Here is a 72,089-nt window from a genome sequence, read left to right on the forward strand (position 1 = left end):
GTTTGTTATAAATTAAATTACCAAACGGTTTTTGCAAGTGCAGCTGCAACAGTTACTTGCTTAATCAGTCGATTCACAGAGAATTAATTGCCAACTATTTTCATAAACATTTTAGACTTTTTTAATTTGAGTTTTGGGGATTTTTTTTTTTTTTTTTTTAGTTTTGTTTATCATTTTGGAGTTTTGGATGTTTTTTTCTTTCTTTCTAGGTAGTGTTTTAACAATGTATTTTTTTTTTAGCATTTAGATCTTTTTTTTTATTATTTTTTTAAATAGAAATTTAAATTTTGACAGCGATCTTTCTATTCTTTAATGATTTGGGTTTTTTGGGGGGTGTGTTCCTTTTTTTAAATAGATTTTTCTGTATAGGGATCTTTTACTTTTAATGGCCTACTTGAAGTAGCTACATTTTCCTGATTATTTACTTTTACTTCAGTACCATTATTAATGTAGGACTTTTAATATACTAACAGAGTATTTTCACAGAGTGGTTATTATTTGTAAGTACTTGTCTGAATACTTCCTTTACCACTGATTTTAATTAAATGATATAATGATATGGTTTTTTTTTTACAAATGCAAAAAAAAAAAATCTCTTATAATCTTTTCATTTCATCCACAGTGTCCTTTATCTCTGATATACATTACATTACATTTTCTGCACTAACAAGCAGAGTGTTTTGGTGTTTGTGGCACCTGACGGAGGGTGACACTGCAGAACACGAAAAAAGCCGAAGTGCAGCTGTAGTGTTTCCGAACGTGACGTCACTCTCCTGCCGAATACTGCTTTCAGTTTGAGCCGTTATCTTCAACCAGACATATTTCATTGCAGATTTTTATTTTCTGATTGATTTTTTGTTTGTTTTGAGGATTTTTTCTTTTGCATGTTTTTTTTAAGGTGGAAAATGTTTTATAACAGATCCTTTTCTTTTACCTGCTAAGTACCACACATGCAAATTCATTCAGATGCAACTGGTTGATTGATTGAGATGTATAACCTTTGTAGGTTGTACTGCATATTGTCTTTAATTAAAAAAAAAATCATTAAAAACTGCGGTTTCTGATTATGGCCACTAGGTGTCACTCAGACACAATATTGTTATGGGATGAATCGATCACACTGAACAGTTGCTATTGCTTAATAAAGCTCAGCAGCAGAAACATAACAGCAGGAAAACGACATAATGATAAACCACAAGTTCCTCCAGAAATAACCTCTTTTTCCATTATTGCCAGCTTACATGACTGGTTTTAAGAAGCCATTGAGAAGATACTGGGCTCTGAGGCTCCTCGGGCCGTCGTTTCGCAGTCTAATCAAACACAGCAGCATGATTCAGGAAGCTGTTCTTAAAAAATAAACTTGGACAACCTTTGACCGCAATTACACATGCTCTCACTTTAGACTGGTAAATGATTGACTTTAAATTGATAGAGCAGATGGAGAGCTACAAGGTTTTACAGAAATCTCATGGCTGGTAAAAGTATTATGAGGAACTATACTGTGGCTAATGTAGTACTATATACCCACAGGACACTGGGAACAGTTTTGAGACATTGATCATAAGCTACATAGAGCCAGGAAGTCAGCTAGCGCGTTTGTTCCAGCTGATATTAAACAGGAGCAGGATTTCCATTGAAAGTTCAGATCTCCTGGGATCTTATCCAAAGGAAAATTGAATTATTTTCTTCCAGCTAATACAAGACACACATTCCCATGGTTGACAGATACTGGAAGTGTGTTGCCCTTTAAAGTAGACCTGAAAATGTGTACTTTATGTCAGTTAGAGCAAAAATAACAAAAACACACAACAACTCAAATAATGACACGTCATCTTCCACATTCAAAAGAAAGCTTTAATTAGAAAGTTATATACACACTGTAAAATTAAATTAAACTTTATACAAATATTAAATTACTATCTTCACACCCACTGCCATGTACAGAGGAAAAAACCAAAGCTGAAAGCATTGAAACTAAGAATCAAGATGTGTACTTTTTTAACCAGTTATTTTCAGGGACGCAACACCGTACAACAGTGCTTCTGAATGCAAATTAAAATTTTTTTTCTTCTTCTTTTCAATCCCGTAATATTTTAATGCCTTGTAGCAAAGGAGAAGCAAAGGAATAGTGAAACATAGGTGCTTATAGGTTCATCATCATCATCATCATCATCACAGTAGCTGTAGAAGCTAGGGGAGGACAGAGAAGGATGGACATTCGTTTAGTCGTGTCCACAACAAAAGTAAACTCATTGATAAATACGCAAAGACAGTTTTATGCATAGAATAGAAAAGAACAGAGTAAGGCCATTGGGAGAACAGAATACGTTGCGATATTGTAAAGCAACCAACGCGGAGACTTAAGATTATACAAAAAAAAAAAAGAAAATGTACAAGTCTAAGGCAACATTCTGTTTGCATTAATAATGTAGCCATTGACAATGACAGACAGCCACAAATGCCAAATAAAACGAGAATAGAAACTCTTATATGTTGTTCTGGGTTTGTTTTTTTTTGTTTTTTTTGGAGCAGTTAAGCTTGAAAAGCAATTTTCAGGATCCTTTTGAGTTTCCAGGGTGACCAGCTCAACCACCAAAGCTTTTCAGCTGGCGATGAAAACAGAGGATGATTTCTAACAACACAACATGATTCTCTGAAAATTTCCACTTGGCATTAGGAGGGTGATGGTGGGGTGCTATATCACAAAACATGCACTGCAACCAGTTGCAGTCGTGTCAATAATGCACACAGAGTGGAGAGTCTTGGGTTCAGTGTGGAGGTGGGCGAGGGCCGGTTTCCTCTGAGGGGACTTGTGTTTTCCAGCCATTCAGCAGAAAATGATAAATAATGTAGCTCGCGAGTGGATGAATAATACACACATTGTGTAGTGGACTCATTGCCTGAAGTGACGCTGGTTTGTTCATGTGACTTATTCAATGCTGGGAGGGATTTTTCCTCCTGTGGTGAAAGACGGGACATTGTGAAGCCAGTCTCTGATCTGAAGAGAGGCAAATCAGGAAATGGCTGTATCGAGGCCTACCATATGAGGACATGTCCTCTCCTGCCGAACTGACACACAAAGACGCGCACACACACACACTCAGATTCAGCAACGCAAAGCAAAGACACGCCAATAAATACAGTGGGAAGAAAAAATTAAACAAACCTTTAACCCTTTAAAGCCTGGAGAGACTTCACTTTTCTTGTGCTGCTTTCAGATGCCTTTCACACGTACTTAACCTTCGAGCCCGCAGAAAATTGGCGTGATTTCTTTCAAATTCATGGGAGAAAAAGCAATACGAGCAACCTGGTGAGATATATTCCAAAAATTGCAAGAAATTAGTAGATTTAGAAAATTATGTTTTTAAAAAGCCCAGGGGAAAAAGATTAGGGAAAAACTATATTTATAGCTTAATATCATTATTACACATTTCAGGGTTACCAAACATTTTTATGGCCAAAATTTCAAAACTTTTCCATGACTTTTCAAGGACCCATTATAAAATTTCTATTTTGGAAAAGCATGAGCTTCAATGCATTTGCAGTACTTTTCGATACACACTTCCCATAACGAATGCCGCCACTCTACGTTAGATATACTACACGTGACCTGTCTTAATTTATCTTTTTTTTTTTAAATGAATTTTTAGATACTTTTCTTGTACTTTTTTACTAATCTCTTGCTAATTTTGGGGTCGTTTCTTTTGTTGCTGATTTTCTTCCCGCGTTTTTGAAAGAAATCAAGCCAGTTTGCTAAGGTTTCAAAAAGTTGAAGTTTAGCCCGATCACTATGAAAGACATCCTTCTCCTCAGCTGTTCAGACAAAATGTGACATCATGTCTCCCTCTCCGTACGGCACAACCCTGGAACCAAACACACCAATCAATCCCACTCATGCCACAGAAGGAGCACCTTCCAGATACTAGGTGCAGCTGGCAACAGAAAAGAAAGTAGCAGGGTTTTTTTTTTCGTTATAGTCATGATATGGCGCTTCATATTAAAAAAACAACAAAAAAACACTGCGCCCTGCTTTTAGCTTCTGTGAAGTGCTTCTCATTCCCACTAATCCATATGCTAGACGCCACCCGCATTCACAGAAAGCTAGAGAGGGAGAGACGGAGGAGGCTTCATGCTTCATTCAGAGTGGACCACCGTGCTGTGACAGCAATAACTAAAAACAACATGCAGCATTCACAAAGCGGGCCACAAAAAAAAAAAAAAAAAACAGCCATCACTCACAACTTTTCAAGTACAGCGGGAAGACGATTCTGATTCTGAGCGCCCACAGTGTCAGCAGCGAACATCACAAGTTTTATTTTTTTCTATCTGCAGTAATCCCAGACAGAGTCGACGTGTCTCGATTGCTATAGCCTTCTCCGGTGAGTTTATATAGAGAGCTACACCTTAGAGGAGGAGGCAGGTGTACGGTGATACAAAGCCTATAGTACACAACCTTGACTCAGGGTGTATGTTTTACATATACATAGGATCTACAGGATTTATGTTGAGCTGGCACCATTTTGTTTGTCTCGGCTTGTCTTTGATCCAGCAGCGGGGTCCAGTGGTGCTCCATCGTTGCGAGTATCGGTTGTTGCTCTGCGGTTGGTAGCGATGGCAGAAGAGGTTGCGTGGGGGAATGGGGCATAGTTCTAGTCTTTTCTCTGCTGGCTGCTGAGGGGAGTCAAGGGGGGGAGTAGGTAGACAGCCACAGTCAGTCCTGGTCAGCAGTGAGAGATAGGGAAATAAGGGCTCTGCTGCTGATGCTGATAGCGGGCTGGGAGGCTTCATGCTTCCTTCAGCAGGGGAATATCTGCAGGGGAACACAACAGACACATTAGGAAAGAGAAGTGGCTCAACAGTCAGCTGTTTATTCACCGCACAGTCATGCGATCCATTACATCACCAAGAAGAGCTCAGTCTAACTGGATTTCATGTGCGTCATCAGAAGTCACTGTTTTTGGCCTGTTGTCATATTTTGTCCTCGTCCCTGCTGAAAACATTCTATTCTCTGACTGAAATCTTAAAGGTACACTTAAAATCCTAGTATTCCTACTACTCTTACTACTAAACAAAATATAAAAGTACTGAGACCAGTTAGAATAGTGAAAATGAGAGAACTGATATAAAATAATAATCACAAATAATAATTACAATTACAATTACAAAATTACATAAAAACAGTGAAGTTGGGGCTTTATAAAAAGTTGGTGACTAGATGCCCGATTGGTCAGAAGCAGGTATCCAAGAGACACAGCACAAAAAGAAATGCAAATATAGCGGGGCCAAACACCAAATGAGAATAAATCTGGGGTTGGCTTTTATTTCACTTTTGCTGGCGATCTTTTTATACAGTAACTGACAATCCTGAGAAGTATTTCTTTAAATAAAACAGCAGGCTGTCTTTAAAAGGCTCCTTATTGGTTATTTGTCACACTATTGTCTTCAAAAAACTGTAGTGTCTAAACATTCCTCACCATTGTACCACTGCATGCGTGGTAAGCTGAAATATTTACTTAAAATCATTCCAATGTTTTGAGTTATTTTGTGGTTCATTGTGAGCTTAATCTCTTACAGAAAGTACAAGCTTTTAATTAAACGCTCTTTGAGGTCTTAAGTGAATGTCTTGAGCAATACCTGAGTCTAAACAATAAAGAAAACCGCAAATGGGGAACATTTTTTATCAAAAAGTATTGATTCTGCTAGCCAGTGAAATTACTCTCGACAGGTTTCTTCACTAGTCCTTGTTATCAGAGCTGGAAAGATAAATCTGAAAGTATTTGCTCACTGCAGGGCACACTGTGTATGTCAGCTCGATAATAAATAATATGAAATTACAGTGCAGAAATGCCAAAGATGCATCTGAGATAGTATGGATGTATTTTTCAACTGTTCACTCTTCTGCTTAGCATGGTAATTTTTTTTAAAAGGGACAATTCACCCCAAAATCAAAAATACATATTTTCCTCTCACCTGTCGTGCTATTTATCACTCGTGAGTATTTTGGTGTGAATTGCCAAGAGTTATAGATATCTGCTGCAGAGATATCTGTCTTCTTTCCAATATAATACAACTAAACTGCCCTCAGCTGCATGATGAAATGGTTGGTGGATGTAGTTCTGTAAAAAGAAAATAGTTCCTACATGAACGTTTCTGTGGATTATCTTGAGTAACCGGGTCATGATTTCTGGAAAGAGAAATTGCTGTTGAGTATTTCAAAGGCATTTTAATGGCGCTTTGAGCTCCACAAGCCGAGTGCCATCTAGTTCCATTATATTTGAAAGGAGGCAGACGTCTCTACCGCTGATATCTCTCTGCAAAATAATCTATTTTGATAAATAGCACTAAAGGTTAAGAGGAAGTATGTATTTTTGATTTAGGGGTGAAACCTTTCCTTAATGGATTTTTCCCAAAAATGGTGTATCTTATGTGTTTGAGATATATCGTGATCTGTATTACTTCTTGTTATAAAGCAAATGAAGAGAATGAGAGTTTTTTCCTTAAGTCTAAATTCTTGCTTGTGTTGTACGTCGCTTTGGATAAAAGCGTCTGCTAAATGAAATTGTAGAATTGTAGAGTTTCCTCTTACCATCAGAAAACTCATCTGTAGAGGTGACAGAAAGCAGACTGTGCTGGTCGCTACTCTCAGAGTCTCTGCGGAGAGGTAGAGGGCCTGCGCATGCACCCCCAGGGTGCTCTCTAGCCCATGATGATGAAGAAGAGGAGGAGGAAGAAGGGGCCTGATGAACCAGTACCGTCTCTGCGTGACGGCGTGAGGAGAAAGATGAAGAGGAGGACGTGGATGGGAGACAGAAGTCTAAGTCTCTGTGGTGGCGGGTTCTGCTGGGGCCTTGGCCTCCCGTGGCTCCCTGAGGAAGCCCCTCGGAGAGCACGATCGGGACTCGAGACTCCGGAGGAGCCGGAGGAGGTGGTGGAGAAGGAGGAGGACCAGAGGCACCACAGGGTCCACCGCTTCCATATACAGCCTCTTCATAGGAGGGCAGTGTCACCTGGACGCCCTCGACCATGATGGAGCTGGACTGGCCTGAGACGCCCTGCTCCCTCCTGACGGACACAGAGGCGAAGAAAGAGTGAGACAGACAGAAAAACAAGAGTGAACAAAGTGGATCCTGAACGCAGGCTCAGGTTGATGATGCCACTTGTGCTGCGTGCAGCAGCAGAACCTTTGAGAGGAGGTGATTAGTGTTGATTGTACAATCTCTTTATAGCAGGCTGCACTAAGCCTTCAGGCCCACAACACAATCAGCAAGAGTGCCAATGAGCATTAGATCAAATCGCTCTGGCCTTTTTTAAAATCACACTGAATGGTTGCAACCATCTTCTTTTTGTACTTTCACTTTCATTTCTCAAGTATTTAAGAAATGCAAACTTGATAAACGAGTTGCCCAAATTTTTTTTTTTGTTTCTAATGCGGACAACTTGTTTCTGGAACAAGTTTCAACCAAAACTGAACAGTAGGTGTGTCCACTGAAACAATGAATGGTAAAAACTGATGCGTCACGTTGTGGCACACTGGTAGGTGGTTTTACAAGCAGCAGACATAAAAGGGCAGTGTTCTTCCTGAGCAAACAGGAATACAGCTTTCAAGAGTTTCTGGTTACAAAGTTTGTGCAAGAAGGAAATGGCTGATAAAAGAAAATACTTTCAAAGTTCACCCTCAAGAAAACAAAATGCACAAAGTGACATAAAGGTTGAAAGCTCTGCGTCGAGAGGGGCTGTAACACTCTCTTTATGACAAAAACTAGGGGAAAATGTAGACTTAAAGAACATGATGGTATTTTATTAAGCATTTTTTTTACCTGAACTGGCAAGCGTCAACTTCCCTAGGAACAACTTTACAATGGAGTCCATTTAGTCAAGCCACACAAGAAGTCAGAGGGTCAGAGATGTTTGGCAGGCAGGATATCTGCACAGTATTTGTCGACCGTCTCACAGAAAAGACCGTCTTCCATATTTCACCGTCTAGATAGCCATTTAGCAGCTTTTGAGTGTCATGAAACTCAAAGCTTTTTATATTTCAAATTAAAACTGGGCAGTATGAAGAAAATGAAATGTCATGATATTTTTTAGCCAAATACCAAGAAGTATTTACACTATGAGAGTTTTAATAAATCATTATCAGTAATGTGTAGGGCTCATTTTGTTTAAAAAAATGTAATAACAGAACATATACCAGTTCTTCAAAGTAATACTGATACCAAGTGAAACCTTCATTTGATAGTTATTTATTTGACTTAATTTGATGCTTATCACTTAAATGGAAGCAATCAGTTGTGTAAAATGTCAAAAGACAACACAAGCGTGTGGTATAGCCATACTTTTGACCATTTTGGTGGTATCTCGGCACGCTGAACTGCCAACTCTGTAAATACACCGTAAATATGACTTCACCAGACCACAGCATGTATGGGTTTGTAGCTGTTGCCAATCACTCGTTGAATTAATGCAAAGAATGCTTGTGGTGATTAGCTGCAAGCAAAAACTAAAAAAAAAAAAAAAGTTTCTAGATCAAGGCACAAAATGGATTGAATGCAGGTGTTGTTTGACTGGAGAAGTTTACATACTACTCTGCACTGGGTTATTTCGGTCGATATCTTAAAGCTATTTATTACAGAAACCCAGCCTTAGTAATGTTAACACGATGACTAAGCAGGTAAAGACAAATAAAAGAACAGCCAGGACAGGCTAGAAAGTTCAGAAAATTACATCACTTGATTGCAATGCGGTCTTTAAAACCCAGAAAAGAGAACCCTTCTTAAATATTATCTAATCTCATACAATGAATTTAATATCAAAATATGCTGAGTGAAGTTACAGTGTGACAATAAATCAATGATTTATATGGCATCTCAAACAAAAAGTGACATATTATAACAGAACTGATTAGCTAAAGCGACCAAAATAAAATCTGGGATGTAAGAAACTAGAATCTATTTTATGTTATCATATAAGTGTCCATTCCTTAAAAAAAGGTTGTTCAGGTTTCATTTGACTGGATGTTGTAAATGTATATGTGTATTGTTGGCTCCTCTAAACTGATCTGTGTGACATCAAATTCTGTAAATTATTTTTAAAAAATATGTTGTTGTTTTTTTTTTTTTAAAATTCCAATTATTTTGGGGTTTTATGATGCAACATCAGAAAAAAAGTTTCTTATTTTCCTACTCCTAGTGTATTTGCATTTTTAAGACTTTTGAAATATTGATTTGAGACATTGTAATCACAATTAAGGCCTTATTTATAGACTAATAATTTCAATGCCTTTTAAGACTTTTAAGGATCCACCGGGAGCCTGTTTTATATGCTATTAATCATTAATTTATTCGACAAATCTAATAAAATCCCAGTATGTTGACATTAAGGATTGGGAATATGTTTAGGGTGAGTAATGTGTGTGTTTCTTACCTGCTGTGATGGAAGGACTTGAGTTTTGGCTGCACAAGAACAAACAGTACCACTAACAGCAGGATGAGTGCCACAGAACTGGCTGTGGACGCCACGATAGACAGAGCGGGAATACCCAGCGGAGAGCTCGGCTCCTTGTCTGAGGGGCACAACAAGAGACAGACAGGAAGTGAAAATGTGTTCACAGATTTTGATTTATATTTCCTGCATGAGGTTGTGTGTGCGCACAAAGATATAATACATGAAAGGTAAAAGTGAGCAGAGATGACAGACCTTGTGTGAGTCGGCAGCTAATCTGCATGGGACCGTCCCACTCGCCGTTCTGACAGGTGAGGAACTTGTAGTCTCCCTTCAGAGCGTAGCCCTCGTCACAGAAGTACTCGATGACGGTTTTCTGGGTGAGGCGGTGGCAGGGAGACGGGTGACAGCGGTAGCCCCCGTTCTCTGGCTCAGTGGGGGGCGAACACACTGGGAAGAAGCAGAGGCAATAAAGTTTTTCACAATTTTTGCTGTTGTTGTGTACTGAAGATGCTACCTGTATTTCTACCTGTGGTCAGGTTTGAGTCCTGTGGTTTAAATGCTCATATTCTGGGTGAGATTTCCCAGCATTCCCTGCTGGCTCACTATTGGTGTTATGATATTGTGTGATATTGAACTGATGTGATATTTCAGTTTTGATGAAGTCATGTGTGTTGCGTGCACAGACTCAAAGACAGAAGTTTATAAAGCTGACCTTCGAGAAAGTGAGACTTTCTTTTAATGAACTTGACCATGCAAAGTTTTTAGTAAAAGGAAGCCATGAAAATTGATTATTCTAGTTATAATTAGGGCTTTCTATAGACAGAGAACTTAATTCTTGGCTGAGTATACTCAAGCAGAAGCCTAACTTTGTAAAGGAGTACAGAATGATCATTTGTGTATCAATTACTCACTCAGTGTTACGTTAAATTCGGAAAGGAAACGTTTTTCTCGCATGCCTCCACAGGGAACAAAGATTCCAAAAACAGAGAAAAGTCTTGATGAACTGGAGTGTAAGGGGCTCACATTTAACAACGGCAAAAACTGGATAGGAAGGTTTTAGTGAAAATACATGTTTTTGGGAAGTCCTGAGCAAATGACTGGATAAATGAGACTTTTTGTTGTGTGAGAGTTTATACACAGATGTTTGGATAATTTTGCTGCTGCTAAACACAGCCCCCCTTTGCTCCAGTTCACCAAGAATTTTCCCTATTTTGGATTCGTTCTATACCCATGGGAGGTATGTGAGAAGATGTTTTGTTTGTATAACAACAAATATTGTGCTAAATTCTGTTCTTGTGTGCTTTGTTGCATATGTGTATTCTTGCTCACCGCTGCTTCTGATACAGCTTGGAGGTTGATGGGACCAGGCTCCAGAGCTGGTGCAAATGATGGTGGTGGCTCCATCTGCAGTGTAGCCGGGCTCGCAGCCATAAGTCAGCAGGGTGCCCGGGGGGAAGGAGCCCCGGTTAGCTTCAGTCTGGTTCAGCAAGTCTCCGTGCTGCACGCCAGGTGGCCGCGCACAACCTAAAAGACACAGAAACAAGTGAAGAGAATAAGAATTAGTTGGCTGCTTGAAGACGCAAGTGATATTAGCTGCTAAGGTTTTGCTTTCTGAACCAGACAAATGTAAGATATGACGCTTGTTTCTCAAGGCTGGACTTATGATCACTTACTACTTATGTGAGGAACTACTAGCTTCAGGCCAGCAGCCAAAGTTAGATTCAGAACCATATTTTAATAATGCAAGTTAATTATCAGGCATGTTAGTAAACTTAGTGGAGCTGGAAAGTGCCCGTAGACAGGATATAACATCTTAATTTTCAATTTATGCAGGGATTTAAATGTATTAGAGGCCTGCTGGGAAATGAGGACAAGTCGTCTCACATGGGGCCTGATTCTTTGACGCATAATGTACCAATATTATGTCAAACAAAGAGTATTTAAGATCACTAATGGAGCTCGTTATGGCTGACTCCATCACAGTCTCACAGAGAGTCTTGATAATTTTAGTTTTACATAAATGTGGTACTGCTGGAATATTGTGCTGTTCTATCATTACGCTGACATAAAGTATCTGCTAGTCTCCTCTGCAGGCAGCTGCCACTGGGTCAAACAACTTTTCACAGGGAAACTCTGTCAAGTTGACAGGTTGGAGCTGATAATTAAAACTCAGAGGTATTGTTACTTGAAACTAGGCTGCATTTTACACAGGCGAGGGGAAAGCACTGTATCAACATGACAAGATAGTTGGAGACAGCCACGCTGCGCAGTACAGAGAATACTTTAAGTGCCCACGGTGGATTAAAATGTCACAAGGAGGTTCATATAGATCTGATTTCTCTCGATTATTTCTTGCTCATTAAACTGTCTTCATCCCAGGCCAGCGCTAGGTCTATCTGTCCAGGCGGTGAGACAGGAACTTCTCATTTGCTCAGCTCTAATGACAGACTAGAAGCTCTAAGCCAGCCAATAAAGATCGGAAGAAGCAGAAAACCCTGAGTTAATTTTGCTTTGATCCACCTTCCCACGCTCCATCTATGATGTTGCAAGTGTCACGCCAGCTCCCTGCGTCTGTGTGTGTATGTTTCATTGCAATGTCAGAGTAAATTATCCGAATGTGTGCTGTACTCCCACTGCTCCACACACACTGTCCGCGCGCACACACAGGCTCACGTTAATACACACGCATTTGGAGCTGCAATCTGGCAAGAGCAGAGCGTCTAAATCCAGCAGGTCTGACATAACATTGCAACACCTGTGTAAACCGAGACACGACAGCAGGAGGCCGACTTTACTTTCAGTATTACTGATCTTCAAGAGTGGCCGACAGACATGCCAGGCTTATTAATGCTCCTCTGAATCATCTGTGAAGGGGGTTAGAATTTGGGCTTCAGTGGACATTTTTTCCTACAACCCATCTGAGCCATTGTATATAAATTAAAGGAGCAGTGTGTAGGATTTAGTGGCATCTAGCTGTGAGGATTACAGATTGCAACCAGCTGATCTTCTCCCACATGCCAAGCGTGAACTCTCGGTTAGAATTCCTTCAGTGTTCATTGTTCAGGAGCTTTTTTTTTACCGGGACTCGAATTATCTGCAGAGGTCTCTTCCTCTCCAAAACAGATCAGGTGATTTTAACCACTAAAAACACAAAATTATGCTGTTAAAATGTTTTTTTCCTGGCGCTGTTTGGCTCATAGCAGACAGGCCGCTAGCCCAGCACCTCTCATAACTTAAGATTGAGATGTTTTTACCAAAAGCCGAATTATCTGCAGAGGTCTCTTCCTCTAAAAAAACACACCGACCTGGGGATGGTAGAAACACTCACTAAAGCAGTTTCACGTCAAAATCAGTGTTTTTCCGATAACTTGTCACAGAGAGGCTACTTACTTCAAAGGTGGTGACATGAAAAGTTGAAAACACGTATGGCCCTATCTACAGCCAGGTCTTTTTTTTTGTCTCGTCTGTTCTGCCATGGTAGAAACCTGGCGGTGCAACATGGTGGACTCCATGGACGAGGACCCGCTCCGTATGTTGATATAAACGGCTCATTCAAAGTCAACAAAAACAGGACAATTTTTATTTTCAGCTGATTAATCACGGAAGAAAACAAACTGATTATATTTACTTTCAACTCTGTCATCATATCGCCCTAAATCCGACACACTGGACCATTTAATCTGTGAGAGTAAGTGAAAGATTTTGATTTTGTGTTTTATCTGTTCATCTTATCTGATGGATTTATTAAATGGAATTATACAATGCACAGTGATTTTTCTCACTAACAAGGCCCAGACATAAGTACATTTAAAACACCCCCACAAGGAGGAACATTAATAACGCCATAAACACTAATGACCATATGGCTCATTATTTAATCCTTGGTCTGAGTATTTATAAAATCATATTAGCCATGGTCTATTGCAAGGACTTATCGCTTGGTTGACATAAACAAACACACCAACATTGCAAACAGCCACTTTGTCTTGCCTCCGTGTGTGTTTAGAGATTGAAAGAGAGACTATTTCCACAGCAGTGCCTCTAACATCCTCTAATCTCTAGGAAGAAACGTCGCTCTAAGCTGGCAGCGCAAGATTAAAAGCAAACACTCAAATGTGCGAGCGCCTACTCACCCACACACACACATACACACATTCAACACACACAAACAAAGACACTCCCAGGACTAAGTCGTGTGATACCAAAGGGTGTGTTATTGAATTCAGCGGGGGCCAGATTTGGTGTGTGTGCTTAAGAAGAGCTAACACTGCTACACTATGAACCTAAAATCAGGATACAACTGCGACTGTGGATGTTGGAGGTCTGCTGCAGTCTAATCAAACTACTTATCTCTATCACAAAATACTTTGTTATAGGGCAACAATTGATTATAATGTTTATTATTAAATTATCTGCTGATTATTTTGTTGGTCAATCAATGTATTAGAGGTGGGTAAAGTGTTGATATTATATAGCTATCATGAGTTTGTGAATTTAAGGGGAAAAAATATCAAGGCCTTGAAAGAGATGGAAAATAGATCAAAATAGACATTGAAAGTACTTTAATTTATATATTGTGTCGCTCACCTTACACTGTGTATTGTTTTAGTGTGCTGTTTTAGAGAAGGCTAAAGAGCACATAGTCTGTCATCACTGTAACAGCACATGTCAGGTCTAGCTAGCTGTTGCATGATATTGTGGAGAATGAATTAAGGGCTTCCTTCAACATTAAACACACATTAAGTTACACATTTTTTTTTTAAAAAAGTACAGCAACTACTGTATTTTGATTCAAATCATGATGCAGTAGCTCTGTAAATAATTATATTTTGTGTAATTCAGTGGTTAAGTTGTGATACCTAGTTAGCAGCATATCTATGTAGACCAAGGTACTATATTGACATGTAATACAACCATGACAAACAGTCCGGTTCAATGTCTCAAAGACAAGCTGAAGGTTTAATATGACATGACACATGCTTGGTTTGTGTGTTAAAGCAGTAATAATCTCTCTCACTCAAACACATAATGCTCATTCTCTCACATGCAGAAACACTATCTGCACACCCACATTTCAGGACGCCATTTGACACCGTGACCTGAGCAGTTGTTCACTGAGCTGTTTCAGGGCGAGTGAAGGCCCTCTGAGGAGGAGATGGTGTTAATGGAGGTGGTAAAGATGATGAATTGATGACCCCCGGTTGGTAGGCAGCAGGGGACAAAAAGGCCTAAGGGGGCAGTTTAGGTGAATAGCCTCTAGCCAAAAGCCACTGTTACGATCTTTTGTAGTGCACTGGAGGCCGTCAATGCAACTGCAGAAGACAGATGAGTGTTAACAGCATTCATTATCTGATTTTAAATAGCTTTCTCATCTGCAGGATTGTCTTGGGAATAAAGGCGTGTGCATATGGAGTAGTTTTATTTATTTTCATGTTTGTAAAGGTATACAGTGGTATTTTTAAATACCAAAATGCCTTAAATGCATTTAAAACATTGGGCCTTGCCAATACCTTAAAACTACAGTAACATCTTCAACACAGTTTTCATGATCTGACCAAATATGAAAGACTGAGCTCAACAAGGAAAAACATAATCTGAGAGAGAAGGTACTCATCAGTATAAAGATTTTTTTAAAATACAGAATAGGAAAATCTAGTTTTTCTTGTAACTTTAAGCAAATCCACTGTTTATATTGTTAAATCTACAAGGAACTCCTTGCATTAGCGTTATGAAACGCTTACAGTGTGAAGCTTAACCCACTCGAGGCTTAATTCTATCAGAGGTCAGGTCATAGAGGTCACTGAAGTCAGCTCAGTCTAAAAAAACCATGAAGCCAGTAAAACATCCATTTCAAAACTTGCAGTCTTTTCAGAAGCAGAATAAACCCAGCTCTCCCTCTCATGCCAGGACAACATTGTGCTGCCTGCACAAACCAGCCAGTTCAACCATCCAAATGTCATTTGCATTTACTGCACTTATGCAAGTAATATTGGTTAAATGGCATGGAGATAATATCTGACACAAGCCTTTGCCTGCCATAAACACACAATAAGCATTCTTATTACAGCATGCTCAAGAGCAAAATGTACCAGTATGATTTTTACTACCATCTGTTATCTTTACTTCTGTATTAGCAGTAATAATAACACTAGCTGACATTAGCTGATAGATAGCACTCAAACATATACAGCATCTCTGCAGCTTTAGGTTCTGTTACTATGGTTGTCCTAATGTCATGTTTTCTTGTATTAGAGCTGAAACGACCAGTCAATTACTTAATCCTTTGATCTACAGAAACAGAATCCACAACTGTTGTGATAATCAGTTATTAACTTAGGTCATTTTCCAGGCATTAGTGCCATACATTTTCTGATTTTAGCTCCTCAAATGTGGCAAATTGCTGCTTTTCTTCATCTATCTTTGGGTTTTGAACTGTTGGTTGGAAAAAAAACAAGTCGTTTAGTGGGTTTTCCCATCAAGAAATCAGGCCTACACACAAGTACACTAGGCCCCAAAGTCCAATCTATTTGATTACTGTGAATCATTGTGTGATCACTATGTACTGGTACCCTCATCTATGCTCGAGTACCCTCTAAAAGGTGGTCTCATTGGTACATTTGTACTCCAGTGCGGTACACATCAAGTGTGAACACTAATTGTACTAAACCATTGGAAAAAGCAATAAGAAACTTGGCAAGAAATGTCCTGCAAATTGCCAAGAAATTAGTTAAAGGTGACAAGAAAATGACCTGAAAATTAGCTAAAAAAGAGAGAATCATAAGAAAATTACAAAAAAAAAACACAAGTGAAAAATATCAATCTATAATATCAAACTATATTTATAATTATTAAAATTCTATATTAAAAATTATGACAAGGAAACTATTTTTATTATTTAGATTACTTTATTTTTGTGTTTTTTTCAAGTAATTTCCTTTTTTTCAACTTTTTTTGCTGATTTTCTTTTCTTTTGTGCCTACCTTTTTGCTTATTTTTAGGTAATTTCTAGTTAAATTGCTTGTTGCCTTATTTCGATGTTTTTCAAGGCAGTCAAGCAATATGCTCAAATTTGAAAGGGTTAATTAAGAAAATAATTGTTAGCCCTTCATTGCACGTTCAATATTCAGAGACTATCAACACAGAAACCCAAATATAGACTATATATGCAGAAATGCACACTACATCCCCTGAGGATAGAACAACTCGTACCTATATCAACTTTTAAAAAATGACATGAAGACAAAATATAGAGACATGAAGAAAAGTTAAAAAAGAAAGAAAAAAGAAAAAAAAAAGTTGCTCTTAAAGTTGGTGCAGTGAAGAATTTTGACTTGAAATCACTTTCCCCTGAGATTATGCTTGTCAGAAGAAGTCAGAGTCTTCCTTAGAACAGGAAATGTGCAGCAAATATATAAATATATCCAACATCAAAAAACTGACACTACTTTTGCAAATTACCACGAAAAAGAAAGGTGAGGTTGGAAAGTGGCGAGGGAAGTAATCGAGACACAAAAAGAATGAGAAAACTACTGACGGGGAGAGGTAGTCATCATCTGATACACAGGCAGAAAGAGAAGACGGGGAGGGAGAAAGAAGAGAGCGCAGAAAAACGTCAGCATCATGGAGCACAGTGGCCCTAAGCAATTACAAGCTAAAAAGAGACATGTCGTGGCAGGTCGACCAATAGTTCTGTGCGCAAGGGAGAGGCTCCGTACAACAACAATGGGAAGAGGAGGCAGCCGTCAGCTACAGTACATACCACACTGTGGGTTGGGCTAGCACAAATGGAGAGACTCTGTTAAAGGAAAGAATGAACGTTGCCCCGGTATCCAGAGATGGTAGAGTGGTTAAGATTAATAACCTTGCTGTCTCTCCCTTTTCCATCGTCCTCTCAGCCCAGATTGAATATTGGCTTTGAAAACACACATAGGAAAAAAAACTGATTAAAGCACTAAGCAATGCCAGAGTGGATTTCAGCACGCCATGTTTTGTGCTTATGAGGAGGGGAATGAGTCACAGTTAAACACAAGCTGTTCTCCCACCGGTCTGATGTTAAGAGTTTGCTCAAGAGAAAAGGTTTTTGAGAAATGCTGGAAAAACAATAGTGACTGAAACAGAGTCACACGCAAAAAAGCGAGTAAGGAAAACATACCTGCATAATCTTTAAAAAATTACAGAAATGTTGAGCACATCTGTGTTTTAAGACGTATGAGATCATCCCATGTTTGCTTTCGATGTCCACTGGGGACCCATTTTTCAACATTAACTTCGTCTATTCAAGTTTGGGGTGTAGTGTGACATAAAACAACATATTTTTTCTCTGTCTCTGGTGGTTGCTTTGAAATCTGCTTTACTTACGCAAACCGTTGATGTCAGTAAAAACTACCAGCTATTTCAGCTTATGTATCTAGTCTCCACCTCTGATTTTCCAGGGGGCGTGCTGTACCTCTACATGCATCCACAAACAAATCTTCCCTCTTGTCTTGCATTGAAAACTACCTCGTGTCCACCAGTGAAAATGGCATCATTTCTTCTTGAGTGCAGACAGAGCACATTTTTACAGTGTACCGGCAGACTAAGCCACAGGCCAGAGAGAGCACATGTGAGCGTTGCTATGCATGAAAGTTTTGCTCCTCACTTGGACAGAGATGTGTGGGACACAGTTGGACTATTAAAAAAATATTTGATAACTGGCCAGGTACATAGCCTGCTGTTTTTTTTTATCATTTTATCATGCTTCCAACTCTGCGAATTGACCACGAGTGGCTGCTTACCGTCAGCTGAGAGAAAGCGGGGAAATACAGCGTGTGGAGCTTTTCACATTTTTGCCGTTTTTTTTAAGCTAGCTGTGGCCGATTGGAAACTCACGGGGGGAACCGACAAATGATCACTGAGTGAGAATTTCTGTCACCTAATGCTGTGATTTGGCCAACAATCTAATAGCTTTTGGCTGTGGTGGAGATACAAAGCTTTCAGGCACTGAATTGTGCGGCATGTCAGTTGTTGATAACACTGTACTGTTATTAGATTAATATAATTTTTTTTCTGGTTTTCCAGTCAAACAGTGAAGTAAGTTGTTTCAGGCGCCTTTACTTTTTTTGTTGACAAAGCCATGTTTATGATGTGCTGGGCAGGTTTTGGGAGTATCTGGGGGTTGAACGTCAGGAGCTCGGATGCAGTCCATGTACATGTTGGTGCTGTTAAAAGGGCTGTGCAAGAAGGAAAACTTAAACTCTCGGTCAATACAGAACTCACTGAGAATCTATGGTTTCAGTTAACTGCATTTACTATTAATACTGATGAGATATCCACTTACAATATGGTAACTTCTCCTTTAAGCTTTGGCATTTGAGTTAAATAAAGTGGGTGTATAAAAAGGTTAAACTATTAGAAATCTTCTCTGCACACAACAGTAAGCTGATCAAAGGGCTTAATTGCTAAAAGGTCGGAGGAGCACTACATGTAGTGGGAGGACTGGGGCAGGACAGGGCCAGGTCCATGAGGCTGATTGCTAATCCCAACATCCAGCGCCTTAAGGCCTCGCTGAAGGAGACTCAGGCCATGGGGGGCGTTAAAATCCCCTGCCTTGCTCTGAAGAGCCTGCCTGGCTGTGAATATCTCCCTTTCCCCATCTGTTACCGATGGCACTCGCCCGCTAAGAGCGGCGAGGGGGGTGGATTGAGGAAAACACGGGTGACGGTGGGGGGGGAGACAAGGGTTTTAGCCCTCTTTGCTCAGGCAAATTAAAATTCTAATTATCCTCTATTACAAGCTGGGAGCACTCTAAAGCAGATCAGATACTGATGACTTCTGCAGCCAGCTGTTTGGCTGCTCTGTAGAACAATAGGCCATAAAAGAGGGTGTGTTTTCCAGTGTGTGTGTTCAAGTGTGTCGAGGAGCAGGGGAATTTGTGTGTGTATTTATGTGTGACGGGGGAGGGTTGTATGTTGGATTAGGCTAAAGAGGAGGATGATGATGATGCTCTCTTTGGCCTGGTAAATATGTTTTTGTTCCTTTGTTGGCCTCTCGCCAAGTCCTCTGTTGTTTCTGATGATGTTGCTGTCATTTCTGAGCTGAGGGTGTTTTTGTTTTTTGCCACGTTCCCCCATCTCTCCCGATAATCCACGGGATTTTTAGCCAAGCTGTTGTTATTACAGTGCAGTACAGTGTGGCAGAGCCCACAGTGGGGTAGTGTTGGAAAGAACATGATGGCTCAATTTTTGCCATTGCCTGATAGTAGTTGCTCAAGTGTCTTTTTTCCTGAATTTTTGGGGGGCTTTTATTGCCTTTATTGGACAGCAGATAGTATATACTTAAGGACAGGAAATGGGGAGGTAGAAAGGAAGTAGAAAATGCAGCTACAACCCTTTTGACAGTCTGAGTTTGAGAAATGTATCAAGCAATAAATAAAAGATTCACTCATTTAAGACAGACATTTAACATAATTTCAGTTTTATGAGACTAAACTAAAAATATTTGGGTTTTGGACTGTTGGGCGGACGAAACAAGACATTTGAAGACAATATCATTGGCTGCAGAAACTGGCATTTTTCACTATTTACTAGCATTGTATCAAGTACATAATTGCTCTAAATGTGGTGGACAAATCAATAGAAACACCTGCCAGTATAACGTAACACTATTTAACATCAGCACAAACTGCATTCTCCAAAATAATGAGCCGGTCAGCAACGTTAAGAAACCTGCCAGTTAACACTAATATGACGAAACAAGACGATTTATTGTCTCCATAGCAACAGCTCTGTAACAAGTTACTACTGTAAAAGTACTTTTTTTTAGTATATGAGTGTGTGACAGCTGCTGGAGTCTTGACACGCCGAGTTGCTGGCCATACCATTGACAAGAGACGGGCTGGTTCACACCGCTTTAACTTTAATGTTCTACAATGATTTTGTTTCATTGTGAATCTCTGGTCTGAACTGGACTTCAAACAGTTTCAGCATAAACTGAACCATTATTAACTCAGGCAGGACTGTTTCTTTATGGATTAAATTACTTGATTAAGTATTTATTCAAATGTCAAAAAATCTTGAGAAGTGCTGCTCACAATTTCCCAAACTCCCAGGTAGCAACAACAGTCCAACACCCAAACATAGAACTACTCCTGGACATCTGTTCTTCCTTCATTGCACTATTTGTACATACATTTTGTGTTCTTTATATTCTGTCTTTACATTTTATATTTTTAAATTGCTTCTAGATTTTTATCTCTTATACTATTAAATTTCAGTATTTTTTATTCTTCCTTTATGTTAATTATTTTGCACCAAAATACCAAGTCAAATTCCTTGTATATGTAAATGTACTTGGCAATAAAACCGGATTCGGATTTGGATTCTGATATTGTCAAATAAAATAATATAAAGAGAGATGCTGGAGCCAGGAAATGACTGAAGAGGATTCACTTATTATTATAAATTTAGCACATTGTTTCAACTCTAAATATTTTAGTAAACAGTCTGGTCGTAAGTAAAGTGGTGAAAATGATACATCTGGGATACTGGTTGACAAGTGGGTTGTGAAGTGTCATCCCCTCTGTTCCCGTTAATACAATTTCTACTGAACATCTATTGAAGCATAAACAGCCTAAAAATAAAACAGCAATGACGAAGTTTCTGTTGAAGTGCAGTCAGCTAAAGAGAAAACAGCTGTAAACCACCTCCACGCTGATCTAGAACTAACGTCAGATACAAAATTGGAAGGTTAAAGTGTGGTAAACCTTAAGCATCATACAATGATCTGACCTAAGTTACAGTGAAAGTGAAGTGATAAACAAGAAATGATTCGGTGAGTCAAAACAAATGCAAAATTTGATTTGGTGTGTATACGAGTGAGCTTCCTGCTCTCACTTGCGCTCTTTCACACATGCACAAACATCACAGATGAGCTTTCAGTGAGAGACACTTCACAGAGCATGAAGTGACACAACTCGCTGAATGCTGACCTGGGTGGGTGACACGGGACCGCAATATAGGATGCTTAATGTCAGCTCGAGTGATAGTAGCAGTGTCATATTCGACAGTGAGCGAGTGAGAAGTCATCATGCTGTAACATCCACACACACACACACACACACACACACACACACACACAATCCAACTCATTTCTGCTTACATATTCTGTCCTCTCATAACAGCTGGGAACTGACTCAAAGAGAAAAGCAGATTTCGTTGAACGGGGAAAAGGTTGTGGGAAAGAAAATGTTGAAAAAAGAAAAACGGCTTATAAAGGTGCACTTGTATTACTGTAGGGCAGAAAGAATGCAGAACAAAGCTGAAACCTCAGAGCATGAAACCCATTTTTTCAAAAAGCGCCGTTCCTCCTCCTCCAGGGCCTCTGGGGGAAGGTGGAGGGACCTAACCGAGGAGGAAGGGGGGAGGAGGCAGAGGACGATGAAGAGCAGGAAGATAGTGTGAGGGAGGTGCCGGCACATTTATACAAAAGCCTGAGTACACACAGATACAGGCAAACAGTTTACTCACTATGCAAGTGTAGGCTGTAAGTGTCCCAAGGCACCTTTGTAAACAGAAGGTTTGTGTTGCCCACTGACATCCTATCTGTCAGTATGTTTACATGCACAAACACGCTACAGTTATAGCAAGATTAGGCCATTTAATTGGACTACTGTCCTTATCCCAGTTATTCAAGCACTGGAGGAGAATCGATTTATTGACAGAAGTATGTCCTACTCCGCCGCAGTGGGTGGAGATATGCCCCCTTTCAGCTATAGAACGTATCACAGTGTTTATTTAAAATACTTAGCTAATAACTAATCTGCCTTAACTGATTAGTTTTAAGCCACATTAAAAAAATCTATATCAGTTTAGGTGTACGCTATATTTAGAGCACTTTCACTGCTTGACCTTGTTGTAAGACGGCCCTTACCGACAGAGATTTAAAGCTGATGTATCTAAACCACCAGACTCCACTGAGAAAAACACTGAACAGCAGCGTTCCTGGTCTACTGCTGCCTCCATCAGCTATTGTGGAAGGAAAACCAGAACAAACATTCAAATATAGTGTACACTTAAACTGACATTGATTTTTTTAGGTGGCTAAAAAATGTTTTTATGCAGCCCTGTCTCAAGCAGTACATCACTTGTGAAGGTTGTTTCCCCACTGATATGTGTTACCTCTAACTAAATCTGACCCAAACCCTCTAAGGGACTGCACTTTACTTATCAGAGGAGAGGGGTGGCTGGGGTGTGACTTTTTAATTTGAAATATACAAAATACTACCATTGAAAGTTGCACACCGAGGGAGGTGCTGCCCAACAAGGAGCAGTAGGCCAGTTTAGTTCTGACTGAGGAGTATACATGACGGAGTAGCTCGATTTCCAATCGCATTATCTAGATGACTTCAAGAAATTTGATGAAGTACAATTTCAGTCAGACAAGCATGTTTAAATGTGTTTTAAAAGTCCAGTTTTAATCAGACTAACACAATAACTCAACTTTTTCTGACATAATGTAACTGTGTTACTGTACTGCAACTGTGTTTTGAATGGTTAGGGATAGGAGCGTGAGACTGAGCGTTGGGCATTCATGTAATCCCCACACAATCCTAAAAAAGGCAAAATAGCGTCCATATTGTAGACTGGTGTCCAAGCCAACAGTGTCATTTCTACAGTAAACAGGAAGTTTGCCAGAAAACATGAGTCGAGCAGCTGTGGGTTTCCAGAAGAGTGTTTCCAGAGAACTTAGCTCATCACATCTCTCCCCGCAGCTGCAACACACAGAAACAAACACACACACTGCATACACCCTGGGTGAAGGAAGTCTCTAAACAGACAGAAACATCCTCTGTCTCCCCACCCACTCCTCCCCTGCTGTTCCGATGCATTTAGCAAGCCACGTGTGCTGCTATTACACCCCATTGTCCCTGCTTGCAGAGGGACGGGGCACGGCGACAGATTTAAGCAGCGTGCCTCTGAACAGGACAACAGACAACTTTGCATTTGAAGGGTTAAATATGCATGAGAGGCCAAAATGGGTGAGGGCAGGGGGTGAAGGGGGATATCACCATTGTGTGACCCTCTTTCCAACCCCAAAGATATAAGCACGCACACACACACATACACACACACTGCCCTCAAGTAACAGATGGAAGGATGTTAGCGAACAGTGAGCTCCCCCTTCTCTTTTCTATCACCCGCACTGCTGAGGACAGCTGGGAGGCAGACATTCCTTCTTCTCAGCTTTCAGAGGAAAACAAAAGAGTGTGTGGGACCCCTCCTACACACACGTGCATGTGTTCAGACAACCACCCCCCCCTAAAAAACTGTCAATGCAACTGTGGGCTGATCATATTTCAGCAGCCTGGGCCTGCCAGCTAGCAGAGGTATGAGTGCTGAGCCTGGGACATTTGTTGAAGGTGAAAGTCAGGGAGATAATCCCAGTCCTGCTTACCAGGGCTAGCTTGCTGATATGTTGGTAGTAGCAGCAGCGAGGGGAGGGCAGTTTAAAAAGTTGTAATAGTATGGAAATCTTTTTAAAACTGCAGTAAGACAATACTCAGACTGCAGCTGGTGTTTCTTCTATGGCAAACGTATCTGTACCTGCACGCTTAGACTGTTTGGCTAACAGGTTCACTGCAATAGTGCAGCACATACTGTCCTACAGACAACACAACAACAACTGTAAATGGAACAGCCATATTGCAGAGAGCAGGGAGACTTAGAACAGGATTTAGGATACATGGTTATGGTGATTTATCGCTGTAAGAAACAAAGAGGCAGAAGGGGGAAAAAAAAATAAAAGACTGAAACGGTGTCCCACACGCTGAGTTACATCTCTGCTGATTCAACAATGCACTCGCTGTTGCAGCCATCATCACTCTAACACAGTCCAACTAAACTTTTATAGAGCAACTGCTCTTGCATGTCACCACGAGGAAGAACAAATGGCAGCAAGTGTATAACCTCTGAACACATGCAGACTGCTCCGCTGAGAGAAGTGGTATGCCAATTGTGGTTAACAGTGGGTTCTTACCATAGACTGTATTAAAATGATTAATGTAGCCACGGTGACGTCATCCATTAATTTGTGAACTCTCATTTTGAAGCCTTGAGTTTGCATTTTGGCTGTCTTAACATTGGATTTTTGCAGCCAGAAATGCTTCTTTGTTCTTAAACATCATACTGAGTAGCCATTTTCTTGTATAAACTCAGAGAATCAGGTCTGAACATTGTACAGTTTCTGTTTCACATATGAAGCACACAACAGGAGATTGTGTTTGTCTGTGGTTTTCTCACCTACTGAAATTACTTGGTTTGCAGGGAACAGGACATGACGCAGATTACACTCCGGTCCCACAGCTAGTTCTTAGTTTGGTAATCAACAGATTATTTTGCTGTTCCTTAATTTTGTTTGACAAATATAGCTTTGGCCCTTACAAAAAGAAATTAATACATTTTATCATCTGAAATTTTGTTGCCGTTTTTATGTTATTGACCCTTTTTCTTTATAGTCGAATGTTTGTTTTCTTTCAGTTTCACACCAGCCTCGAAATAGAAACTTCATCAACATGCCCACTCGTTAGCTGTTAATTCTTCAGACGGTGTCTAGATCATTTGAAGTTTGCGGTGCATGTGTGAAAGGGACTTGTGTTTAGTCCATCATATAGTCTATTGCAGATTTCTGTCACCTCAAAATACACTTTAAAGTGCTAAAACGTGAAGCTGCTACCACTCAAAAGGAGATGTTGATCTAAGGACATACTTGCCAAATAAGCATAGATGTTGCAAGTGTAAGGACACTTGCAACATCTATGCTCATTATTGCCAGTAAGTTGTCCTGGGGTACAATCCAGGTATTTTTTGATAGATTGTATCTGTGTGTATTTCAAAATCTGATCCTTTTCTGAGTCTTTGTTTGCTCTGTGTATAGCAACTGCTGCCGTCAAAACCACCAGTGTGAGCATATGAACAGATGAGCACACAAAATAGCAGCCAGGAATTTAAATTCACACATAAACATGCATTAGCAAGCATATCAGATGCTATAAATATTAAAAGGACTTGGATGCGGATCAGAGGTAAAGAAAGTCGATTAGGCCATCACCATTAACTGGTCTCACTGTGTCATTTCTACTGAACAGAGTAGAAAAGCTAGAATTAACAGCCTCTACCTGGATTTGGCAGAAATGACAAAACATTCCCAAAGAAAAAATATCAAGCTCCTGGGAAACTATCCATTAGCCTCAAGTAAAAGCCAAGCAAGCCACATCAAGACGAGTTGGACAAAGCTGTTGCTGGGTAACACTAAATTCAAACTGAAATATGTGAACATACTGTCATACTGAAACATAGTATTTTTGGATGATGAATAAATTTGACGAAGTGCAAAAATTCAGGAGGACAAATATAACTTGAGCCAAAAAGACTGGATGACGGGGATATCGTTGTCAGTAGGAAGTCCATTGAGGGAGCTACCAACAAAATACTGTTTATCATCATGAGGAGGATACAAAGTACTGTTTATATCACAGAGAAACAGTTTGTGGACAGAAAAACAAATATTATACTCCATTATCATTCAAAGCCTGGACGGGCCTGTTGTCAGCGTAAAAGAGCAGGGTTCAATCACCTGCACTCCTCAGTAACTTCACAAAGTTTGAATGGAAGTACAGGGCTATGAATAATATGGTTATTTTCTTACACATACTGAAATGAATGTTGTTACAATAAAGGAACTTCTAACATTAATACAATACCTTGAAAATATCAATATTAAATTTAAAATTAAATACCTTTTTGATAACACAGGGAAAATTGACATTGACAGCATACATTTTTTTACTAAAAGATAAACATAACAAGGCGATAACATAACAAAAATGACTTTTCTTTTTTGACTTTGTCTCGGTGTATCAATACTATGGAAAATAAGGATTTAAACTGTTTCAAATATTCAAAATCGATATGATAAATTGATATTGTTGACAGCACTATTTGTAACTTAGATGTTGCCCAACCCCTGAACAACAGCTACATCACAAGTTATTTCAAATGCGCCGAGCAAGTTACAAATTATCACATTTGTGACAAATATCCAACTGACGTCTACAGTTAATGACAATGTCTTCAGCCCACACATATAAACACAAGCTGTTAAAAAAAATCTGCGACATTCTGTGCTTAAAGGGTTAGATTATAAACATAAAAATGATCAAATCTACAGTTACTTGTTCATAATTAAAAAAATTAATACATAAATATTTGAAGCTTGGAGCTTGATAAGACCGTCACATTTCTCATTATAAATGGATTATTAAAGCATTCTGGCTTTTAGTCAAACTAACTGTCCATATAATGATTTCTTTGGACTCTGATAGCTTGTGATGTTCATTTGTTATTTTAAATTGAATGTAAATTCAAAGATTAATTTATACATCATATACAAATAGATATACAAATAAATATGGATATGACATACAGAGCCATGCACGCTTCCCATAAATCCAGACACAATTATCCAAATGGACTCTCGTGTAGCCCGTACAAAGACCTTTGCCTTTTGGCTGCTGCTGGTTGCAGAGAGCTGTTTACAGATGATGTAATAAGGACAGAGGGCATTAGAGTGGAGCTAAGCCAACTGGCCACTAAACATCTCAACACTCCATCTATACTAATGGACTGGTTACAGTTTGAGGGATGAGGCTTGACAGAGGAAAACAAAAAACAGGAACTAATGAGAGGTGGGCAGGAAATATTGAATTTTAATTAGGACATCCTGCTAGTAAAAATGAGATCAAGACATGTATCATGTAGTCACAGTAGCAAAATAATTCTAGCTGTGTCAGGAGGGTGGTGCAGAAACCAGAGAGGCCATGCTTTAAAGGAGGACCCAGGCTCAGCCCTACGAGTCAGCAACTATGCACAGTACTAAAAGTGTCTTTAAGGATGGCATTTAATCTCTAACAGCTCCAGGGGTGCTGTTCTGATCCAAACTCTATAGACTGACTTCCCTCTGGAGTGAAATCAGCAAAGAATCATAGGCTGTAGAGTGTCATCCCCTCTTGTCTCCTTATTTACAATCTCTGTTAAACATCTACTGAAGCAGAAAAAGCCTAAAAATAAGACAGCAACGATGAAGCTGTTTCCGCTGAAATGCATTGCGTTAAAGAGGAACAGCTGTACACCACCTCCACCCAAGACAACAAGCAAGACGAATGCAGCAGACGAATAGCACATGTACAGCCCAGCCCTTCCCCTCAGCTCAAAATCAGCAAGTCTGTCAGATCAACTGGTCTGCTTTATCTGCAGCCTGAGTGTGTTTGAGTTGCCTATGTGCACTTCGGATAAGTTATTTATCAAGTAAACTAGTAGAGGTGTTCTTGACAGCTTCACACAAAGCTAAAGTTGGACTAAAGCTAAAAGCTGAGTCATCAGATTGAGGGTTTGTGTGCGGTGCAGTTCAGTATTGCCCCATTTTCACTGTCTTGCTACAGCAGTTGCATGTTTAGACATGACCATACTGCATATGTTTCCACTCTTTACTTCAATGTGCATTCCCAGCAAGAGATAACCTAGCTGACCGGCAATATTTTGGTCCAAACATGACAGTTGCCGACCTATGTTGAGCTGTCGTTATGCTAAACTGATGGTCACCATTATAAACACTGTTTTTAAAAAAGTAAGTCTTGTTATATTCAGCAGTCAGTACTTTAGTATCTGCTGTCTGACCTAAGAATTTGTGTGGCTTGGATTTCTAATTACTGTTTCAAGATAGGTGCTAATGCAAGCCAAACATTTACTGCTGCCGCTGCTGCTTCACATTAAGAAGCCAAAAACTGCTAGAACAGAGCTCCAGAGTACGACCAAAAATCTGTCAAGTGTGGCTACACATTTTCATTGCTCACATCGCTGTGCCTAACATTTAGCAAGTCTGCAAGTGTGTGTTTGTGTGTGTTATATGCGTGTGTGTAGCACTATTTTTTCTCCACCCACTTGCTGTGAAAACCCACCCCTTCTCTGAAGCAACATCACAGTCTTTGCCTTAAGGGAATACTTCACCCACAAAATGACCACTTGCATATCAATTAGTAAAGCTGAATTACTTTGAAAGACAGAAAGCTGCAAACATATTGATTTATTGATTGGATGTTTACTCTCACACAATTCATGCATTATAATCCAAGTCTCACTTTTTTTTATATTATAAAGCACGAGTTGTGTGAAAGTTTGTGAATGAATGTTTTAATATAGTTTTACAGTTGTTAAACGTGGTCCCCCAACCCATCAATAAATCATGCTGTCTTCCGTGAAGGTACGTGACATAAATTTTCTCCACAAATTCAAGGTTCAAGGTCTTACACATTTATTCATTTGCATATGTATTAAGACATGACCAATATGTATGGGAACTGACAAAAAACGTACTGCGATGTCAAAAGGCACAGTACAAAATTTCAAATGCACCAGTGAAACCAATGTTAGTCTGGAGCTCTGTGGAAAGCTTTATTGTGAAGCAGCTGCAGTAAGTGCAGCTTTATTTGTCACCAAGGTTAGCAGACAAGTGCCATCTCCTTGGTCTGTAATCAAGATATGGATGTTTTTCTGCACTTTACAGTTTAAAATTGTCCCAGTTATATTAAGGGAAAATGGTACAAAGCCATAGAAAACTGGACGGATAATAAACCTCAAGCGTTCAACTTGTCAACAAGATATCGCCTTTTGACCTTCCGTACTGCTGAACAGAAAACCATTCATGCTGTTCATGCGTCACAAGCTCTGACATGGTTGCTCACAGTCTGACACAACGTGGATGTCTCAACCATTGGCAAATTCAGCATGTGTGTAGGATGCTTCTGTGCCTTTATGTGTACACTGATGAACTTGTTTGAACAGGATGCGGCTGTTGACTAACGGTGTAGCAAAAAAATCAACCCACACTGTTTCAGTGGGCCTGAAAAACACACATCAAAGAGGAGGGAAAAAAGGCAAGACAGACGAAGGAGAGAGAAGAAAATGGGAGAAAGAACAGAGTTTTTTTTTTTTTAAGAGAGCGAGATTACCATGAACATGTACTTGGCAAGATTTTAAGGAGACAGCTTGACAATGCAAATTCAAAAAAATACAAAACACAAAAATAAATTACAAAGATGGTCAAAAACACAGAACGAAAGCAAAGAAAAAAATAGAGAAAAAGAATGAATAAAAGACTGAATAAGAGAACAGAAGCAAAAGCAACAGAAGACAGGAGGCTGGGGGATATATTTAGCAGCTCATTAGTCAGAGATGTCCTCTACTCAGCAGGCTGGTCCCTCAGATGAGGCCCTTTGGAAATCATTATGACTGCCTGCTGCTTCAGACAACCACACACATTTCACTGGAAAACAATTTATGAACTGCCTCTCAGCTCCCCAGCCTTAATGTAGCTTCCAAATAATCCTCAAGTTCTGGAGAGAGGCCCAAAAACAAAGCTTTGTACAATGCAAAGTAACATGGTGTTTTTAATCATAACTGCATAGGTTGTAACATTACATCCACCACATTAGCATGACAAATAACCATTAACAGCTTGCTTGTAAATGCTCTGTATATTTAACATGTTTTGTATTTTATCAGATTTGACTGTTGGTGCACCTGGTGCTGCCGGTGCCACCACTTCCTGCTTAGACATTAATTAACCTTTACCACGCAGCAACTGTCATACATGGAGGAATAAAGAGATGGTGGCCAACACACTACACACACAAAACTACACCAAAAATGTATTATCATATTTAGATAAAGAAATCTCTATCTTAAGAAAAATGTGAAACGCAGACACTCAAAACTCTTAAAATCTAATAAAATTGTCAATTAAAATTGGAAAACACAACCTGTGATAAACCTGGTTTTAGCAGGTGACAACGTGATCTCTTCCCTACTTGTCAAATTTTGCCGCTTGGGTCACTGGTAAGAAGGGGTCAGCTGTTAGGTTTAGGCAACATAACTTCTTGGGTATTGTCAGGGAAAGATCGCAGATGTTGCTAAAAAAAGGACCCATCTTTTAGTGTGAAAGGCAGCAGTGTGTCACTAAAAATCACCTGGTTCTGAGTGGCACAAACACAGCAACCAATATTGTTGTTTACTGGTCTCAAACAACACTCTACCGGGTCAAAAGTCTGGAATTTGTTTGACTATACTATACTGACGCCGGGTACGCTGCCCAAGGGGCATACATTGATGCTCTGGGAGTGAGAACAGGCTGCAAGTGAAGTGGCAGCGATGTGCAGCCAATGATAATCCTCGCCATATGGGATCCTTACCAAGCAATGCAACTGTCTGGTCAACTGTTTCGAGTGAATGAAATGGTCTTGAGTTGCCTGTTCGCACTGCGGTATCTGTTTTCATGGGGTATTTCTTTGTCTGGTGAGGCGCTTAAAGTTTCCCTTCAGGGTTTGATTGGGTGGGAGAGCTGTTAAGTGGCACGGGGTGAGAGCAGAGAGTGACGGCTCAAGTAATAAACACACAGGTAATGAAAGAGAAAGGCTGATGGATTCAACCAGACTGTCGCTAATGGGCTCTGGCCTCACCTGGCTAATGGCTGGAGCCTTAAAGAGAGAGAGAGAAAGAAGAACCGAGACATTATAGTGGCTGTGCTGTGCCCCATATACGCTCTCTCTCTCTCTCTCTCTCTCACACACACACACACACCCACACACACACACACACACACACACACACACACACACACACACACACACACACACACACACACACACACACACACACACACACACACACACACACAGTGAGTTAGCAGTCCTAATTGCAGACTGGTGATCTAGTGGAGCTCCAGCTCACTGTGGTTTGGCCCGTGGCTTCCAACACCCCCCTCAAAGCCCTCTTTGTTCTCACATTTCAGAAACAGAGCCAGCAGCCAGCATATTGCTTTACTCCTGCCTACCTGCAAACCGCCTTGCTAACAGGACTTCGGGGGACTATTCTGAGCAGTTAATTGCACAGGAACCATTGTTTCCCCCCTCCTCTGGCTACACTGTTTGTATACCCAGCCTATCAGGCAAACTTTCTACGAGGGGTGGAAACCAACAATATGCATGCAGACTCACACGCTGTGGCTTTTTATTCACACACACACACACACACACACACACACACACCATTTTGCTTGGCTAAAGAAAGTAAGAAGTTTCAAAGACTACAGCTGTTTGAAGACGCCTGCAGTAGGGCATGGCTCATTCAGATATTTTCCTCTGTGGTCAGAGCAATGACGCTATGCTACTGGAGTCTACTCTCTTATTAAAAAGAAAAAGGGAGTTGTCGAGTCTTTTCCTTGGGCTCGACTTTCGAGAAAAAAAAAACATCCTCTTATCCTTGGGTTGGTCCTGTACAGTGATGCAAGACCTGCCAAAACAAAGGGATCTGTCCGTGCAGTAGGCCCTCATCAGGTTGAGCAAAAATGCATTCAACTCAGGCCAAGAATGGACAACAATCGATTGCCAAAAACAAACATGAATCCCAGAGGAAATTAGAGAGGCAGCTCTCTGCTCCTTGTCTCTTGCTCTCCTCCCCCCTGCTCTTGACTTTACCCTATGACTCCACTTTTCTTCCAGGCCGGGGGAAGGCCATTTCCCGTTCTCACACAAGAACATACATAAACGTCACTGCCACACAGAGCACACAGCAGGCTTGTTTGTGGGAGACTTCTGGTCCTCGCTGGCACTTTCCTGCACAGCTTTAACTCAACTTCAGAAGACAATGGGTATTTAGAGGGTATCGTTTATCTGTTTAAGTGGACCCACAAGGATGGTCCAAGTCTTTTTGCCTCCTGACAACACCGGTACAGCAGAAAACACGGCATGTGATCATGTGATTAGACCCTCTGGCGCTTGGAGTTCCCATCTTTACACTGTCAGTTCTGACTCACTGTCTAGGTCCACATCCTCTAAAACAAACCACAAAGGCTCACTGTAAGGAATTGACACCATATTAGGAACTTAGCTCTATGCAGCCAACATCAGTGGGATGTCAGATAGACTGAGAAAAGACATGAAACAAGCGATATTTGCACCGTGCCCTGAAAAGCCTTCAGACTGATGCCATTTATCTTGTGCATACACAAAACCCAGAGTGCTGCTTTGTTGTTCTGTTTGTTTACTGGCACCCTGCCTGACTGCAGAGGATGTTTTTTTTTAAGCATGTTGCTACTTCTGGAAAAATGCCCTGAATCATTAACACAAATGTAATCATATGCAGAAATCACAAACTCAAATTTGAGGCAGCCATTTAGCTCAGCAGACACCCTGCTGGTAATCCTGTTTACAATGAACAGCTGAACAACAGATAAAAAGACATGGCTTGGACTTTGATTGGTCCTAAAAATACCTCGGCCCCAACAGGCTTTGTGACTACTCCCTAACAGAGCGTATTAACAGGTACAAGAAATTGTTTTGACCTTTCCACAGAGAACACGAAGCCACCAATGAGGAAGCTTATAGCTTTTCCTTTCTTTATGAAAAGAACTAAAAATGGGAGCAAACACTACCTTGACCTTTACTGTCTATCACCTTGTCGCTCCATCTTATTTCCCATCACTTAAAGGCCAAATTTCCTAATAGAGTAATATCCACACAAACCTTCATAGACCAAAAATAGAGGTTCAATGCAGCTCCGTGCTGTCTTGGGTGTTTAGAGCTTTTGCGCTAACATTAAAATAACGTACAGTATCTTTGTTTTTGTTTTGTTTTTAGTATCCATTTCTATTCACACCGCACACTGCTATTTGTATGAGTCTGGAATAAGCCTGTCAGCAATAATGAAATTTCATATTCATGTAAATTTCCAGAGCAATCTCCATCCCTGTAACACGTCAAGGGATTACCTATGTGAATAATGTATGCTGAGCAGGAGAGAGACGGAGGCCTGTGAACAGAGGAACTAATAACATGAGAACTTTAAATATGCCTCACCTATATGCTAATACGTCTAATTATAGATTTAATTTCATACTTCCATGCTGTAAATGCTGCAGTTCCTGTCTTGGTTATTTTTGCACTGTGATTGCTGTTATGTCTTACGTCTACAAACACTCCACCACTGCTGATTTATTTCAACTTTTCTAGGCTGTGTCCTCTGTTTTCTACTGCAATAAAGAGAACCTATTTCTTATTAATAAGCATTAAAGTGTCATTTTTTTCTGGTATGATCAGGACTTTGATCAGAAAAATACTCAAGCTTTTGTCTGTTACTTCTGTTATCAAGGAGCTACAACTCTAAATCTTTCATTCCTCATCATAAGTAGGTTCTGATGTTTGATAAAATATTCATACGACAGTGCCTGAGTTGGAATTGCCTGCATCAGGAATCCGAAATTCTGTGCTCAATCATCATTAAAGGGTTAGGGAAGAGGTTTATTTTAATACAGATTAGCTAGAATCCTTATTGTATACTAATGTAAGAGCAAACTTTAAGTGCTATATACCATTTTGAAGAGCCAAGACTGTTGAACTGTGATTCAGCATGAGCACCGCCTTGTCTATGTACTATGAGGAGGTAATTATGCTACAAATACACACCTATGACAGTGCCTAAAAATAATCTGTGTATTGTTATCAGCTCACTCAAAGCACTGCCTGGAATTTTCCATTACATTCCTGAAAATAACAACGTTAAATAATACCAGTGTCAATATGAAAACAAAAAAACTATGTAAAAAAAACAAGATTATTCTGATTGGGCATGTTATTCATGCTGGTTTCTTAAAGTATCTATTGAGACAGCAGGTCTAGAAAGCTTCAGACCAAACAGTTCATGAATCGTCTTTAAACAAGCCAGTTGAAAATAGTCCTAGTGTTGGAGAACTATCTGTCGTTTTCCATCAGTTGACTGGCAGTCTTAAAGGCGCAGGTGCATCATGGGCACTGGGAAAAAAATACTTGAGCACACATTTGTCCCAACCAACTGTCACAAACATAGTCACTAAAGGGTCTGTCTGTACACGGACTCACAGAGCGTTTGTGTACAACGGTATACTGTATGTTATGTGTGTATCATCCACAAATACCACGCGCATGTAGCGCACACCCAAACACATATACACACAAATACACAGAGCACGTGGGCTAGGGATTTGAGGACACATCTCTTCGGTATTGGTAGGCAGTGTTTGTGTGTGAGTGTTGGATGTAGAACGTGAGCGTGATACCAGCCCCTCTGGGCTCCACATGAATCATGTGTGTTACATAAGACACACAGAGAGAGACCATACACTTGGGATCAGCAGTTCCCTCCCTCTCCGCTGCCCATCAGCCCATCTCTCTCTCTCCCTGTATCCCTTCTGTTGCAGTTTCTCATGCACATTTATTTATTTAAGGCATTCAAGAAAGTTAATCAATTAAAGCCTTAAAAACATCTCGGGAGCCTTAAACCTCTCCTTGCACACATTTCCTTATTCACACATACACGGTCTGCCTGCCTCCTCTCTGTGGCAAGGACATCTGGCACATTTCACAAGCTGGCTATGTGAGGGGAGTGTGTGTGGGTAGGCATGTGTGTGTGTTTGTGTGGGGGGGAGGGGGAGTGGAACATTGGATGGCTAAAGTGAAAGGAAAGCTGGCACAAGTGACAGAGTTCAGTGAGTACATTCCATTAACACTGTATTTCTTTGCAGGAAACAAAAAGGACACGAGCTCTATAGGTCCTGTGGTGACTGATAAATATCTGTGTTTACTTTAACCTTTTGAAACCTGAGAAAATTGGCCTGATTTCTTTCAAAAACATGGGAAGAAAGCAATGAGCCATAAAAGAAGAGATGACCACAAAATTTGCAAGAAATTACCAGAAAATTAGTAAAAAAAAAAAAATTTAAAGTAAAGAAAAGGGAGAAAAAAAAGAGAAAGAAGAAAATGAAAGTTTATAAAAAACAAACAAACAAGGAAATGACCTGGAAAAAGTGCTTGAAAAAAATAGAAGAACTTTGTAACAGAATTTTAAATATGTCATTATGGTCAATTTAAATATAATTTTCCCTTCCTTTTTTTCCCCTAAACATTTTCCCTAGCTTTTTAAAAATAAGTTTCTAAATCTACTAAATTCTTGCAATTTGTGGAACATTTCTCACCAAGTTGCTCACTGCCTTTTTTCCCATGTTTTCAAAGAAAGTGCACCAATTTGCTCCGCGTTCAAATGTTTAAACACTTGTTAAAGGCATCTGAGAGAAGCACAAGGAAAGTGATGTCACTCCATGTTTCAAAGGGTTAACTTCCAATTGTGAACCCAATTTCCCTCCACTAGACGACAATCGATACGTTTGAAAACCAGATACCTCGAATTCAAAATTAATCATTTAAGATCATAACTTGATCTGAAGGTTGTTGTGGGGCAATAAGCAAAGCGCGCCAGCCCTGCTGAAAGCTATCTGAGGACGCTAAATGTAACAGCTGCTTAAAACCTTATGACAGCAATGTGACCGCAGACAACATCATCTCTCTGTTTCACTCGATACAGCAGAGGAAACAGTTGTGTCTCATTAGGGCAGTGAATGGATTTGCAGTGTGGGTGGGATTGAGGCAGAGCAACCTGACCGACCCAAGGGTAAAGGAAGCCAATTTAATCAAACTGACCTGCAAGACAGCAGGGGAAAATAACCTCAATCAATTCACGAGACGGGCGAAGATGGCGGTCTAGTCGATGTGTATCATGTGGGAGCGGAGACAGAGAGAAGAGAGAAAAAAAATGTGTGTGTTTGTGTGTCTGCGTCTTACCTGATGCGTGACCATGAGGGAGCAGGGTGAAGAGCAGGAGAAGCACGGAGGCAGCCAGCCTGTGGGCTAGAGAGGAGGAGGTGGAGGAGGAAGAGGAGGAGGACAGGGCTCTCGTCTGAAACGCTACCATTCCATCGCACATCTTTTCCTCCGGCGACCAGCGAGAGTCCTCTACGGCTTAACCTGTCCAGGCCACATAGAGAGGAAGGGACAGCGAGGGAGGGGGAAGGGAGGACGCGGATTACTATCAACATTCAGCAAGGATTATGTAACCAAAAGCAACACAGAGAGACAGGAGGGAATAGAGTGAGAGAGCTATAAAGACCATGAGAGGAAGAGAGAGTGTCAGAGGAAAGGCCCTCTCTGCACGTCATCAAGTAGCAGCAGCTTTACCGATAACAACGTCACAAATGTGTATTTCCTCTTCTCATACAGTACTTTAAATGCTCAAACAGCATCCTGCTATTTAAATCACCCCCCAGGCAGACAGACGGCAATTCCCCTCGCTCTTTTTTTTTTTATAACCACCAGTGGCAGCAGCAGCAGCAGGAGAGTTCCTCTGATCTCCCCTCTATCCCCACTTTTGGCTCTGACACAAGATCTAACTAAATAAACCAGCCATTACACTCTGCTGTAGATGATGTAACGGGGAAACAGATCCCTGCTGCTGATGAGGTAGGAGCATTAGAGTGAGAGAGGCTAAAAGTGTGTGAGAGAGAGTCAGCGCAAAACCAAACAGTGATTACAACTGCAACTTTTGCAAAAACTCCTAATAGTCAGGAGAGGAGCTTGCATTTTACCATAGCTTCATAATCAAATAAGTACAGGGTCCCTACAGCTATAGATAAATTGGATGTAAGACTTTTTAAGACTTTTTAAATGCCTCTCAGGATTATATTTACGACTACAGCAGTACTTAGGGATTTTAGGACAGTTTTGCTCAATTTTTTTTACTGTAACATAAAACTTGACTGCTTTGTCTCATGCTGGAGATAAGCATATAACAGAATTGGGAAATGGCTGGCATTTTTTGGCAAGTTTTCTCAGTCATTTTGTGTTTTTCACTCTGCCTCAGTTCCCATTTTGCCGAGCCTTGTATGATTCGCCTTTACTGGTTTACTTTTCTGTGAAAATTTGGTTAAATACTCAATTATGATTGAAGTATTTTTACCAGTTACTTGGAAATTTGACAATGCAACATCAGAGGAAAAACTGTTCTAAAATCCTACTCCCTGTTTCTTAGCATTTTTATGACTTTTGAATGATCGATTTAAGACATTTTCATACCAATTAAGGCCTTAGTTTTAGATGAATGAATTCAATGCCTTTTAAGGCTTTTTAAGGATGCGCGGGAAACCTGAAGTAAAAGTTTAAGACTGCTCCCTTGTGTTTGGGCTGCAATACTTTATACATTTGTTAGCGTATTTGCTGTTTGGTTAATTTTGTCTTGCTTATGCATTTATAAACTCACATAAACAAAAACTTTGTAACAGGGATTCCTCAAATGCAGCCATTAAAGTGCTGTGATAAAGAGGGTACAGCACTTAACAGCTGAATGATAAACAGATGCCGCACCACCGTCTGCTCAGCTGTGATTCCACTCTGCCATATGCTGCACATTGTTATTAGCAACAGAGATTGATGGATACATTATATAAAGATAACTTCATTAAGTGCTTTCTGAAATGTCTGCTGTATTTTTTAGACAGTCATATGGCCAAAATTCTGTTTAAGCCCATGATAGATGTAAAGTATCTTTTATAGCCAATATCAGCTGAGGATATCAGCCTAATAAACTCCTGTTCTGTACCATGCGCCACTTATTACTGGCTGCTAAAATGTTTTTGTTCTATTTTTCTGAGTTTTTATCTACTACATGTGGTATCTGTTGCAAATGTCTGCAAAATACCTCAAATGTTAACGATAAATCAAACGCTGCATTCCCAGAACAGCTGGACAACAACAGAGAAAAGCGGGGAGGTGATGTAAGACACCTTTAAATCAGCGGGAGGACAAACACAAACATATGCACACACACACAAGAACGTCCCCATCCTCTCTTCACAAATCTCCCTCCATGATACCAACTTAAATAACTTCCTAGAAGCATTTGTTGTTTGATTGGGGGGGATAAAATGAGACATACACTATCATTACATAAATGAGATGCAGGTGCACATAGTCCTGGATATGTTGCTACAGAGAGATTGGGATGATGTAGCAGTAGTTGCATATTGTGTGGAACTAGCTTGCTGGCAGGCAGCATATCCTCAGGAGAGGGCAGAGGGCCCATTACAGTTACACCAGGCTGCTGAGCTAATGGCTACAGTAATGGCATGGCTGCACTTAGAGAGCCCCGAATTTGATTGCAGATCTGCTGCGTGGCCACTGGCACTGCCACAGATGGGCCGGAACTACAGTGATGAGGAAAGTAACTTTAAACACACGTGCACAAACGAGGTTGTATTTTGTAACTGTCTGCATGTGCTTTCACATTTCAGTGTCCTGCAGTACACTGTAAAATCTGACAAGTTGATTTTACTTTAAAAAAGCTAGGAAGCCAACTGCCTTGAAAAATATAAGTAAATATAACTATTAATCTTAATGTATGTTTACTTTATATCTAATTGTTAAGTTTACTTAAAATGTAGTTTTATTTACTTAATTTTGTGAACTTACTGCAACTTAAAAATGTTAAATTAAAATCAGTCTCTCTTAAGTTTTTGTCAACATCAGTAAATCAAGTTTACTGTGCTATATATCTGCACTCTGCCAGTTGCATATATGTCAGTCATATCTAAACATGTTAACGAAACAGAACTCATTGATCTCCTAACTTCATTGACAAAATCCTCTTTGTTAAGATCTAGTTATGTCAGATTAACTTGGTTTACTGAAGCTGTTGATGTTTAGAAAGAACAAGGTAATTTCACTCGTCATTTTTAAACGACTTCACAAAATTAAGTAAATACAGTTCAATTTAAAGTAAACATAACACTTAGATACAAAATAAACCTAAATTAAGATTTGTAGTTAAATTTACTTTCCTTTTTCAAGGCAATCGGTTTCTTAGATTTATTTAAGTAAGCTCAACTTGTCAGATTTGGCTACATTTTAAATGACCCAAGATCAGGATCATTAAAATTGGCAGAAATTTTCCAACATACACACAAACAGCAGGGCCCCTTATTTTCTGCTACCTTTCTGATGTCCCTGAGAGTAGGATGGAGGCGCATACCTGCATGTGGTGCATGCCAGTGGGAGAGGGTGACGTAAGCAGGATTTGGCAGGACAGTTTGGGCACTGCATTGAGCCAAAGGGCAGACGGTCAAAAACACATGCGGGGGACCTGTGCCAGCTATTTGATCCATAGACACTTTCTCATTTGTCCATGTTGGGATTGGAGCCCTGCTGCAATAGCCTGGGTTACAGAGAGGCCTAACATAAATGATGTTCTCGCCATATGAACGTCGTACAAATATCAAGGACAAAGAAAAGTCACAGACAGGACATAAAAATAACATGTGTTTGGTTAAAAGGCACTTGTTGGGATGTAAATAACCACTTGGGAAGGCATTTATAATGCAGAGCTGACCTCCTGAGAGAGCTGAGGGCAGAGTATTGACCGGCCGGTACGTTTGCAAAGTGAAAACTTAAGCAGAATTAGCTTAATTGCTTTCACACAAGAGCGTCTGAGAAAGGACAAAGTCATTAACTCTGCGCTAAGGTATCCAACAAAATACAGCATTCCAATTAGCTGCAACAACAAAGCTCGGGGCCTAAAAGGAAGTTTTAGCAGATCTTTTAATGCGCTGACTGTACGCTCATGCAGTTAATTGATTAATAACACATCAGGCAGTTTGACAGCAGCGAAAGCACAGAAATACTTCAAGTTTAGATGTCAACTTTCTAACTTGCAACTGTGTGGGCTTCCTGTCAGACACTGCCAAAGATGTCGAGCTTGACATATCACATTAAAGAACGTGCTGCTATTTTAAACTTCAGGAGATTTAGTTTGCATTTCCTGGAACAAAATTTTGTGTCAAACCATGTAAACAAACACTTCCTGTCGGCAGCTGCATGCAGATAGGTAACATCAGCTTGCCCAAATCACAGTCCAGGGTCTGTAGTGCCATTACTGTATGTATAGTCAAACAATGCTGGTCAAATATCTATCAGTATCTTTGCAAAGTCATTCTAAGTGGCTGACATTCAAACCAACACTGCACTGACTACTCACAGTATAAGTGTCTCTGGAATGAGATAAATCTTATCATGCTTGAAGCACCAACAGAAAGGCAAATGAAAGGAATACAAATACAAGGGGAAGGCAAAAAGTCATCTAGACTGACTTATCAGATTTGATTTTTTTTTTTAAACCATAATGACAAGAAACAGGACAGCCCATACAAACAGATGTTGCAAGAAAGGCAAAATCTACCTGACTTCAAACAAGAAACAGGAAGCAGGGCCGCCCCAAACAAATCATTTGCCACCACCAATTCATTTTAGATTTTTGAAGTTGGATCATTCATTAGGAGCGTTATTGTAATATATATACCATTCAGTTGTGCAGTGCATCACTCTCAGAGCACAGGGCGTACTCTGGGCACAGACAGAGCAGTAGAACACCCGATGCAGTGAAACTTGATCTTTAATTGCACTGGATCTTAAAGTTTGCATTCTCCACCTCTGCAACAGCTGCTCCTCTCATCCACTGATGTGAGCTGATCAGCTCTGATCGGATCAACAGATGAAATTATCGATCACCATGTCAACTTCCACCAGAAAAAGCCACATTTATGCTGCCTGTTCGAGGCAAGAATATCACGGTAATGTTTGTAATATCTGCAGAAATCAGGATGTTTGTCAATTCTGATATTTCATTTTAAAGCCAATATCTGCCGATACCAATGACGTACCGATATTACCGTGCATCCCTACATGTTATACCTTAGTTATTGTTTGTAAAGCACTGCCTGCGCATGTAGTATATGTTTCTCTAGAGATCGACACTGTTGTGTTACATTTGACGGCCCTTATGTCTCTTTTAATTGAGAGATGCCGTCATGCAGTGTATAATCACACACTGGACTGGCACGATGCCGCCGACATTTGGTTCTGTGTAAAAATGAAGTGGCGCTATAGAGAGGGGACTTTGTTGTGTCCCTTTAGCACAATCTCTATGTAAAAACGGCTATAGATTTTAATTCTGTGGGAAATACTGGGAAGGGACAGTGGATTTGTTTTTTCTTTGTATTACTTAATATCTTTAGGTTTATAACTGATGATTAAACAAACAAGCAATTGAAGATGTTACCTATCCAAAAAAAATTGCCAATAATGTAAATAATCATTAGTTGCAGGCTTGAATGACATAGTTAAAAATAGCAGTTGTGTTTTAGCTCATTTAACTAAGAAACTGGATGTTTTTCCAGCATACATACACTGTCTGTTTAGTGCTCCACTTGGGGAAAAAACAATGCAACTCTCCACCTTAGACAGCAGTGAAACAACCAGCCAGCCAGCAGGCTGCTACTGCAGTTTTTCAGCTGCCCGAGGCTCCTGGTATGCAAAGGGAGCCAAGGAGAGCAGCAGCGCAGGCATGTGTCCGGGAACAGAGAGCACTCAGTGTGCCAAAGAAACAGCCGGGAGGAGATTTCCACCCGACAGGCCCCAATGCTACTGCTGCTGGTGGAGCCCGCCTGGGCCTGCGGAGGGAGCCCAGAGATGTGGCTCTGCATGGCAGCACAGAAAGGACCCTTTGTTATGAAGTATTCTGTGGTGTTAAGCCCCAAAGCGCACGAGCATCCCTCTGTACTGCCGCAAGGAAGGGGACACGAACAGACAGAAAGAAAAAAGTGGAGAGAAAGAACATAAGGAGAGAGAGGTAAGATGAAACAAGAGAAACACTGTCATATGTTTTGTTGACAGTGGTGAAAGGTGGGGAAATCTGAGAATGGGACTGAAGCCAAACACAGTGTTCTTATCTGTGCTCACAAGATGTTTTCTCTAAGCTATGTTGTCAAACAGAAAAAGCCTCCGAATGCTGGACTGGGAGTTATAAACATCTCACTGCAGTTGCACAATGGGTTTTAAATTGAGAACCATTAAAGCTGGCCATTGTATATCTGCTAGCTCCTCTGTGAAGGCCTGAGAGAGTACAATGTGTAAAGACAAAACAAGTCAATTAGAACAATGGGAGTCAAATGAGTGATTGTGACGCTTTAAAAAAATGAAAAAATAAAATTAACTCTAATCATTTCGACAGTGAAAAACATCTTTAGGTTTGAATCAAGACATAAAAATGAAACACAGTCCAGCAAAATAAGCTGCCCATAAATATGCAGGCAAACACTGGGAACTGTTGATATCTGAAATCTTATTTACTGAATTTCTACAGGAATGTGGAGCAATGGTTGAAAGCAAACATCATACTGTTTGGTTCATTTTTATATTTGGTCACTTGACACTGTCCTGTTAGATAAAGTAGCCTACTGTTGGGACTAGCAGCAATAAACCGCTTTTAAGGTATACTGTGAAATGAAAGGTCATACTGTGTACATTTGCTTATCTATGAGTTTGAAAAACAAAAATGCAACTGGACAAAGCATCTCACCTTTGTTTTAATTATTTTAAAAAAGAAGGACTTTTTACACATTTTCCCACTAAAAGATGGTATCAGGTCTTCATTGTGGTGATAAAACATTTGCTCAACCACAACTAACCCTTGTGTTTTCATTACTTTAAGGGTCATTCTGACAACTCTGTAATACCATTATACTGTGATATTTTCTGAGATGGTTATTGTACTGTGAAAATCTCATTGCAATAGTCAGGACACTTTTCAGGGACAGTGGGTTTTATACATGTGGGGTCTCGATTCATTTACAGCAATCATAATTTTTAATCATTTTGTTAAAAAATAAGAACACAACTGGTTTTGGTAGGCAATGTTGACTAAACCAACTATCAATGTACTTTATAGCCTACATTATTGCTACAAAGCATGATAAAATAAAGTAAATGCGGCAACATCTCAGCTATTTTTGGCTGACACCAAATTTTGTCCTTTTGACTAAACCCATATCAAAGCAGATCATAACACTGAGATCACTCTTACCATAAAGGAGTATAAACAGTGAGGGAAATACATTATCCCCAACTCTCACAACAACATGTGGTGCACAACAATTTGATCAAAACATTGGTTAGCCCTACATTAGACACAGCACATAACCTATTTGCTTAGAGGGAACATTAGTCCCAGATGCCCTCCTCTCCCTGACTTCATAAATCTCTCAAATGTGTTTAATATTCGTTCTCCATCATCATAATAAACAACAGCCCACCTTTGGACTTCCCTGCCCTTTGCTGTGGTTAGGTGTCATATCTAACCCTTCCCAGCAAACACGAAACTCTTACTGGAACAAGCAAGGGAGTGGAAAATTGCAGTGTTAAGAATATTTGAGCAAGGCAGACCCTGAAAACTCAATAACACATCCCTGCAACTGCATGAAACGTGGTCAACTGGCTTGATGGTAGCTCTAAAGCAGAGTCACACGCTTCGACACGTGCAACTGTACTGCGAGCTATTTAAACAAAGAGTGTGGTGGGCTGCCAGGACTGCACACACACACACACACAAACACACACACACACACACAAGACAAAAACAAAGACAAAACCAGAGCAAACCCATTTTAACAATATAGCTACATGTACAATTGTTGGTCTTTGTTTCATTTAATCTCACGTTAGTACCACAGAAATAATTTGGATATTGTGCGACAACGTTTTTTTTAACTGTACATGAACAAAATGTAACAATACAGTAACGCTACAGCTGTTGACTGTTACAGGACTAACTAGCTGCTCGAGCCGGTTTCCTTGTTTTATTGTTTCGTTGAGCACTTTGTCACGCTAATAAATTGTATATGACTAAAACTTAAAACCACTTGGCTATGGTAGACTTGTCCAAAGATACAATTTACCGTAACAAATAGCTTATTAACGTTTATCAGTTATCACGGCTAGCTCAATTAACAACATACTTAAGCTAGTTAGTTAAACGCAAATTGACAACTCATTGTTCTCTTTGACATAATATTTAATGTTCTCCTAGCGTGGGAAATATGTTTCGTATTTTTAATGGCGTTATCAACAAATATAAACGGACGGAAAGAGAAAGACAAGCGCAAGAGATCTCGTATTGGCCTATGTGTGCTTAGCTTGCGAAAAAAAAAAAACAGACAAGACTCACCAACGCAAAGGTTACCAGCGCGAGCCCTCCTCTCACTGCTTCACAATCGAGGCATTAACGGTGGTGAAAATAGAGACACCCAAAACCAGAATGAGGCAAAATAACACCAAAAATATATATGTGATGTTTTCGTCGTTTTAGTTCCGTCAGTGCTGCTCTGTTGTTCCTGGTCCTCCTCGGCTCGCCAGCTCTTTATTTTAGGTGAGCGGAAACACTCGCAGTGAGAACTCTACCAGCTGCCTCGCTCTTGCGCGGTCTCCATGGCTACCTCGTTAAAAGGGCGGATCCTAATCTGTCAAGCCAACCACAAGGTTCGACTTCAAAATAAAAGCATCGAATTCGGTGGAGGAGACAAAGGAAATGGACAAAAAAAGGGAAAAATACATAAAAATTCAGGACAATGAAAGCCAAAAAATATCTTAACCAGACATAAAAAATAACATGCATTATGATGTATGTGTTTAAAAAGAGAATACCTTTATGAAAATGTACAGTTATAATGTGTGATTATCAGAAAGGCTGAGATGCCTGGATGCACTGATGGCATATCCTCATGAAAATATGAGGAATATCCACAATCACTAAAATAAACAAAACAACTTTCAGAGAGCCATTAATTGCAACAACAACAAAAAAAAGTGTTTTAATTATTTAAGTAATTTATCCAATGGACTGTACAAGGACAATTTAAATGTAGTTGTAAATATATGACAATAAATTTAAGAAATCTGAAATAAGAAATCCAAGAAACCTGATTAATAGGTATATGTGCAGGGTGGGGAAACTCTGAAAGTGGTGTTATTTTGGCTCTCGTCAATGCTGAAATTAGTTTGGTGAGGTTTACGTCTGGAATTTGGAGCCAATGGCAGTCATGTCTGTATGTAAATACCTGATTCACTGTGGAATGTTTTTATGTATTTTATGTATATATTTTTTCTATGCCCCTTTTCATTTTATTTTGTTGACATTATCTTGTTTTATTTTCTATTGGCATCTTTGTGAGCTGAATCCTTAATAAGGTTTGAATTGAATTGAACTGAATTGAATTGAAATAGAATATATGTCTCATGAAAATGAATCTTATCTACCTGTTTAAACACAACAATTAAAATGCTACAATACAAAAGAATAGTCTAAATTGAATTTTGGATATCTTAATGGCTATATAAATTGTGTGTGTGTATGTATGTATATGTATGTATGTATGTATGTATGTATGTGTGTATGTATGATTTTAAATGCACTGAAACACTGGTTTAGAAAAGTACTGTATGTATGTATTATTATTACCATTATTGTTGTTGTTATTATTAATAATGTTTTTACTTTCTGATACATTGATGGTTGCATGCTGAGCTATGTCTGTTATTTTTTATCATGCATTTTTCTGCTTCTGCTTCATCTAAAAAACATATCTGGGAGCACCTATAGCTATACCATCTGAAAAGATCTTACTGCAACTGCAATATCTCTGTCATCCCTGACAATTCACACAGAGTCTAGCTGGTGCTTTCACAAGACTGTTTCATTAGATCATCTGATATGTCTTTTCTTTGTAGCTGTTGCTGCTGGAGAGAGTACATCATCGCAGCCTGCATAAGCATTAGATGTACATTCGGATGAGTGGCGCATAGGTGATGGATAAAAAGACATGTGATCTGAATGTGTTTGTACAGTGGGCCTATGAGTATATTCCATTATGCACTGCACTGTATCTACACAATGTGCATGCACATAGACGATAGAAGAGAAAGAGTGGGTGGAATATTACTTTCATTCACTCTAGAGGGGAAAGGTGAGATTTCTCATTGTATCTGCAACCGCTGTTCACTCTGCACTGTAACCTTGTGAAACATAATGCGTCACTTCAAAGAAACATCAAAAGATGCAATTTTTTAACACCCCACATTACACCCTTAAGCATGTGCATATCTTAACATCTCTGTCCTAAAGATAGAGAGCATAAAACACTGAACCATTCATGCTTTTCATATATATATAAATATATATAATAGCTTGTTGATTTTTTTTTAACCCATTAAATACATGGGGCAGCCATGCCATCTAAATAAGGTTTATTAGAGAAATGTTGACTTTGAAGACATAAACCAGAGATGGCTTGACGTTAGAATAATGTCATCCGTATTATACAGTTATCTGTCTATCCTTCATCATCTTAGTAATTTTCAGCTCACATAGAAAGCAGTAGGTGTCTTTAAAAAACTGCACTCATTTCAATATTTAGCAAGGTGAGCCATCTTTTTGAAAGCCTATTGAGATTTAATATTCTATACATTATATATGGTTATTAAATTTGTAACAGTTTTATCTATGGTTTCCTTCTACTTTTTTATATTTGTAGTAATGTCCTTGAAATGTTTAAATATTCTGTCTCTATACTTGTTATGATTTTATTGTACTTATTTAGAAAATGGTGCAAAGGTCCACTCTTATGAATTTCATGCATCAGCTGTTGGCAGAAAGGAAATTCAAACTCCAGCAATGACTACAGACGTACTACTCTCAATGTAAAATTGTGTCTCAAAAAGGCACCTCAAAGTCCAAAACTGATTGCCATTAGTTAAAACTCTAACATATCATGTAACTGGCACAAACACAGGGCTCCTGTCAGATGTTTAAAAGTGCGTTTATCTAGCTGTTACTAAATCCACATTTACTTTCACTTTCTCCATTTCCAGTTAATGCTGGCGCCCTGCCTTATCTCTGCGAACACCCTCTCCTGTCTTAATGTCCCTGTTATGCGTATGAAAGATTCCTCTCGCTTCATGATCCCAGAGGGTTTGAAGTCCTGGCACTGGCCAACCAATGATTAATTGGATAAAACTCCAGCTAAACTCCTTGACATGTCATTGAGTCCTGTAAATAACCTCTGACAAGACACACACAGGTGTACCCTGGAGATAAACATGAGGCAGCTGAGCTCGGTGTCCTACCATTTTGCTCATTAATATGAAAATATATGCAGCAAGGTGGTCCAACTAATCAGATGATCTATTCCATAGGGGGGGCATGTGTTGTAAATGAGTTTCCTATCATGTACTGTTCTTGTCTTATTGTGTTCATGCTGATAATGCAAGGACATAGCTAATGTAAATACCATATACTGTATTAGGGGATCAAAATTAATTGTCAGGGACTGTTCTATATAAATCTGAGGAGGTGGTGTGACTTAATTTTTTTTTTTTGCTCTTCCTGAAGCTACAAAGATTTTTGACTTAGGGACTTAGGGAAAATACATGACCCTCCATCCACCATTACTTACTAGATTTAAAAAAAACACAACTCATCCTTTAATGGTAGAGTGTTAAAAGTTGTAAATTAAATCCTGGAGTTAAAAAACCTTGGATTTTCACTCAGCATTTTTTGTGGCAAAATTCTAAATGAGACATAGAATAAAGTGATTTTGTTAAAATATTACCATTTTAAGCTGCGATATATATATTTTTTCCCTGATGGAAGCATTGAATCCAATGTGTTCAAGGACTACTGCAAATATGAAAATTCCATTGTAATTTATGTTTTTATAGTTTATTGCTATGACAAAAAAAAAAAAATTTATTGCTGTTTGACAAATATCATCATAAACAGCAACAATAACACATATACACAGGGTAAGCAGTAGTTTGAACAAACACTATTCTGTCACTCCACACCGGTCAATTTCCCCCTAATTATTCAATATAATTTTCATGTACAGGCCCCATATTTTCCAAAATAGGTCCTGCCTGTTGTTCAGTTTGAAAATTAAATGTTTGTAATTGGCTATTTTGGTCATTTCACCAAACTAGTCGCAATATGCTCAATATACAAAGTGTTGGGTTCAGTGTCAACACTGCACCAAGTACTTTGTCGAGGAATGTTATTATTTTTTCCCATAAAGTCCTCATTATTTGGCATTCATACAGCATGAGCACAAATGTGCCTCTGTTCATTTCACATCTCCAGTATTTGTTTTGCCATCTCACAGAGTGTCCAGTAAGACCTATGAATGATACTATAAGTAATTCACAGAGTCTGTACTTCTCTTAATGTCTTACACCAGGACCCAGTAATTTCCTTCCACCTCTCATTGTCTGTCTCCCAATTTTGGCAATTTTTTAAAGAAAACATGGTTTGTACAGCATGTTTTTAGAAAAGAATGGTGGTAAAATAAAATACAGCCATTTTAAATTGTATGCCCCTCTCCTACACCAATAAACATAAGTCAACAATAAACATAAGTCCCTCCCCAGAGCTTAAAAAATATTTAAAATGTCTTACCTTTTTTAACCTCCCTCCCGTCTCATAAATAACGAACAGTCCCTTATTTATGTTCAGGTAGGTCTTCTTAACGTTTCAAGCGTCCCCAAGTCTCGATTTTCTGTGCCAATCCTGACATCTAGTGTCTGCTTCACCTTCCTACATGCATGTAAAGGTTCATGAGTCGGTCATATTTATCGGCTAATTAATAATTCTTATTAAATTAGAAGTCCCATCTCGTTTTATCTCATACGTCAAAGAAGCTGCCGTCAACTTCGTCGCTGGCGGTCAGCATCAACCATTTTATCACCTGCCAAATATATGGAAGGTTACATTCCACACGGGGGAGGGGAAGGAGGAATCCATCCTCTCCTTTTCGTATGGACACATATTTCTCCTCAGATTTTTATTTTAACGCGCATATTTTAATTGAGATTTTGGCATACGGTGAAGAGACAAAGTCGTGAACTCGCTGTACAAATACCAGATGCAACTAAATTAAAAAAAAACGGACTCCCCCTCTGTTGGCAAAGTAGTTTCGTCCAGTTGACTTCCACCCAGTGCTTCATGCTTACATGAATGTTTCACTTATCTCCGAGTATATACCAATACAACTGATATACAGGTATGTTTTTCAGTCATTTTTTGGCTGTTCTCAGATAACACTTTGATAGGCATTGAACCAAGAGTCTAGGGGCAACTAATGTTGAAAACAAAAGCGGTAAAATAGAGCAAAAAAACTTCAAAGCTCAAGCTTTGCACGCTAGCTAACTTATTTGGCTAATTCGGCTGTATTTACAGGAGAAATTCATCTATAATTTAAAATTAGGTTCTGTACTTTGTAACTCGTCGCTGGGTCTTTTTACACAGTGGACAGTAGTGAGCTGCGTAGTGTCAACCTTTCGCCCAGTTAGACATTACTGTGACCCTGAATGAACTCCATCAGTTGAAGACTTACTGTGTTTTTCAGTTAGCAGTAGTAACCGCTTCATTACGTCGTCAATGACAGGCCATAACTGAATAAATGTTGTGTTTTTTAAAGACACCTACGTGCTGCTCATGTGACCGTCCTTGAGTTGCAAGTATTTTGGTGAAAGGTTATGCCCGTCTTCATGCAGTTACCTTCTTGTCTTGTAAGTGATTACCTGCCCTAATATGTCTATGCGCGGTCTTGTCAGTGTATTCATTTATTCTATGCAGAATATATTATGTTATATATTAAGTCGTGGCTTCTGGTTAAGTTCGGAAATGGCAATGTAAACATATTGAATATCAATTCATAGAAAAGTCCATTACAAAACCACACATTTGGATTAATCCCTCCATCTTGCAGTTAAATGCCCTGTGTCCACTCCTAACAATGCAAATGTAAACAGGCAAAAATGTAAGATAAGGTTGGTGATTGAATGTAATGACAATATATTTTAATTCATATTTCTTTGTAGATATTACAGTGGTAAACCACACTATTTTTCACCAAATACCTTAAAAATACTGCAAAGATATTGTATGGTCGGTGTTAAAATGAGTCAGTGTTTCCAATATCTTAAATCTTTGTAAAAAAAAACCAAAAACAAACAAACAAACAAAAAAAACTTGATAACTGACTGCCTTTTGCATAACACCATGCACATCAGAATTGAAGAACAAGAGACACAGACAGACACACACACACACACACACATATACATACATATATATATATATATATATATATATATATATATATATATATACATATATACATATATACATACATACATACACCATATATAATAAAATGACCAGTGAACAAGAAAGAACATATTGATTGTCATGCACTGTTTTCCGTTGGTTCCACTCTAGAAAGTTTTTAGGAAATTTCAGCATTTGAAGTAGATCATTTAACTTTTTAACTTAACTGAAAACATAATGTTTTGGTTTGTTATGGACAAAATTGTCCCCAACACTGAGTAATTGATGTGGGGTTTTGTTTTATTTTTTTCTTCAGTTTTAGTTATTGTAAAGTTATTTGTCAGAAATTTAATTTTGAGTGGCATTAAAAAATTTCAAAATTCCAAAATCGAACTTACTACGAGCTGTAGGAACCCTGGGTGTTGACTGTTGGCACTTTCACATAACATAACAACATTTTTGATAAATGATAAATTAATTACCATAATATGATATCCAAAATCAAAGACAATATCTATTCTCGTATCAAGATATAAATATCACCTCAATAAATTGCCCAGGCCCAAATTCAGGAACATTCATGATCTTAGGTGCTTGGGTCCCGTTATAAAGTGAGAAAAAAAGTGGTATAAATGTATCAATAAGTTGTATACAGAATGTCATAACCCAACATCAACTAAATGTTAAAATATTCTAATCAAAAGATGATTATGGAAGATTTGTGAATATCCATGCAACAAAGTTTCTCAGTAACACTGTTTTGATACTGTTTTGTGAAGGTTTGTATTTAATAAGATGACATAAAGATGAAGCACATAGCAGAGATTTTTTTTTTGTGCCAAAGACATTCATTTAATTCTTGATTGCATTAACAGATGCAGTGACAGCATAGCTGTCCCCAGGAGACTCACATAAAGGCCTGAGTGAAGGGAAAGGACACTGAAGCCATCACAGTGAGTCACTATTTCCATCTTGAAGAGTTGAAATGGCTTCCTCACAAATCCGCCTGAAGATCCTTCCCAGTGTACGCTGTCTCTATGATAAACTGGTGCAGGTCAAAGTCGAGGGACTCGCTCCTCACAAACAAGTTCAACTCAGCTCCAAACTAGTTGATGACAGAGGGGTGATTTTCAAGGCTTCTGCTCTGTACAAAGCAGATGAAACTGGCCAGGTGGACGTCTGCAGCACGCCCTCTCTGGGAGGAAGTTACACCGGCGTGGAGCCCATGGGCTTGTTTTGGGCCCTGGCACCGGAGAAGCCACACAGTAAATTCTTGAAAAAGAATGTGCTCAGCCCGACGGCGGTGGAGATAAAAGCCATGTGTAGAGAGACTGGTGAGGAGTTAGCATCTGAAACCAACGAGAGAGGGTACATGACAGAAGGGATGAAGAGAATACCTGTGCAAGAGGGAAGAATACGAGGAGTCCTCTTCATACCACCAGGTTAGCTGCGTTTTGTTGATGACAGCCAAGAAAAAGGAGAGAAAGCAGTGATCTGTTCAACTTTCCCTCTCTCGTTGTTCTTTGTTTCCTCCAGGAGAGGGTCCATTCCCAGGAATTGTGGATTTGTACACATTTGGTGGACGTCTCACAGAGGCCAGAGCCAGCCTCTTGGCAAACAAAGGTTTTGTTTGTCTGGCACTGGCTTATTTCGGCTATGAGGATTTACCAAAAAACCCTAAAAAGTTGGATTTGGAGTACTTTGAAGAGGCAGTTACATATCTGAGGAGACGGCCTGAGGTTAGTGTTGAAGATTAAAGGTCCAGCATGTAGGATTTAGGGGATATACTGGCAGAAATGGAATATAAGTAGGCCAGTTTTTTATTGAATAATCACCTTAAAATAAGAGACTAATGTTACTTTAGCATTTTATCTTCATGGAGCGGGTCCTCGTTTTACGAGTACACCATGTTGCACTGCTGTGTTTCTACAGTAGCTCAGAATGGACAAACCAGACACTGGCCCTAGATAGGGCCGTTTGTAATTTCATGTCAGCCACTGTAGGTAGCAGCTTTTCTGCATTAAGCAGAACAACGTCAGAAAAACACTTTTTTTCACATGAAACTGCTTTACTAACTGTTTTTGCCATTTTTTAATAACTTGGCCGGTGTGTTTTGAAGAGGAAGAGACGTTTATGGATGGTTTGGCTCACGGCAAAAACCACTTGAACAGTGAACATAGAAACAGCCTAAAGGGGAGTCCACACTTGGCACGAGAGAAGTTTCAGTTTGCAATATGCAATCTTCCCTGCTAGATGCTTCTTTATTCTACACACTGCTCCCTTAAAATTGTAAAAATAGTAACATTTAGCATTTTATATTCCCTGTATGATGTAAATTATATTATACCTACTGTGTGTAAAAATGTATCCAGTGAATTAATGATGGAGTTTGTACAGTATATAGGCCCATATCACTGTGTCATTGTTGCCATCTACTGGCTACTTTCTATTAGCACAAATCTGATTATTATCAAATAATGCATATTCAAGATAAGTCTGCAGCCAAAATTAATATTTAATTTATCAGTGAACAGGAAATTGATCAGAACAGATTGTCTAGTTTCAGCTTCGTCTTATGAGAATTGGCTCATCATGTGTGGTAACAAACTGAATATCTTCAAGTTTTAACCAGGCAAAGCAATTAATTTTTTGACGAAACAACAAATTAATAATTGGGAAAGTATAGTTTAGTCCAATAATTTGTAGTTGCAACCCTAGTTTGTGCTAGTGTGTAGGATTTAGGAGCATCTGTTAGCAGAGATGGTATTTAATAATTGAATAACTATGTTAGTGTATAGTCACCTGAAACTGAAAATCGTTGTGTTTCTATTCATATGCATATATTTTATATCCATATCTATGAAAAGCCTCTGTGAGGACTCTGAGAAGGGCTGTTTAAATCTGATGTATTATTATAACTGATGCATGGTTGTTATTTATTTTAGGAAATAGGACATATTAGCAGGGTTACAATATTCAAAACATGATTATGAACACAGCTCCTCTCTGTGCAGGTCAAAGGTCCTGGAGTTGGCATCATATCGATATCTCACAGTGGCGGTTTGGCTTTGTCCATGTCATCTTTCCTCTCTGGGATCTCAGCAGCCGTCTGTATTAACACCTGCAATGCAAATACTGTGATTCCTTTGCACTACAAAGACATGGTTCTACCTCCACTTCCCCCTGTCATATGGAAACTTAGAATCACACGTTATGGGCTTTTAAATATACGCAATTGCTTATCTGACCCCTCCTTGGAAAAGAACAGAGCGTCATTGATTCCAATTGAACGTGCCAGCTGCCAGTTCCTGTTTGCCGTTTCTGAAGACGACTACAACTGGAACAGCCCATTATATGCTGAGCAGGCTACTGCAACGCTGAGAAAACATGGCAAGAAGTCTTTTGAGGTGGTGACATACCCCAAAGCTGGACACTTTTTGGAAGTCCCTCACATGCCTTATTGTCCATCTGCGTTTCATGCAGCAGTCGGGAGGGAAGTGGTGTTTGGTGGGGAGCCAAAAGCCCACGCTGAGGCTCAGCTGGACCTGTGGGAAAGAGTCCAGGAGTTCTTCAAGAGCCACTTGCACTGAAGAGTACTTGTTAACCCTGCCTCTAGTTTCTAATGAATGAGAGGGGTATTGAATTATGCTGTATGGGTATTCCTATGTTCAGGTTTTGGGTGAATGACTTCTCTACACCATAAACAACATAAGCATGCTGGTTTGACGTTGGTTTGATTTCTTTCAAAAACATGGAGAAGGCAGTGAATAAGTTAATGGCCCAAAATATCAAGAAATTAGTTGGGGTTTTCCCTCTTAATGTCCTCCTGATTGCCATACACCTTTTGTCCTCGGGGGTGATTCTGGCCCCGCCCTGTTTTGACTGTTATTTAAAGCATATTGTATAAATTGTCAATCAATTCTGTGTTACACCTTTAATCTTACTTCAGTCCAACCAATTACCACACATTTTTCCCTTTATTTTGGAATTTAGGGCCAGACCTTGTTTACATAAGTATAAAAAAACATATTTTGATGGCAAAAGACAACACGAAGGTTAAAGTTACAAGAAAACTACCTAAAAAAATAAGAAAAATAAAATAAAAATAATGACTTAAAAAAAGTATATTCATTTTTTAAATAACATAATAATTCTGTAACATAACACAAAAGTATAGTTATATAGATATATATATATATATATATATATACATATATAAAGTCTGTTTCTTTCTCAATTTTTTAAATCAATGGGACATTTCTAGCCCAGTTGGTCGTTGCCTTTTCCCCTGTTTTTCAAAGAAACACAACCAGTCTTATCAGGTTTCAAAGGGTTATGTATTAAAACAGAATGATTTTTCACAGCAGATATTTTGATTGGGAAAGTCACAGATGGAGCTAATACTGATGTTAACGACGCCTCTGTTCATCTCCCACTAAGGCAAGGCAGCATGCACAATACCAGCAACCTGGACCTGATGCATCTAAAGGTAAACATGGTTCCCAACCTGTTTCCTTAAGGGACTCAAATTCAAATCAGCCTAACTGGCATGAATGTTTGTCACATTGTTGCCAAAGCAAGTAACATATTCAATTATCTATATTTATTCTAATTAATTATAAGACTCGTTATCTATCATTGAGAAATTTGACTACACTTGATTAAGTAACATATTCCGTGGATGTTTCATTATATATTCATAACAAGAATACTTCTACTTAACAGGCACTCCTTTTTGTGACAATCTAAGTGGACTTTTTCTGCTTGGTCATTGTAAGCTCTTTGATTGTTTTAACTGTGAACTTTTTCTCTGTTTTTTTTTGTGTTTGTTTTGCTTTTATTGATAGGACAGCTGAAGATGGATAGGAAAGGTGAGAGAGAAGGGGGGTGACATGCAGCACAGGGTCAAGCAGATGCAAAGGACTTAGCCTACATTGGGTGCACACTCTACCAGGTGAGCAAGAGGTCGCCCCGAACTGCAGTGGAGACTAAAGGCTCAGTGAACAAAGCTTTTGTTCAGTCCTTCACTGTGCCTTTATCCTCCAAGTTTTTGTTCTTTTTTAAGTTTAAATCTTGAAAAAAACTTGATATTGGCTTACTGAGATATTGGCTTACTGTATAGTTTAAAAAAATCTTACACCCCTTAAAATTAAGAGGGCTTTACAATGAGGCTTATAGCAATCCCCAGGCTGGGAGCCAATGATATAACCATCATTACTGTTATTAATTACAGCTGTGCTTTTCCTAATAATGGCATGACAACATATCTGCTGTGAGCACAGCGTTCAGTACTTGTTGCCTGTGTATTTAATGCAGTATTTTCAGAAACTGTGATTACTTATTGTGTGGTTCAAAAAGGATTGATGATTTAATATTTTATTGACTTTGAGTAGTGATTTATTGTGTTACTGTTCTGCATTGAACACATGTTTTTACATGTGATTCTACATAATTTTGCAGTATCGTATATATATATAGACTTTGGAAAAAATCTTAATAATATGAGTAGATTTGCCCAGCTCTTGGTATGAGAGTGAAACTTGATTTGAACTGCAGAAAATACTGTAGAAAATATGATTTTGTTATTTTACAACATATTGCTGCTGTTGGAAAACTAGAAAAAAAGAAACAGTTTAGATGATTTTAAGCAAAAAGTTAAAATGTTGTTTTATGTTGTTTTCAGTCTTACACTGAGCCGATCAGCAATTGCATCATCTCACGTTTCAAACTGTAATAATACCCCCTCTCACACTAATCAGTGCCATTATGATACAATTAAGTGCAGCAGTGAAGTTCATTATTCCAGAATTAACTCCATGAATGTAAATCATCATTTGTGTAAATGTTGGCATCTAGTGGCAGCTCGGCCTTCCTACATTTATCTCTGATGCCTCTCACACATAATGTGAGCTATGTTTGGCTCCGCACGATATAATGTGAAACAGATCGTGATGACAGATTGTGAAACAATGGCATTAAATCAATATTAATCCCACTGTTGTGGTTTTTATACCCATGTTAGAGTTCACAAGCTTGGAATTTCTACATGAAGGGCTGTTGTCTGTTTCAAAGGGAAGTGGATTTACTTTGATGATGTAAACTTTTCTCTCAGGTATTTTATTAACAACGTCGCTCATATCAAAGAAGTGCGTCTGATTGTGAAGTCAGAGACAAAGACACTGATTTATCTCTCCACCTATATGAACAGTGTTTACAGGAGCTGACGCGGAAATACATGACATCTTTTTGGATCATGCAATATCAGACGTCTGTGTTTTGCTTATTTCAGAAATATGCATGCTTTATTTTTTATTTATTTTCTGCTTCATTTTGTTTTCAGAGGGAATTCACGTGCTGCTCCAGAAAGGTTTATATTGAAATGTATTAATAAGTAATGCGTAAACATTGATTTTGAGCTGTTTCTCCACAGTGGTTTTTATATAAGCAGCTCCTCAGGGGTCCGTTGCTCTGTTAGGGACTGTACTTTATTATCAGAGTAGAGAGGTGGTTGGGGAGTGACTTTGTTTTTCTTTCTTTTTATTTATATCAAGGAGCTACAGATGTTTTTCCTTTAGCCTCCCTGAGTAACTGAGGGAAAATGCATGACCCTCTCTTCATCATATATAACCATATTTACCCATTTCTGCCCATAAACGGTGCATTTTTGAAGCCTACTTGCATGCTTGGGGGTTCTGAAGATATTTGAAGTAAATACAAAATACAACCATTAAAGGTTTAACGTCCCTCCCCCTAAGCCAAATCAAAAAACATAAGCTTCTCCCCAGTGCTTAAAAAATGATCTTAAGTGCTTCCCCCGTTTTGCAGCAGCCCCTCTTCTCTTATAACCAACAGTCTCCTACACAAAGGAACCTACAAATGGATTCACTTCTAGTAATTAAAACATAAATAGAATACTGTTTTGTTGTACTGAGGTATGCCCTCTCCTGTTTTGGTATTTTCATCAAACCAAAGAGGAATGTCACAAGCGGCTGTGAGAGAACAGAGCGACACAACAGCACGGTTGTTGTTGAGTTTAAACTCGTTGTCATGTCATGTTACCTTTGTACATCTGAAGACCTTTCAGGGTTGACAAACAGATCAATAGTAGCCCTTATTATTATATAAAAAAAGTATACCTATGTGATTTGTTTAACTGGACGTCTGGATACATTATAATTTTTTTAGTATAACTGGTATAAGTCTGGTAGGGATGGAGGAGAAATCAATACAGCATAGTGTTGTGATATTTTTACGTGGCAATAATGTATCAATGCACAGACGACAAGTATAGATTTTTTAACTATACAAATCAGGGACGTTTCTGTATTATTATTATTATTATTATTGTTTAGTCTATATATACTTAAATCCGGAGCTATGCATCCAGGCCTAGCAACGCCACCATTATGAATTAAACTTACGAATATAAATGTAACTTTTTGGTAGCCTGCTAACATAATAAAATCAATTGCTTATTTTCAGGCTATTAGATTTAATTTGCTGCAATAAAAATGATTTGCCGTAAGATGAACTTTCTTAAAACTTTATCGTAATAGATAAGGCAGATGTTGACAAAGTTTTCCTTTAGGGACATAATTTGCAGCTGAATAAAGGTAATAAATTGCAATGTATATGTTATCGTGTGTATGTTTAACCCTTAAAAACCTGAGCAAATTGGTTTGAATTTTTTTCAAAATCATGGTTAGAAAGCAATGAGCAACTTAACAAGACATGGCCCAAAAATTAGAAGGAAATTAGTAAAAAAAAAAAAAAGTGACAAGGGAGTTACCTTGAAATACGTTTTTTTTAAAAAATCCCAAAAATATAGAATATGTATACATTTTTTTCTGCAACATAATTTTAAATGGATGGTGATAAAAACTATACATATAGTTTTCTGGACATTTTTTCCCTATATATTTTTTTTTAATTTCCTCTTCTTTAAAACAAATTATCTGGTTATTTCCTTGTCACCTTTTTACTAATTTCTTGCCGTTTGCTGGACACCTTACTTATTTCCCAGGTGTTTTCGAAAGAAATCAAACCAATTTACTTAGGTTTCAAGGGTTGGGAAAGGCATCTCAACCCAGCACAAGAATCCATGTTGATCCAGGTTTCAAGGTGTTAAATTACAATATGATTGTCTCTTGACTTAAGTATCGTGATAATGTCGTATCATATCGCATGTAATGTTTGGATGATAGTAAGTGTATCTATCTTTATGTACCCACAGCATCGCTGACCAGTGTGTAACTCGGCCACACGCTCCTTCCTGCCCTGCTTATCATTCATAAGATTCAGTGGAGTTTGTCGGTGCTAGAAGAAGAGGAGGGGCTCTTCCTCTCCAGTCTTGCACCTCACGCTGTGAGATATTCTGTTGCAGGCTCTCCACACCACTCAGTCTACCAATTAACAGCCTCTGACAGTGCGATTGGCAGCCAGAGTATCAGCCTGACACACACACAGTATTTATTTTCCGGACGGCGAGAGGTGATGTTCGTGTGTTCCCGGTGCTGCAAGCATCTTTCCCGGAGCGGACACTTCGCAACCCGGTGTGGTTTTGGGTGCACAGGGTGTCAGGCAGGAGCATCCAGCCACTGCGCACGGACTGATTTCTGCCATGCATCCGCATTGGAAAATTATGGGTCATGTTATTTCTCTGCGTTTTGATGTATGATCATTACACCATGTTTTTTCCCGATTTATCAGACATATTTCCTGACAAAACATCTCATTGCTGGCAGCTGCGCGCTACCTGTGCCACATCTTTACTGACATCTCTGCATGTAAGCTGTGCTTTGTAGATTTTTCCCCCTCCTTTTCTTTGCAAACCATCACCATCATCCCTACAGAAAAGCCTCTCCAATGCTGGCAGCTGACATCCCGCCAGCCTACTTAAAAAAGCGTGAGGATCGCGGGGTGAACCGACATGGATAGTGGGAGCCGGGCTGCGACGGTCGGAGACGGTGCAGCCAATTTCACAGCAGCTCACCTCTGGCTGGATCTCCTGAACGCCTCGAGCCCGCCGACACGCTGGGACAGCAGCCCAGCTACCGAGGGGACCGGGCTGGAGGAGCAGCAGCGCCTCATCCGAGAGCAAGCCTACCGGGACTTCACCACCACCATCCAGGTCTTCATCCTCATAGGTTCGCTACTCGGTAAGTCCCCTCAGATACATATTGTGCATGTTTGACAGTAAGGCCACCAAAAAACACCCGCAGACCCGAAAACCGTCCAAATGTTGTGCAAAATAACTAAAATATTCACTATATATTCATGTTTCTGATGAGCCTCAACAGTTTGATTGCTAAATTTCGGTCATGGGAACCTTTTGGGGACACCCTTTATTCAAGAATAATTAAAATATCAGAGGAAATTAAAAATATCAAACAAGTCTTCCAAGAGTTGCCTAATGCCTAAAGATTATGACTTTGAAGGAGGTGTTCAGTGTCCTCTGAGCCAAATTACGAAAAGATGGTAGCTGTCATAATGGAGATAGAATTGAATTATATACATTTTTAGTAATCTTTGTAATTTTTATAACACAGTGCATGCAGGTCTTACACACAGTGACCAAAAAACACTAAAAATAAATTAGGGATGCACAATAATATTGGCGTGACATTAGTATCGGCAGATATTGACTTTAAGATTAAATATCATATATACTGGCCAACATGCTTATTTCTGCCAATATCAAAAACAGATCTGTTTATTTAATTGATAAAGTGATGATGCATACAATATCAACCCTAAGTTGAAGTATTTTTCCAATTTCTCACAATGAATGAATATTACATATATCAATATCGGTGTCGGTTATCGGCCAAATTATTTGAAATGTATATCAGCATATTGGATGTCACAAAAAATCCAATATTGTGCATCCCTAAAATAAATCAGTTTAAAAGGGTTAGGTTTGCCGGTGTTTCCCATTCAAACCTTTGATCCATACATTCTGCAAACAATTAATCGCTTTCAGCCAGATCTTACTTATAGTTTACCTGAAGAATGTTACAATGTTAAAGGTCCAGTGTGTCAGATTTGGGAGCATCTATTGGCAGAAATGGTGTATAATATTCATAATTATGTTTTATTCACTTAAAATCATCTGAAAATAAGAATGGTTTTGTTTTTGTTGCCTTAGAATGAACAATTTATATGTACGTACACAGTGGGTCCTCTGCATGAAATCCACCATGTTGTGGTATGGTAGCCCAGAAGGGACAAATCAAACACTGACTCATTCACAATTCCATGTCAGCCAGCGTAGTTGTCCCACATGCTTGGCACACGGGACAAGTTTCACTTTCGCAACCTCACCACTATAAGTGCCACTAATTCCTACATGCTGAACCTGTAATGTTACTGTGCCACTGTTAAACATGCCAACAGTGCTCACCCAACAGCCGCTTTAACTTGAATGCCCTCTTTCCAAATCCGTCACACATCAGTCGGTCTTCCCCCAAATTTTCAGACTTAATGCACAACTAGATGCAAGTATTTTTCCTGATGATGCAGGGCATGGTGTGCTCATTTTCACCCGACTTTACCCTCGACAGGTGGCAACACTGTGTTTGATGATGCTTTTTAGGCTGTGCCTGGTCAGACTTGCTGTTCGCTTCTGCCACATTCTCATTATAATGAACTCCACTTCCATCTGCTGCTTTGAAGTGAAAGGGAAGTTAAGATATACTATTCTTTTTAAATAATTTACTATCTGCTGCTTTGTTTCTATAACACTGTAGCTGTACATGGGGAGAATGCACTATGGAGTGGAATATGGTATGTTGTCCCAGGACTGTATCTTGTCTGATTATGTGTCTGTTTGTGCTCATATGTTAGTTTGCTGCTTACTTTAATATTGGATATTAAACAGCACTACGTTAATATAAAACATACAAAAAGCAAACACAGATTTGAGCAGATTTTAAAAGGTGGTGCTTTTTTTCATCACACTGAATGTTTTGTTGGCAGCCAGGGGAATTACTGGCACTGGTGGTAAACTTGACAGGTGTTAGCCACCTATCTCACTATGAAATTGGCAAATATTAGTGGCAATAACTTACCATACACATTTTGAGCTTCCTTTAAGCTGAATCTGTGCTGGCTCTGTGACAAATAACCGTGCTTGTGCCAGGAGAAGCACAAGCTGCTGCCACTGATGATGGAAGTGAGAAAGGGGTTGCGTGACTTGATGGACCGCTCCAGCACATCAGTCTCACACAGTTTAAAATGCCCTCCGTCTTATCGTCAGCCAAAAAAACAGAATCCTCCTGCCTTAAAATGAGTGTTGCATATAAATGTGTTATTGTCACAAATGTGGCTCTAGCGTGCCATCTCCCCACTGCACAAAACACACTCAGCCATGATTGATAGTGCTCTTTGCAAAAGTACGGAGTCATTGACAGGCTGCAAGAAGTGTTCACTATGATGAAATATGGTGAAAATAACACCAAGATCTGGCAAAAAATGACCAAATCTTGCTCTGACTAACTACCACCTCCTGCAGTGCAGTGCAGTGCAGTGCAGTGCAGTGCAGTGCAGTGCAGTGCAGTGCAGTGCAGTGCAGTGCAGTGCAGTGCAGTGCAGTGTGGCAGGGTACAGGAAGCATAACATGAACAGCTGCACAAAATTACCTTTTGGCAGCATGGCTTAAACTATTTCTCTGTTTATCCAACTTGATAACATATAATTTATTTATATGCCCCCCAAAATTAACTATAAGTCTAGCACATTGTCATTAAAAGAGGCTGCTTCAATGCACCACTGGAGCATAACAAGTGAAATGGGATATAAATAAAGCGTGTATAATTCAGTGTTTCGTAGCAAATTTGAAAGCCATTATGTGAATAGAATTTAAAAATGTCAAACTTTGGCGCCCCCCAGTGATAGAATAGAGGGACACTATCAGACAGTGCAACAGACTGATTAGATCTACAAATATATGAAAAATGCAGATAATGACAATAATAATTAAAGATGAAATGCATCATTTATCTGAATCAATTTTAAGAACAGTCACCATTCAAACACCTGTTGAAAGCTGATTTAAGAGTTGTTTTATTTCCCCTTTACAGCAAAAAATGAAAAATATTCAAGCAGTGTCCTCAGCAGGCAACTCCCGACTTGAATATGAATACACAAATTACCCAAAGAGTACAACAATGAATAATAAAACTGATGATGGCCTAGGGGGGTGTCTTTGAAGTTTCAATGTGTTTTTTTTAAATGTGTGTTCTTGACTGTCAAGCCACTTTTTATAACATCAGTCAGGTTTTTGTACTATGATGAAAGCCAGGATGCATCATCAGACAGCACTTATTATCAGGGACCCACAAGCAGGCACTTTTGTTGTCATTTAATTTCTTTCCATCTCCAAAAGAAAATCAGTACAGGTGACTAAAAAAATACCAGCAATTTTCTCACAAGTCATGTGTGACACATGGACACAAATCGTTTCATGTTTCGTATTTGATCCATGACACACAGGCATGAAAAAGGCGTAAAAAAAGAAATGCTTTGTGAATGTCGGTACACTACAGAGTATGACTCACTGTGGCTCATTCAGTTGGAGCACTGATGTGGAAGATTGGCACTGTTGATAGTATGTGCAGTTTTATTGGTGTTAACCTCTTCTTATCAATATTATACATTTTTCCCTTTTTACCCCACTATAGTTATACCACTTAGTAAGTCCCCCCTTAAAGCACCAGTTGTCATGTTTACCTTTCTGTTTTTGTGCTGATTAAAGCAACAAGTTGCAACGAGTTAATTAGTGAGCTTTAGAGGTGCTGACAGGGTGCTTAAGGGTGAAATATGCAGCAGAGGTGTGGATTCGAGTCACATGACTTGGACTTGTTTCAGACTCTAGTCACAAATTTGATGCCTATAAACTCAACTGAACAAAATCAAAAAAGACCAGACTTGGACTTTAACACCACTGACTCACAATTTTACTTGGACTCGAGCCTTTTGACCTGAAAATACTTAATACGTCTCCCCAAGTCCGAAGATTAAAACATTGGCCATTTAAAAAATATTACAAAAATCAATTAATTTCCCCTCATTTCAGGAATCAACGGAAGTTAATGTTACATTGCTGTTGAGGAATTACAGTATGTGGATATCAGGTTCTGTATTTCCACTATTTCCATTATATATCATTCATAAATAAGTCTCTCATTGAACCTTAAGTAATTCGACACCACAGGGATGCAACTAAGCTGATGTTAAACTGTTTAATGTCGTTTCACACTTTGAATTTTAACAGTTAATGCTACTATGTTTAGACACCTGAGAGGCTTGTTTCACAGGGAAAAGCAGATTATTAACACCAGTGCAGAGATGAAAAGCATTTTGTATTTGAGGGTGTTTCATGCTGCTACCTGTAGTCAGACTGCCATTTGTTAAGTGGAAAAAGCAATCATGTTTAGTGTTTGCTCTTTCTCCCTATTGGCTGCCGTGAGTACGGTTGCCAGGGTGTTCTTCAAGTGGCGGGTGAGTATTTCTGGTAGAAAAAGGGCGAAGAGGTTTTAATAGACGATGCAAGGTCTGAGTGAAAAAGAGGAAAGGCCCTGTTGTTATCAGCATGAAGGCAATTACAAGGGCATTTTTTAGTTTATTTACTGTTAAGTGAAGGGCTTTGTAACTCTAAATTTAAAAAGTGCTTTAAGTCCTACTTATGTAATATTTGAGTAGACTTGTCACTTTTACCACAATGTAGCATTTTTAGGAACAAAAATGGCATAATGGACACCTTGCTTCAATTGTAAATAGTGAAATGTCTAATAAAAAGTGATTTATTGATTAGTATCTGAAGGAAATGGCTGAAATCTCTCTTTAGTCGTGTTTGTTAATTTATTTGGGAAATAATTTAAAATGTGTTTGACAAAACATGTCTTTCTATAAATTACAAATTCAATTTTGTGTTTGAACTGTGTTTCCACATATAGTATATCACTTGTATTGCAACCACTGGGAGGGTGTGACATCACACCACTGCAGCCATACTAAAGTTAGACTCAGCTCCTCTCAAGAGCCTCGCACTAATATCACTTCCTGTGATCTATAAAACTTGATAATGATCAGGGGTTTATGTAACTTGGTGGCTTAGTGGTTACACCATATGCTAAACAACTGTTCCAACCTTGGGACCTATATTGCATCTTATACCCCTCTCTCTTTGCGCCATTTACATTCTGCCTCTACACAGTCAAGTAAAGGTGAACATGCCAAAAATTACTTTGGCGGTAATTTTGGCGTAAGATACCGAGGCCAAAAGCCACCTTTCCCAGCAGTATGATATATTGCAGGGTCAGTTTGTAACATGGCCAGACAGAATTTTTGGCGGTGTTATGATACACCATCAGTCAGCCGCACAGCACCCGATGCAGTAGCATGATTTGCAGATCGGCAACGTCAGTTGATAATGCCGCCTGACGGAGCCTGTTGCGCCTGTATGACACGCTGCTGGAAGGCATCAAGTTGAGACGCTGCTGGTAACGTCATGAAATAAGGAGCTGGACAGTCTGTGTAGGGCGGGTGGTGGATGGATCAAACTAACCCCGGACTTTAACCTTGGAGCCTGATGTTTGCTTCTTGTATAACTGTAGAGCCAAACCGTGATGATTTTTTAATACATTACCATGTGAACTGTTGACCTCCCAGTGATGGTTACAGCAACCTCGAACATCAGCAACTGACGCAGGTCACCTAGAGCGTAATGCGTAGACGTGAAAGTCCACTGACGAAGCTGAGATATGTCACGAGACGACTTGTCATGAGAACGTGTTGGTATTGCATTGTCCTTATTTCTCTCCTTTTGAAAAGTTTATCATAGCTTATTTTTGGCTTAATCATTAGCCACAATAAACATCCATTCATTTTCTTCTGCTTATCCGGCGCCAGGTCACGGGGGCAACAGGCTGAGCAATAAACAGAAGTTACAAATATCAAATGAGTAGAATCTGTACATGTAGGAATCTGAATCAATATTTGCTCCTCTTTTATGTAATGATGCATTTTAAACAAGTGTTTGTGCTAATTTCATTATCCCATTTGAGTCAGCCTCACAGAATGCAGAGGCTGAGCATTAATTACAGCTTCATTAGGGTTTCCCCAAAATACTCAAGTGTGCTGCTCAGAAATCCTGCACAGTTATATACTCTCAGCAAAGCACACCATGTTCTCCTAAGAACAGCTTCTTCCAGCTCCATCTAAAACCTCTCAGACCAGATTTCAACAACCTAATCCACCATAATTGATCTTTATATCTAACCCTGCTTTTAGAGCTTTTATATATATATCTTTGTGAGCCGCAGTAACCAGATTTTCAATTTACAATTGATGCGTGCTTGTTTCTCTCACTCTGGCTGTGTCCTGAACTCTCACAGACATCACAAACAAATAACCTCAGGATGAAATAGCACAGTTTTCTTCACCAGAGAACATCTTGCTCTGTCTCTGAAAACGAGAGCGCAGCTAACACTCGGCGGGTAATTACATTTGGAGAGGCTGGTACCACGCATATCCCTGTGTGACCTGACATCAGTCAGCGCGCTGCAGGGAGTGTCTCAGTTCACCTTTTTAAACCTAATTAACATTCATTGCTGTCTCATCGCTCCAAATTCTGAAGGGATCTTGAGATGGAAATGCCACAGTTTCTTCACCTGATCGTATGCCGTCTCAGTCGGTTTAGGGATAATTGATTTCTCTGCTCTGCAAAGACCTCTGACATTTTTATCTGCTGTTAAGGAAAAAAATTCCTTGTATGCCAAAATGAAATATATAATCAAACATGTCTTTGGATTATTACTAATCGGTCTTCACAAAACTACAATTAAAACTTCAGAATAATCCTAATTTATCTTTTGAAAACATATTTAGGGAAAACGTTGTGGATCAGAGTGAAAGGCTTTCCCATTAAAAGAGCACTAGTGGAGCCATAGACTGAATTACAGGGTTTATTTTCAATAACCTGAAGCCGTAATTTCAACACCACCAGGCTCCAACACAGAGACAGTAATTTAACACAGGAGTTGCTGGTTAGTGTGTAAGACAAAGAAAATCTTTGAATATATTGTACAATTCCATTAATATTGATGATTTTAGGTGTCTAGAATCTGTCTTGTTGCCACGGTAATACATTGCTGAGCTACCGTGCCGGTAGATTTGCTTAATCAAAGATGCTAGCAAAGCAGTAAAGTACATAAATTAAGCACAGATCAGTCTGACCAGTGTGTTTAACCCATTGAAACCTGGATCAGCATAACTTCTCTTTGTGCTGTGTTCAGATGCCTTTCACAAGTATTTAAACCTTTTGGACCTTGAGCAAATTGGTTTGATTTCTCCAATTTTGAAACGAAACCTTTGTCCTTGGTTCCTGATTCCTCATTTTACACCTTGAACTCTCATTAGATTTACTCATGAACTGGTGCCTTTTTAAGGTATATAAATTGGGAGGTTTTGGGATTCTCCACCAGAATATCCTGAGAATTAAAAAGACCGAATGTCCTGCATTCTGGTTAATTTTGATACACCAATTTGTGCCTTTTCTGCATCAATTTATGTTGTGAATGTCTTGTTTTTATTGGCGGGGGGGACAAATGCATTTGTTCAAAATATTGAGAAGGACGTCCCCCTTCATATCAACACCTATGTCTGACTAATGGGTATATCATGTATATTATATGGTTAAAGCTTTACTTCCCAGTCTGTGTAATCCTTTTACTCCTTAATTTATTCAATCACAGTCTCTGTGCTGGGTGGACCTGAGGAAGATATGGTGGATAAATTATCCATCCATCTGTGCTAACTCACATAGATTAGACAGTTTGTCACCCTTCTTTCATACCAATGGACAATTTAGAGTCTCCAGGCGACCTAACGTTTTTGTCTGTACTGTGGGAGGAAAATTTAGTGTTCAGAGAAACCTAAACTGAAACAAGTATGACAAGAGTGCTAAGAAAGATCCAGTGACTTAACCTCATAAATATTTCAGTAGATAAAAGTTGCATTCACACCAATGTTTAGAGAGGTTTCCTTCAACGTTCAAGGGTTTCTTTCTTTACTTATATACAGATAAACGGGTGATAGCAGTGATAGAGCTGGCAAAAGTAATAGCACCAATACATATACTGGTCCTTTTACACAGTTGATTACAAGTGAAATGTTAATAAAAAATAAAGTCAAGTCAAACTTTATTCATACAGCACATTTATAACAATCACAGTTATTACAAATCAGATAAATACAGTAACAAATGACAAAAGGAACATAGAAGAGAATAAACATAATAGAGCAACAAAAAATGAAATCGATTTAAATCAATCATCAGAGGAAAAAGATGTGAATCTTCAGTAGCGACTTAAAGGTTTCTGTTGTCAGAGGGGTTTTTATTTGTATAGGATAAACTGTTCCAGGGTTTAGGGGCAGCCTCGCAAGGTTCGGTCTTTGATGGTTTTGTGCCTACTTCTGGGAACATCAGGGAGCATCTGGTTGGTAAACCTTGGTGCTCTAACTGAAGTATAAAGATAGTTATTCTTCTAGATACCAGACCATTTAAAACTTTAAAAATCAGCAATTAAATCTTAAAATCAATCCTAAAATTTACAGGAAGCCAGTGCAGGGATGCCAATTCTAGTGTTATGTGATCCTGTTTTTGTTTTTTTTTCCAGTGAGAAAAATCAACAACAAATGCTTATATTTAAAGGTATCTATTAACACCTAAGCCAGCGTCCCCTTATCCCCTTATTTTCTGCTAAGGAAATATCCTTGGTTACGTGTCCTCACACAATACTACTAAAACTCTGTCTAATAACAGGGTATCTAGGATGTTTTTTGTAAGCCTTTCAGTGGTTGAAAAGTAGGTAAGACTGAACTAAAAACACAAAGATGCAATCTCTGCACCTCTTCCCTTCTCTCCACAGGAAATGCCACAGTGTTGTGGTGCACCTGCTACACGAACGTCTTTAAAACCGTGACCAACCGATTCATCAAGAACCTGGCGTGCTCGGGTATCTGTGCCAGCCTGGTGTGCGTTCCCTTCGATGTGGCGCTGGGAGCCAGCCCTCGCTGCTGCTGGTGGCTTCACACTCTGCTGCTCTGCAAGGCCATCAAGTTCCTCCATAAGCTCTTCTGCTCTGTCACCGTGCTCAGTTTCAGCGCCATCGCACTCGACAGGTCAGTGCAGAATACATAAAATACCACCAATTTAGTTAAAGTAGACGGAGATGATAGACGTTTTAGTCACAGATAATTGTGGCTGACTGACTATGAAATATGCGTTTGAAAAAAGGTTAGTGGGTACGACCCACTTGAAATTACCACTTGAGAGAAGTGGATGTTTTAGATTGATTCTCTGATCATTTTATCAATACATTGCTTGGCAGTGTTAGTCTCCTCCTGATTCAGAAGTACAATCATTCCCGCTGCACGTTAACATCAAAATGGGGCCAAACTCTCGAAGACTTTTGTTTTAGGGAGAAAGTTCTTTTTCATTCTCCATGTAAGCCCTGTGGCGTGGACGAGAGGGGTTGGGGGAGGCAGCAATCAATGGAGCATGTGTACGTCACGCTGAGCGGCCGTGTCCCAGGCCCCCCCGCAGCGCTAAAAGCAGCAGCCAAAAGCAGCCTGAGATTGCTGCTGCTGCCTACATACAATGTCACACACACATGCACACAAACACACACACAAATAGTGTTTTAAGTAGGTTAATACTGATTATTATTACCTTAGCCTGACATCTTTAATTTTATTCATAGCATTTTCAGTCAAGTTTAACTTTTCATAGACAGTACTTTGCAGTTTAGAAACACAGTGATTAAAAGACATTTTAGCCACGTACTAAACTCTGTTTAACATTCGTTTCAAGTATTTTTGAAAAACCACAAAATGTATCCATTTAATGCATTGAAACCTGGGCGTAGTGGCTTGAATTCTTTAAAAAACATGGAAAGAGGGTGACAAGCAGCTTCACAAAAAAATGCCCGAAAATTATCAAGAAATTAGTACAGGAAGTTACAAGAACATTACTTGAAAATATGCAAATAAATATATAAATGCAAGAAAGAAAGATTTAAAAAATATAAACAAACAAAAAAGCAAGAAACTGCCCTAAAGAAAGTTCTAAAAAAAAATGTGAACAAGCAGTGTAAAAGGGGCTACAGTTAGCTCTAACCATTAGCTTAAAAATACTCACATTAGCGTTCATGAATTCCCTGCTGTTTGCGAGTTAAAAGCGCAGAAGCCCCCTCATTCTGCATATTTAATTCATAACATCAGCTTCTATTAAAATCCTGCAGTTTCCTCAAACTGTATCAGACTGGAAATTATGTACGTGCATACAATTTATATTGGATTACAGCACAGGCTACAACACTGTGAAGCCTCATAACTCCATAATTTAAAAACAAGCATGCAGGACTTCATCACCAGTATTACACATTTAAGTGTGGGTTTCATTTATTTTTTATGGAGATTGCAGTCAGATTTTATATTGTTGCCGCCTCGCCTCAGCAGTGGTTTTACTGCTACAAAGATTATTTTGCCTCCATAGCCACTAATACAGTCAGAATGTTATCAAAAGATGAATTATTTATTCTCGAGGAGGGCAATTGAGGCTGCGTACATACAGACGGGCTGAGAACTGCAGCAGTTATCAGCTCATGTACACTCACACACTCATACACTGGCATGTATTGAGACAATCCATGGAAATAAGTGAGTCCTTCAGGCAATTCGTTTTGTTTTTCTTTAAAGGACAACAGCAGCGTGAGAGACATACATCTACATACTATTATCTGGAAGGCAGATATGAGGAGATCTGGTGATGTGTTTGCGGATGTGCATTAAAAAAACACCTTAAACTTCTGTTAACATTTCGCAGACAAATAGAGAGAAAATCCTTTCATCCCATTTAAATAAAATTATGTTAAATATGCCAATTTTTTATTTTCCCTTTATTCTAAACTGGTTCACAGGGTGAGGTCTTATTTCTGAAGTCCAACTTAGATTACAAAAATACTTTTGTTCCTTTTTTTTACTAATTAGATGGATTGTTAAAAGAACTTTAAATGAGCTATTATTTTTTGATGAATATGGCTGATTTGCCTCTAATGGTTTTTTTATTTTTTCAAGTGATATTTCTCCATTTTTTCCTGTTTCCTGTTTAAAAATTCTATATTTAATATATATATATATATATATATATATATATATATATATATATATAGTATAGTGTATATATATATATATATATATATATATATATATGTATTTATTTATTTTTTTATTTTTATTTTTTTTAAAGTGAGATCATATATGTATTAATAGGTTAAATTCAGCGTCTACATATTAGACTAAATAACAACTGAACCTCTTTCCTTTTGGTCAGTATTTCATCTTATATAACATTATTTCCAAATAATCTACTCAGAGCTCTCCTTGTGCTAAGAGGTTCATAGTTTCACTTAACTTACATGATTAACTACACAGCCACTAAAAATAGTAGACATGTATTTTCAGAGCAGGACATTTCAGCTTCTGTTATGGATGTGGCTATTTTAGGTGCATTCCCTTTTAATTTTCCTGTGAATCATCTAATAAAAGAGTTTCATAAGCCGTGTCAGCATGTCTGGATTCAAAATAGGCATTTTTAACAGCAGACATTTTGACTTATCCTAAAGAGAAAGGCACAGGTGTTTTAAATGACATTAATTAATAACATTTAGCCGGGCCAGAATTCCAACCTTCCACTACGACTTTTCTACCACATTACCCAACTTTTAATCTCATGGTGTCACTTTTTTTTTTGTTTAACCTCATAATATAATGACTTCATTCTCGTAAATTTACACATTTTTTCTCATAATATTACAACTTTTTTCTTGAAATTACAACTTTATTTAAGTAATATTATGACTTTCTTCTCATAAGCCACCTTTTTTTTTTTCTTTGATATGGCCCAAACCTTCTGTCATATGTTTTTGGTGATCCGAACAAGGGGACAGCTGAAACACATTGCTGTTCACTCCTGTGTCCATCATGCATCTCCAGCTGATCACTTGCATTGCAACAAAGTTTTTACGTCCTCACACTCAATAGCTGCTCCCTAGCATGCAGTGGCGATGTTAGACTCTGGGGGGTCCAAGGCAAAGAAGCCCATCTAGGCCCCTTTGCCCAAGACACTGGAGCTTATCCTGGGTCTTTAGGAGATGTAGCATTTATTCATTGACAAATAGCCTAATGTGTTCACACACTGTTAAATTTTACCTCATACTCTCTGCTCAAGAACTGTCACATCATCGGCACACACATACTCTCTCTCTCTTTTCGCTTAGAGGTTTTTTTGGGGGCAGCGGAGGTGCACCTAATAGTGCCCTTGGTAATGTTTTAGGGGGTTTATAGTTGTTACTGCAAAGTGTCAAGTCAAGTCAGGTCCATTTTATTTATAAAGCCCATTATCACAAAACATAGTTTGCCTCAGAGGGCTTTACAGCATACGACATCCCTTTGCCCTTAGACCCTCACATCGCCTCCCCAAAAAGAACCCCTGTAACAGGGGAAAGAAATGGAAGAAACCTCAGGAAGAGCGGCAGAGGATGATGAGGGATCCTTCTTCCAGGACAGACAGACGTGCAATAGAGGTCGTAAATAACAGTTAAATTTCAATTATGACAAAAAGGAAAGAGAAAGAGAGAGGGGAAGAGAAAG

At 39.1% G+C, this 72,089-nt stretch overlaps 3 protein-coding genes across 9 annotated transcripts in view; 2 read left to right on the top strand and 1 right to left on the bottom strand.

Moving 5' to 3' along the window:
- Positions 1 to 1,833: 1,833 nt before the first annotated feature.
- Positions 1,834 to 48,959, bottom strand: susd6 (sushi domain containing 6). 2 transcript variants are annotated; one of them, XM_088089302.1, is made up of 7 exons: positions 48,723 to 48,959; positions 36,179 to 36,361; positions 10,774 to 10,968; positions 9,697 to 9,891; positions 9,424 to 9,562; positions 6,587 to 7,062; positions 1,834 to 4,810 (listed from the first exon to the last, which is right to left on the bottom strand). In XM_088089302.1, exons 2-7 carry the CDS (start codon positions 36,318 to 36,320, stop codon positions 4,785 to 4,787), a joined length of 1,173 nt encoding a protein of 390 aa, XP_087945428.1. In that variant the 5' UTR covers positions 36,321 to 36,361; positions 48,723 to 48,959; the 3' UTR covers positions 1,834 to 4,784. The 2 variants fall into 2 exon arrangements, with proteins under 2 accessions (XP_087945428.1, XP_042359037.2); XM_042503103.2 differs by lacking the exon at positions 48,723 to 48,959 and adding an exon at positions 44,442 to 44,697.
- A 2,364-nt stretch (positions 48,960 to 51,323) lies between these two features.
- Positions 51,324 to 57,152, top strand: acot20 (acyl-CoA thioesterase 20). 4 transcript variants are annotated; one of them, XR_015779105.1, is made up of 5 exons: positions 51,324 to 51,817; positions 51,912 to 52,114; positions 53,390 to 53,968; positions 54,816 to 54,864; positions 55,223 to 57,152. XR_015779105.1 is itself a non-coding variant. In XM_042503271.2 (4 exons), exons 1-3 carry the CDS (start codon positions 51,361 to 51,363, stop codon positions 53,963 to 53,965), a joined length of 1,236 nt encoding a protein of 411 aa, XP_042359205.2. In that variant the 5' UTR covers positions 51,324 to 51,360; the 3' UTR covers positions 53,966 to 53,968; positions 54,816 to 57,152. The 4 variants fall into 4 exon arrangements, 2 of the variants coding, with proteins under 2 accessions (XP_042359205.2, XP_087945455.1); XR_015779104.1 differs by having other exon boundaries at positions 53,390 to 54,864; XM_042503271.2 differs by having other exon boundaries at positions 54,816 to 57,152.
- gpr176 (G protein-coupled receptor 176) overlaps positions 54,832 to 72,089 on the top strand; it is a 19,783-nt gene continuing 2,525 nt past the window's right edge. Inside the window, exons 1-4 of one of the 3 annotated variants that reach the window (XM_088089328.1) lie at positions 54,832 to 54,864; positions 55,223 to 55,329; positions 58,609 to 59,533; positions 68,306 to 68,558. In XM_088089328.1, the coding sequence (XP_087945454.1) occupies positions 59,305 to 59,533; positions 68,306 to 68,558 (482 nt within the window). In that variant the 5' untranslated portion in view covers positions 54,832 to 54,864; positions 55,223 to 55,329; positions 58,609 to 59,304. Of the gene's footprint in view, positions 54,865 to 55,220; positions 55,330 to 58,608; positions 59,534 to 68,305; positions 68,559 to 72,089 lie in introns of those variants that run through there. The other 2 variants (XM_088089327.1, XR_006106627.2) reach the window with 2 other exon arrangements.

The sequence above is a fragment of the Plectropomus leopardus genome, chromosome 16, assembly GCF_026936395.1.
Source record: "Plectropomus leopardus strain MGB_pleo_1.0 chromosome 16, ASM2693639v1, whole genome shotgun sequence".
NCBI classification, from domain to species: Eukaryota; Metazoa; Chordata; class Actinopteri; order Perciformes; family Serranidae; genus Plectropomus; species Plectropomus leopardus.

Coding starts and splice junctions, on each gene's coding strand:
- susd6 (XM_088089302.1), bottom strand. CDS start 36,320: ATGTGCGATGGAATGGTAGCGTTTCAGACGAGAGCCCTGTCCTCCTCC. Junction 10,969..36,178: donor CCCTCATGGTCACGCATCAG/GTAAGACGCAGA, acceptor TGTGTCTTTTAG/GTTGTGCGCGGCCACCTGGC. Junction 7,063..9,423: donor AAGTCCTTCCATCACAGCAG/GTAAGAAACACA, acceptor TGTGTCCGTCAG/GAGGGAGCAGGGCGTCTCAG.
- acot20 (XM_088089329.1), top strand. CDS start 51,361: ATGGCTTCCTCACAAATCCGCCTGAAGATCCTTCCCAGTGTACGCTGT. Junction 51,818..51,911: donor AGTCCTCTTCATACCACCAG/GTTAGCTGCGTT, acceptor TGTTTCCTCCAG/GAGAGGGTCCATTCCCAGGA. Junction 52,115..53,389: donor ATCTGAGGAGACGGCCTGAG/GTTAGTGTTGAA, acceptor CTCTCTGTGCAG/GTCAAAGGTCCTGGAGTTGG.